Source organism: Malania oleifera, chromosome 13 (genome assembly GCF_029873635.1).
Source record: "Malania oleifera isolate guangnan ecotype guangnan chromosome 13, ASM2987363v1, whole genome shotgun sequence".
Classification (NCBI taxonomy): domain Eukaryota; kingdom Viridiplantae; phylum Streptophyta; class Magnoliopsida; order Santalales; family Ximeniaceae; genus Malania; species Malania oleifera.
In genome coordinates this window covers 6,778,628-6,833,109 of record NC_080429.1, presented here as the reverse complement: position 1 = coordinate 6,833,109, position 54,482 = coordinate 6,778,628, and the positions used below count along the sequence as shown (strand labels likewise).

The window sequence follows — 54,482 nt, the reverse complement described above, 5'->3', positions numbered from 1 at the left end:
AGCTCACTATTTATAGGTATAAGGGATCACTCAATTTAACATTGGTTATATCAATCAACATCTAATTTGATCAATCAAATTTAATTTAAATTGGCTCACATATTTTAATTTGCAATCCCTACATGTCGACTTGTATATCTTTCTTTTGTGCTTGTAGGTTTGAAGTTGAAGATGCTGCTCGTCATTTTTATTTTATTTGCTTTTTTTTTTTCTTTTCAATGTAAAAATTTCATTTTTTCTTTTCATTTTTCCTGTATTTTTTATATATTTTTATTTTATTAAATTAACAATCATATTATACAGATAAAATAGGGTGTTTAGAGTAGTCTAAAGCGATTTTACTAAATCAAAAGACTTGATGAGACCACCTGATAACCTAAGTTGTTCTCAATATGAAAAACCTGCAAGGCATTTTATCCATACGGCATGGGAGCCTACCCGAGCCAGACGAAAAAATAATCAAAAATGAAAAATTTCGCGGCAGAATAATGAAAAATTCCGCGGCAAATTCTGCTCGTTGATTTCCCCTCTCTCTCTCTCTCTCTCTCTCGCTCTCTCTCTCTCCCAGACAAGCACATTCAGCCTCATCCCGGTTTTTTTTTTTTTTGGTGCTATTTTTGGGAAGCTGCTTCATCCTCCAAAGGCTCCAATCCTCCCCATTTCCTCCTCTTCATTCCGCTACAATGGCGACTCTTCTCAGTTTCACCCTATCTTTTAATATATTCGTATCTCCCAAACTCACCAACTCCACCCTTACCCTCCTACGAGCTGCCCTGAACCGTCGCTCTGGTCAGCTCAACTTCACTTTATTATTGTTATTGATATTATTATTTCAATTATTAGATCATTTTACGTTTGAGGATGTCTTTTTCCAAACCCCAATTGAATTTTGATTCTGAATTGTGGGTTTTTTATGATTGCCCCCTATGATTCTCTAGGCGGTCCGGATTGGGCGATGCAAGAATCATTTGCTTCAGTAAATTACAGCCGTTGTCATCAATTTCTGGGTAATCCCTGATGAGATAGTCAAATTTGAATTTATTTTTTTATTTTTTATTTTATCCCTTTTTTTTTTTTTTTTCCCATCTAGTTTTCAAATTGTTCTTTCAGAAGGAGATGTTTAGGTAATGCGTTTAAATATTCGTTCAACAACAGCCGACAGATATCTGCAAATTAAAGCACATTTTATGCTTTCAGCTTAGTGTACTAGTAGAAAAATATAGGGGTACCTTTCAAATTAATGAATTGTTTTGAATTGAAAATGAATGGTAGAAAAAGGACAGCCAAATTGGTTTGTATAGTTCATGACATTGATTCCATGTTCTTATGTTATTAGTTGAATCCTTTAGAACATAAGTTCTGTAGGAGCTTGGGATGAATATTTGCCATTAATTTTATTCTAATTGTAGAAGATGTTTTTACTTTTATCTTACTTGTATTCCTTTCTTATGTGGACTGCCATCTGCTTCTCCGTCATTGTTAAAATCCCAAGTATCTTTGTGAATAATGAATAAATTAGGAAGGTAAATAAACATAGGAGATTTTATTTTATAATATTTTATTCTATAGGGAGATTATTTCCTTATTTAGAATAATTGATTGTATTATAAAAGATTGGAATGTACATATGTGAATTGAAGAATTATTCATATAGAATTCTGCTTACATGGTATCAGAGCTAGGATTTCTAAACCTTAGTTAACTATGGCAGATGACGCCGCCAACAGCAGAGGGTCGAGTTCCTCTGAAACTCTTGATGGCAACTCTGAGAACATCTCAACTGTGAGTTCGCTAGGGCTAGACAACACGGCCTTTCCACTCTCGGTGGAGAAATTGAACGGTAAAAATTTCCTTGAATGGGCTCAGTCCATTAAACTAGTGATTGAAGGAAAATGGAGGTTAGGATACCTTACTGGCGAACGGAAGAAGCCCGCCACAACCGACATTGCAGCTCTGCAAAAATTGAAAGCCGAGAATTCCATGGTGACGGCGTGGCTCATAAATTCGATGAAGCCATCAATCGGCAAGATATACTTGTTCCTTCCAATGGCGAAGGATGTCTGGGACGCAGTTCGCGAGACATACTCTGATGCCGAAAGTTACTCCCAAATCTTTGAGATTAAGACTCGACTGTGGCAGCTGCGGCAAGGAGAAAGGAAGGTCACCAAGTACTTCATGGAGATGACAACCCTCTGGTAGGAGCGTGACCTTAGCGTCGATGAAGAGTGGGAGTGCTCCAGCGACAGCATACGGTACAAGCGACGCCTCGAGAATGAGAGGGTGTTCGAGTTTTTGGCAGGTCTCAATCGCAACCTGGATGATGTATGAGTGAGGATTCTTGGCCGACGTCCCCTACCTTTGACTCGGGAGGTCTTTGCAAAAGTGCAACGTGAGGAGAGTCGCCGCAAGGTGATGTTGAAGACGCACAGCGCGCCTGAAATTTCAACCCTAACCTAAAAAGACATGCGGCTTGAAGTTTCGGCCTTAATGTCAAAATTGGTGTGAACATTGTCGAAAGTCGGGACATTCAAAAGATACCTGCTGGGAGATTCATGGAAAACCTGCAGATTGGAAGTTGAGACAATATCAAAAAAATCGTGGGTATCAGGCTATTGCTGATTGTTCAATTGTAAAACCACAAGGTCAAAAAACCACTAATATTTCAAGCAGTGCGTTCAGCCCTGAACAGTTGGATTAGCTATATAAAATGATTTCCTCAATTCAAACATCGCGTCAGTCTTCCACTAGTTCTCTGGCTCACCGAGGTAATGACTTGTCAGCCTTAAATACTATATCCTGTTACAAATCACCATGGATAATTGACTCAGGTGCATTTAATCATATGACTGGTTCTTATCAATTGTTTTCATCCTATTCACCATATGCTAGAAATCTGAGAGTCAAAATTGCAGATGGTTCTCTCTCACCAATCGCCGGTAAAGGAAGTATTCGCATATCTGACTCTATAACTTTAAAATCTATCCTCCATGTTCCCAAGTTATCTTGCAATTTATTATCTATCAGCCAGTTAACGAAAAACTCCAATTGCTTTGCTAAATTTGTTTCATCTCATTGTGTTTTTCAGGACCTATCATCGGAGAAGATGATTGGCACTGCTAAGGCGTATGAAGGACTCAACTATTTTGAGGAGGCAAGCTTGAGTAAACAATATAATATTGCAATTTGTGATTCTGTATCTGTCTCTAGAGAGAATAAACTTTTGTTATGGCATTCTAGGATGGGTCACCCAAATTTTCAATATTTAAAACATTTGTTTCCATCTATATGTTCAAATAAAAAGTCTTCTGAGTTTCAATGTGAAGTGTGTGAGCTTGCAAAACACCGGCGTGCCTCTTTCCCATCATCCATATACAAACCATCCCGCCCGTTTACTATGATTCACAGTGATTTGTGGGGACCCTCAAGATCCCCCAATCGCACCCATACAAAATGGTTTGTTATTTTTATTGATGACCATACTCGTCTTTGTTGGGTTTACTTGTTGAAAGATAAAACAGAAGTCCACTCCATTTTTCTCAATTTTTATTCCATGGTTCAAACACAATTCCAGACTCAAATTCAAATTTTACGTACTAATAATGGTACAAAATATTTTAATGAAATTCTGGGAACTCATCTTCAAGAAAATGGGATTATTCATCAGAGTTCTTGTGTAGATACCCCTCAACAAAATGGGGTTGCCGAATGAAAAAATAGACATATACTTGAAGTAGCTTGGGCTTTGTTGTTCACTACAAACATGAAAAACTATTTTTGGGGAGATGTCATCTTAACAACTACCCATCTCATTAATAGAATGCCAAGTCAAGTACTTTCCTTTGCCACTCCTCTCCAGAAATTCCAAGAATTTTTTCCTACCTCTTGCCTTCCCTCCAGTCTTCCACTAAAAATCTTTGGTTGCACTGCATTTATTCTTGTTCATGCTCACCATCGGGATAAATTGGATCCTCGTGCTGTTAAATGTGTTTTCATCGGTTACTCCCCTACCCAGAAAGGATACAAATGCTATGATCCTATCTCAAAAAGGACGTTTGTTAGCCTGGATGTCACATTTTTTGAAACCACTCCTTATTTCCCCAAGACCTCGCTTCAGGGGGAGAAATGGAGTGCAGATCGGTTCGTTGACTTTTTTACTACTGAATATGTACCATTTGAACTCGTACCATCTATTGAGCCTCCCATTGCTTCATTCCTTGACCTATCTATTGAGTCTTCCATTGCTTCACTTCCTGACCTGCCAAACACAAAAGAATGCTTAATCTCAGGGGGAGATATAGGAAAACAAAACAACGCAGATATACTTGTTTACTCAAGAAAGCCGAACACAAAGAATAGGGAGAATCTCATACCTGAGGCACCAAGAGCGTTGGAACTGGTGATGGCTCCGAATAACCATGAGTCCACACCCAATCCTGATTCGGTAATAGAGCTCTTGTCTGATAAACCTGTACCTGAAGACATCAATTTACCTATTGTAATCAGAAAACAAACCAGGTCATGTACTCAATATCCCTGGTCTAAATACACGTCTTATAAAAGTTTGTCTTCAAGATATCGTGCTTTTGTCTCTAATCTTGACAGGACGAGAATTCCAAAAAACATTCAGGAAGTCCTAGAAATACCTAAATGGAGGGAGGCAATCATGGAGGAAATGTGGGCTTTAGAAAAAAATGGAACTTGGGAGTTAATGAATTTGTCGAAAGAGAAGAAGCCAGTTGGTTGTAAATGGGTCTTCACAGTGAAACATAAATCTAATGGGACAGTTGAACAATATAAAGTCAGACTTATTGCAAAAGGTTTTGCATAGACTTATGGCATTGATTATACGGAGACATTTGCACAAGTGGCAAACTTGAATACAGTTCGGGTCCTCTTGTCCTTAGCAGCCAACTTAGATTGGCCACTACAACAACTTGACATTAAGAATGCATTTCTAAATGGTGAGTTAGAAGAAGAAGTTTACATGACTATACCACCAGGATTCAGCAGGAAAGGAGAAGAAAATAGAGTGTGTAAACTCAAGAAGTCCTTGTATGGACTTAAACAATCTCCCAGAGCATGGTTCGAAAGATTTGCAAAAGTAATAAAGAACTAAGGATATCGACAAGGGCAATCAGATCACACCCTGTTATTCCAACAGTATGAAAAGGGCAAGAGAACAATTCTAATAGTATATGTTGATGATATAATCCTAACTAGGGATGATATGGTAGAGATGGAAAGATTGAAGAAGGTTCTAGCTATTGAATTTGAAGTTAAAGATTTGTGACAAATGCGGTACTTCTTGGGCATGGAAGTTGCTAGAACGAAAAAGGGAATTAGTGTTTCTCAGCGAAAGTATGTTACTGATCTCCTAATTGAAACCCGCATGCTTGGATGCAAACCCAATGAAACCCCGATTGAAGCAATAAAGAGGGTTGAAGTCTGTGGGATACTAGTTGAAAAGGAAAGGTATCAGAGATTGGTTAGTAAGCTAATATACCTATCACATACTAGATCAAATTTTGCATTTGCAGTCAGTGTAGTAAGCCAACATATGCATTCACCAAAAGAAGCCGACTTAGATGTTGTGTACAAGAGCCTTCGATATCTCAAGGGCTCCCCGGCAAAGGACTCTTCTTCAAGAAATGTGAAAACAAGAAAGTAGAGATCCTTACAGACGCATATTGGGCAGGATTAGTGGAAGATAGAAGGTCCACCAAAGGTTATTGCACATTCGTCCGGGGAAATTTGGTAACTTAGAGAAGCAAAAAACAGAATGTAGTGGCTCGTAGTAGTGCTGAAACTGAGTTCAGGGCAGTTGCTCAAGGAATATGTGAAGGACTATGGTTACAGAAACTCTTGGAGGAACTACAGGTCTCGGTGGAATTTCCTATCAAACTCTATTGCGACAACAAGGTAGCCATCAGTATCTCTCTTAATCCAGTTCAACATGACAGGACTAAACATGTGGAAGTGGACATACACTTTATCAAAGAAAAAATTGAAGAATGAACTATCTGTATGACTTATGTATCTATCAAGGAACAAATTGCAGATATCTTCACTAAAGGGTTGGGACGACAAAACTTTGATGATCTCATTAGCAAGTTGGAGATGATTAATATCTATGATCCAACTTGTGGGGGAGTGTTAAAATCCCAAGTATTTTTGTGAATAATGGATAAATTAGGAAGGTGGATAAACATAGGAGATTTTATTTTATTGTATTTTATTCTGTAGGGAGATTATTCCTTATTTAGATAAGTTGATTGTATTATAAAAGATTGGGATGTACATATGTGAATTGAAGAATTATTCATATATAATTTTGCTTACAGTCATGTGTCATCAAAATTCAAGGTTGCTTTTGAAATTAATGAAATCATCTTGATTGTTTTCATTAAAAATGAATGGTTGAAAGTTGATGGCCACAATAATTTGTAGAGGTTCATAACATTAATTCCATGTTCTTGTGCTATTACTTGAAACCTTTAGAAAAGAAAATAAAAATTGGGGACTGGGATGAATATTTTCCATTAGTTCTACTGTAATTATCGAAGATGATTTTGCTTCTTACTTGTCTCTCTCTCTTACATGGACCATTATCTTTGCTTGTCATGTGTGTCATTTAAATTGTGGACAGGTAGAACAAAATATATCTTTCTTCCGATTACTGGCTGAGTAATATTATGGTACTTTTGAAATTAATGAAATTTTTTTTGCAGTAAAAGTGAATGGTGGAAAAATTGTGTAGGTTCATCTCATAGATTCCTCTTTTTCTATTACCTGAAGCCTTTAGAACAAAAAATTTAGGAGTTTGGAAAGAATATTTTCCATTAATTTTATTCTAATTAGTAATTACAGAAGATGGTTTTGCTTATATCTTACTTTTTTCCTTTCTTATATGGACCATTTTATTTTTGTAGAGGTAAAGACTGTTTCTTATATGGATCATTAGTTGCTTGTTTATCATGCTTGTCATTTAAGTTGTGGACACTAGTACAGAACTGACTTAATATTTCTTTTGATTCCTTTCTTTTTGGTGATGGGAAAGTTTTGATGTCCTTGAGACAGGATTCCATTCTCATTAATAGTAATCTATTTCTAATTTCTAGTCAAACATTATTTGACTTTGTTAGGTCAAACTATAATTTAGTCTTCTGTTGTTGATGACATTCAAATGTATAGTTGCTTTGCCTGCCTACATGTTCTAATTGCGAGAAAAAAGAAATTGGTGCCTTTCCTTGTCTGCTGATCTGGACTTGTCATTCCACATATAGCGACTGTATTTATCAAATACTGAGTGCACTCTATGTAATGGCTGCAAGCCTGCAAATATATAGCCCACGTTTGACTATATATGCCTATGGCTGAAAGACGTGTGTTTTCTATTCCATTTGGTTTGTCCTGATATTTGGTTTTGTTGGGAGACACAACTGATCCAGAGAAGGGAGAGCATTTTGATACTTTAGCTAAAATTGGATCTTTCATCCGCACTTAGTTGTGTAGCATGGTAAATCCAGATTTTTGCTTCTAATTGATTTGTGAGTGTAGTAAGTTTGGATCTTGGAACTTGTGATTTTTGTTCCAGCAGGGTTAGTTCCTCATTTTCTGCATCTTGATGAATGTAATAATGCCTAGCATGCTGAGCATACTTGATATGCTTCTAGATGAATTATATTTTATGTGTTAAATGCTTTGACAATGATCTATGTGCTGCTTCATTTCATGATCATAAATTTTTAGTTTAAGAAAGGAATGGAGATCTAGTATAGCAGCTATCGCTGTGTATCTTGTGCCATCTAGTTCTTGTTTGGTAAGGTACAGCCATATGACAATGGCAACCACACTGATTGGAAAACAATGCTTCTAAAGAAAGAAAACTTCAAATTTCATGTGGAATGGGATTGGAGTATTATATAGGGATTTTTGGACTTAAAAGCAAGATTAAGAACTGGCTTTCACTTTCTGGGATTCGGACCACCACCATTCTTTTAGCATATGTATGATTTTTTTTTCTTCAATATGTTTATATGTTCTTTTTCATTGCAGAAGGTTAGTAGAAATTACCTTTCATGGTTTTTGTTTACATTTTCATGTCTAATAATTCATTAAAGTATCAATGGCGACTGCCTCTGTGAACATCAGATTCTTAAAATGGTGTGTGCATTCTGAAAGTGATTTATGGTTCTTAATCACTACCTGAGATTCCTAAGAGGGGTAACTGGTCGAACATTAAAATCTCCAATATGTGATATAAAAAAGGCCGTTGGCAGGTTATGTGATGGGAAGAGAAGAACTAAAAAGATGCTAGATTTTTTTGGCTTGTGATTGAATCTTCTTTGTGTTATTGTTTTGTGGTTTGTACTAGGGCCAGCAGCCCCTTGATGGCATAATCAGAATTTTCTTGTGAAAAGAGAAAAGAGAGCTAAGAATAGACAAAAACCATGCACACATTAGCACATGGTTGTCTTGAAGTTCTCTGGCACTATCTTATATACTCCTTGACATAAATCTATGCAGAGGACTTGAGATGTTTTTGTTTGTGCCCACAGCCCCATACTAACAAATATGCACTTTGACATAAATCTATTGCAGATGAAGTGAGATGTTTTTTTCTGTGCCCACACACATGTACACGTGACTCGTTCATAGTTTAAGAAAAAATTTCTAGTTTGATTTAGAGCATTATAAATACCACCATTCCTGCATCAATTAATGTTCAAGAATGTTTAATATCTATACAATATATCAGTTTCTTAACTTTTTGTGACAGCCCTTAGTGGAGATGCTCCTATTTTTTATGCCTCTGTTTCTTGCAAGATCCCAGCTATCTGCCTGACATAACTGTTTAAACCTATCAGGTACAGTTGCTTTATCATGGAAAATAGTGAAAATCTGGGTTCAGCAAAGCAGGATGATTCTGATATTCCACGACTCATTGATTCTGTAGCATTACAACAAGCTTCTGCTCTTGATGGTGTCAAAACTAAATGGAAGCTTGAGTAATCAATCTCAGTCAAATGAGTTACGTTCTGTCAGTTCATCAGCATTCCCAAGGCCATCATGGGCTCTTTCCTCTTCTAATGAACTTTCTATTACCGCTAAAAAATTACATCTTGTGGACATGCGAAGATTGCTCATATATTCAATCTAGATGAGTCTTCCTAGTGGTGTCTGACTTGGTAATCTTATTGTATAGGACTGCGTATAAACTAGCTTGGTTTACTCTTGGACATGGCTTGTCATTGAAACAAGATTTAGCTAGGTCAAGTACTTTGTAAGCCAAGCCTGAGCCTGAAGTCAGGGTCATTTTAGTTTGGAGAATTTGTTGGCTTGATTTGGGAACATACACATGTTGCAAAGTGTAGTCGTCTATAACAAAATTTGTCCAGTATAGAACTTTTAACAATTTTAATTTCAAACTCCAAGTAGTATAATTAAAGACACCTTTTTACATAATACTGCAGAAGATGTTGAATGTCCAAAGTTGTTGTGTTTCAGTTCTGGTATGCATTTGTTTACCCAAATATGATTGATTTTGTTTTCAGCCGAGAAAAGATTGTTATTTAACTATTTTTTTTTTTGGGTTCAAAAATGGGTTTTGTTGTGGCTTCAATTCATGGCTTTAAAACCCGGCTTGGTGATTGACCCTGTGAGGGCACTAGGTTGGTTGGATTGGTCGAACCGGTGGTTGAACCGGTAATTTAATATATATATATATATATATTGCATGTATATAAATATATATTTTAGTAGTTTTACAATGGTAATATCAAATTCATTAGAGATAATGTTATAAAAGTGTTGGTCAATACACAAAAACCTACAAGGAAACTTTCTTTTTATTTTTATTTTTATTTTTTATTTTATAGCAAAAGAATAAATTTCATTAAAATGTTAGTCATATATGAAAAGGAGAATAAGACATCTCCCTAGAAAAGATTTGGAGCAGACCAGATAGGAAATACAAATAAAACAGAACAAGAAAGAAAAAGAATCAAATGAAACACACAGCATACAAAATCAAGCCAGCTAAAAAATGCCAATCCCTGTTGAATATCCGAGAGAAGCTCACTCCTTTAAAGTAACCATAGTCAACACACAAAAGTGACACCAAGTAATGAATCTAACACATAATAAACCACTAAATAACTACATTATTATACATATTTGGATTTAGGAATCGACAATTCCTTCACCAAATTCTTTGAAATTAGTCTCCAAATTGGGTGAAATGATCCATCCAAATACCTGCTTCCCGTCCTTCATCAATCGGGTTGTAATAAAAGCCGGCTGTTCTTAGCGATGGTGGAGATGCGCAGCCAGCAGCCTGCAGTGCTGTGACTAGTGCTTGTGAAGCTTTGAAGAGGCTGGTGCTTCGGTCATGGCCTATGGTGGATGATTCGAGATTCAGTGAGGAAGATCTGCTGGCTGGGCTTCTCCCTCGAGTAAAAAGATAGCAGTGACACGGCTGCAGCAGCAGTTCCCCCCCCCCCCCCCTCTTCTCTCTGCTACCTCTGCTCTGTTCTGGCAGCAGCCAACTGTGATATTGGTTTTTGTTTTAATCTGTTTTTTGGCTTCTTTTATCTCCGCCCACAATAATGGTTTCTTTGTATGTTACGGATTGTCCACTGATTGGTGTTTCAATGCAATTGTTTGAAGAAGAGGAATCAGGGTTTGGATGTGTTAATTGTTGAAGCTTGGGAATCAGCTAGGATTCTGGAAGGGGTATTGGTTTATCATTGATGGATGGGAAGGGTTTCATGTTGCTGGTGCTAGGGCAGTGACACTACGAGAGGATATGTACCAATGGCTGAGGAGAATGATGGTAACAGGGTTGGGATGCTGGAATGCAGAGGGCACCAGTGACCATGAATAATGGCTGTGGTCAAGTTGTGATGGGCAATCAAGGTGAGGTTCTGCTACCAAATTGATGCAGGACAGACTTGCCAAGAGAATGATATACGAAAGTAAGAGAAAAGAATGAAAGAGTGGGTAAAAGAATAAACACAAAACTCAGTAGGGTTGAATGTTCGATATCTAATCTGTTTCTCATGGTTAACAGCCTTTATCTAGGTTTTCTTTTAATACTAAATAAGGAAATTTAATTTGGGAAGGCACTCCCTAAATAAGAAACATAATTTGGGAAATAATAGCAAATCCGTGATAAATGAAACATAATTTCATATCCTTAAATGCTGAAATTACATAATTAAATCCATTTATCCCAAATTATGTTTGCACATACGTGACTTCTTGGCATTCCCCATCGACTAAGGTATTGAAGCTTGACCTCTAGCTTGTCACTGATTTTGGTTATCTTCTAAACCAATTTGGTTCATGCCAGGTTCCTTTAATTAATCTCTTGAATTAATAAGGCAAAGGGAAAAACAAATGAAGCAAAATACAATGCATATTGCTTAGGAGGTTTAGTATTTGTTGAAGTTCAGTTAATTTCTTTTCATTGGGAATATGTTATTAAAAGGCTTGGTTTGCCAAAAAGAAATCTTATGGAACCAAACATAACTTTCCCTGCTCATTTGTTTTCGTGACTACTAATTTGTTTGCATGAACAAATAGAAATACACTTGATTAGTATGTTATAAAGATAACTGCGAGCATGCTTTCCAGTAAAAAAATTTTAATTTTGAGGCTGGCAAAGGAATTACATATTAGTTTGGGCATAATATTTTATTTTCTTGCATTACACCAGGAAACTGAATATGCTGCTGTACAGAACAATAAATCTGCTGAGCAAAACTTCAATACATATCACACCATCAAGTCCCAAAAGGAGCAGATTGTGCCATCTGTTTCTTTCAGGGTGGCATTCTTTCCTTTAAACAATAAAAGAGTTGTTTTCAGCGACAAAGGTGGAGCTGTTTTGGAGAATGATGTTTTAGAATCTTCTGCCACGTCTAAAACTGCTGGGGAGCAGCCAAACCAGTCAAGCTTTTATGTGCAGCCAGTGCATAGAAGCTCTGCATATGTAGAGACAGTAGCCAATGGAAACACTGTCAATCATCAGGAGCTTCAGTTAAGAAGTGCAAGGATTAATAAGCCGAAGCATAAAACATTTGACTCCTTCAAAACATTGTCTGGGAAATTTGAGAGGTAGTTATCTCACTTGCGTGGAAAGCTGTGAAAGGTGAACCAGATGCTAGCATTTTGCAGAGCATAGAAGTTGATCCTTTACCGGTGGATCGATACTTTGATGCCTTGAAAGGTCCAGAGTTAGATACACTTAGGGTACATGTTTTTTATAATTATTTTGACTGCTATTCTTCCCAAACTTCCTTACTATTCAGATCATGTTATTTTCTTTCTATATATTGAAATGCCACTTCCTGAAATGGACACACATTATATATTTTTATATACACACACTTATATATCTTTCCAAGAATATTTGTGTACAGTTCTCTCACATTTCTGCACTGTAGACTTGATTCATATCCTTCTTTGAAACAATGAAAAATAAACTTGTGTTATACATGGGCTACTGCTTTTGTTTGCTTATTTCCATTACCAATGCAGCTGTGCAGGCTAACTAGAGCTGGAAGTTCTATTTTTGTAGTGGCTATAAGGAAATCCTATTGCCCATCTGATGTTTATTGTCATTTCAGGATGCTGGTTTTAACTTTCAATCACTGTCTATGCTTTTTTTTTCATCAAGTAATGATCCTTTCATCACTGTCTAGCATAGATAAAATTAATCATATGAAACAGAAGTCTATGATCTTTATTTAGAGTTCCTTTAATTTCTTTGTAACACTTCTTCATTCATTTGTTTTGCATCATGACTTTGTTTTCCAAATCAGACTCAGCTATAACACTATTAGTACTGTGTGAAGAAGTTTATGTATTTATATATTAATTTATTTGACAGGCTTCAGAGGAGTTGGTGCTTCCACAAGATAGGAAGTGGCCGTTTCTACTATGGTACCCTATCTCTTCATTTGATATTTACCTAGGCATTAGCAGCCAAGCCATTAAGTGGAAAACCCTGGCAACCTCTGTTTCCACAAATTTCTTTCATGTAAGCCTGAACATAAACTTGGTTTTGTGGTGCATCTCTGCCGTTCTCATAGCCATTGTCACCTTTATCTACTTTCTCAAGATGTTTTTGTACTTTGAAGCTGTACGTCGTGAGTACTACCACCCAGTATGTGTTAACTTCTTCTTTGCTCCATGGATAGCTATTCTATTCTTAGCCCTTGGGGTTCCACCATCTGTTGCGACTAAACTTCCTGCAGCCTTATGGTATATTCTCATGACTCCAATCTTGTGTCTTGGGCTTAAGATCTATGGACAATGGATGTCAGGAGGCCAAAGGAGGCTCTCAAAGGTGCCCAATCCTTCAAATCATCTCTCTGTTGCTGGGAATTTTGTGGGAGCTTTACTGGGTGCATCCATGGGACTAAAAGATGGGCCAATCTTCTTCTTTGCTGTTGGTTTGGCTCACTACACAGTCCTATTTGTGACTCTCTACCAGAGACTTCCTACAAATGAGACACTACCAAAGGAACTTCATCCAGTTTTCTTTCCGTTCGTAGCAGCACCAAGCATTGCTTCAATGGCATGGGCAAGGATTCAAGGTTCATTTGATTGTGGATCAAGGATTGCTTACTTCATTTCCATATTCCTTTATTTCTCACTGATTAGTCTCTCAGCTACCCTCATTATCATGTGAATTGTTTTAATTTATTAGCGCATAATGAGTGCATAAGGATACAAATATGCATTGTATCCATAATGGATTAATTCTAGTGGCCACGTTTCATTTGTGTTTGGTAAAACTCTAGTTATCATTATTCATTAACTGGCCTAGTATATTTTAGGATGGTGCTAAAAGTCTAGAAAAATATCTACCTTAGACATGCCTAAGTGAAAATCACATGAAATAAACATACTTCTCTCAGCTACTGTTTGTAGGGCTTTGTAGTGTGTGAGAGAGAGGGAGGGAAGAAGGGAGCATGTTTATTTCTCTAGTTTGTTGTAGAACACGGCTAAGGTCCATGCAAAAATGGCTGCTTTCTGTTGGTATTGTTACCTCACAGTACACCTGTTCCAGTAAATTTAATGTGTTTAAACATGCGTACTTTCTGATTCTTATCAAGAACAGTGCAGTGCCCCCATCCCCTCCTCCCCCCACCCCCCAAACAAGGGGAAAAAAGCCCTTTTCCATTCGTCCTTCTTGGTTGATACTAAATTGACCGAAAGAGCATGTAGCACATGCACTGCAGATCATTTAGCTTGTTAGATAGGTTTTTAACTCTGTTTCATTATGCTTTTCCAGGCAGTTGGGGTTAATTTTTTCCACGGCTTCAGGTACAATATTTATATCTTTGCTCTCTGTATCCTACCCCTGCTGTCTTTTAGTGTAATTTTTTTTTTCTTTTGAATTTTTAGGTTTTCATTGGCATGGTGGGCCTACACATTCCCAATGACTGGAGCCTCAATTGCAACCATCAAGTATCCAAATGAAGTCACAAACATAGTGACACAATCTCTGTCTGTCTTACTCTCTTCCATCTTAACCCTCACAGTAACTGCTTTGCTTATGACAACCATTATTCATGTCTTTGTGCTTCAAGACCTCTTTCCTAATGACATTACCATCGCCATTAGTGAGAAAAGACCAAGAATAAGCAAGAGGTGGTTCCAACGGAAACATGGAAACACAGAAAACAAGGATATTGAGCATTACCTAAAATTATAAGTTCAGAGGGCCAAGATATTGAATCTTCCATACGACGTACAAGCTCTGAGGCCAAAGGCATCTAAGCTTTGCCCATACTAGTTACAGGTTATGAGTAATGAGTTGCTTCATAGCTTTTTGTGTGGCTCCTTGCAATTGTTAAAGCATTTCTTCTGTCAGATGAATAATTTTCTCCAATCAGAAAAGAAAGGAACAGGCTGAGGAATTTTCTAAGTTTCTATACATAGAAAAGGTTGAGCCTTGTGCAGGAAATGACTAATGCACAATGCCTTCGTGAGTTGCAAATGCAACTGAGAGGTGTATCTATGTAATAATACAAATATTGTGCAAATATTGTGTTATTATATAGGAGGGGCAAACCTTTACTATCTCTTTATTACTTCTCAAATAAATTAAGTACTTTGAACAACCTTCTCATTTCCGAAGGCTTTGATACTTTGTAATAATGCAGTACAATTTAACTGCAATAACCTGTGTTTTTTTTTGGTGAGTCAGGTGAATGTAAACTTCATACTTGAAAATGTCTGAGCTGAAGATATCGTCAAATTTGTATCAAGTGGTAGCATGTGCCAATCAAATTGATTTGCTCTTAGTACTTCTGAACAGCCAATCTATCAATTTTGCATAGATGATCTTTCTGTCAAAACCATCATAAAAAAAGTGATTGCTGCAGTTGCTGTCATAGCTGGTTTGCACCATATGAAGGCACTTGTGGAACAGGAGTAGCAACTATAGTTATTCTAGAAAGTGTGATATGTTGATGAAACTGGGTTTTTTGGTTATGCAACTCTTTGCTCAAGGATTAAATATTACCATTTGAAATGGCAAAAAGCATCTTAACTCACAAGGGCAATGCAAAATAATATCTTGGTTACTCATCCTGTCCTATGAACTTAAGGATGAACATCCTAAGGGATATCTTTTGAAGACATAATTCACTACTGGGACATCTTAACCCCCAAATCATTCCGTCAGTTTTGCTGATTACTAACCTAGAACATGTACATTCCCAGTCAATCAGTGCAACATTTTCTTTTGGCATATTATTAAGTTCAAGATTGTGTTAATTCTATCTTCATATTGTCATTTATTTGAGCCAACTGTAGCCATACCTTGATAGATATTAGCCCCCTCGACATTTATGCATTCTAGGCTAAAGAACCATCCAAAATCTGATGGCCTTATTGCCCTTATTAATCTTTGAGCCAGCATGTTAATGCATTCATTAAAATGTTCTAAAATCTGCTGGAATAATGCAACATGATCGGACAACACAGAGCAAACATATCAGAACATTGTTCCTCCAATCAGGATGCTGTATGGAAATTGCCTGTCGTTTTTCGAACTGGTAGAAGTTTCTGTCAGTTCATAATCGATACAAAAATGGCACCGAAATTCACTATGCAAGGTCTCTCTAACTTTCTGTTCTTATGTCTACATTTTTTGATTTTACAACTCATTGATATGGACCCTGTCTTAGATAGTACAATGAATGTCACAGCAATGCAAGTTATAGACAGGAAGAAACAGTAATCTGTATGGATTATCCATTGTCCTAAAATTGGGCAATGACTTCAAGCTGAATGCTTCCAAGTTCCAACATACGGTGAACAGGAAGTTTTGGTCCCCTGGCTTGTTTGTGTCGTGTCAACAAGTCGTTCCAAAGAAGCCTATGTGAAGGATAAATCTAGGGAAGGTGTTTGCCTCCTAAAATTGGTCATTATCATTACCATTTATGTAATTGCCTTACCTGCTTTACAAATTTTTTTTTTCTAGGTAAGAGGTAATTTTCTTGGTCATACAGTGGCTGAATTGGTTTAGATGTAAAAAAGAGACTGATAACCATAAGAAGTGTTCATCCCTCTATCCCACACAAGGGTTTTAGAAAATACTTGAACCTTTCATTCCAGGTAGTAGGGACAATAAAGATGATCTCTGTAGATACTTTTACCATGTAAAAGTTGATTTGTCATTATGGAATAGCTTAGTCCTACAATCCTAGAATTATTTTGGAACTTACAAAATCAATACCGGACTCTTCCACTTCATATTTACTTAGGTTATAATCTTTAGTTTTCAATATATAAACTCACTCTAACCATCCTCGAAATCAGGTTTGTTTGCAAACATAATGAACCACGTCAATGGTTTGTCATTGCATATGTTTACTGCCAGCTATTGGTCCTAAGCTTGTGTTTCAAATTATATTTTGTTTCTCCAATTGGCATTACTTTGAGGACATTATTATGATTGGTCAGGTCCTTATCTTGCACCTCTAATTGATACTTCAGCTGAGAGGCACCATTGCTTGTAGTAATGGCGACAGAAGGATCCACAGCTTGCAACGACAAAGCAGTATGTATGAGTTTTTGGTCCCCCCAACTGAAGCTGATATAGCTACAAGGGAAAGGAAAAGGGGAAAAAGAGGAATAGAGGTGGTCTTGGCTGTGCTGCTTTGGCAGAGATAGGAAGATTCAACATGGAAGACAAAAAGAAGTAGAGAAAAACAAAAGAACGACGTTGTCAAACTTTGGAGTATCTCCTAGCACAATTTGTATGTGTCTCCCCATCTTGCGGTTTGACATGTGAACTTCTTCTCACTTTCATCCAGTATTCTCACCATCTCATCAGCTAAAATAGGCCCAACTAAAGCAATGTTCCTTGGGAATGCATAGCGAATATAGCCTTGGAGTGAGAGAAAGTGGTCTCAAGCAATATGTGCTAGTAGCAAGCACATGCTTGGAAGTGCAGGAACCATCGCAACATTGACCCCTCTTGGGGTTGACAATGCTGGATTCCATAGGCTATGGCAAACAGTTTGCTAAACATACACAACTGGCAAACTTGATACAGAAAATGAGGCAAATGTGACAAGGGGAAACAATTTGAAGATGGCACGAAAACTGAAATGGACCATTGGAAATCAGAATGAAGAATCTCAATGGTTAATCAAAGAAAGTGTGGCAAAAAAACAATGGAAATCAGTTACTTGGTTCCAAAAACATTTTTCACCAGTAAATACTCCTAGTGCTTTTTGGTGCAGTGGAATTGTGCTGCCCATAAGTTCAAAGAAGTTCCCTCTAAGTTTCAAGTTTCAACCCATAAGATTTCGCTTTCTAAAAGAAAAAAATTTGAATCAGTAGTGAACTACATTCTTTTGACTGCTTTTACCCTTTTCCCCCCACACATAAAAATGTACAGAGAGAAGGAAAATGCTAGCCTTCATGAAAATTTCCTACATGGGAAATTATAGACAACTCTGGTCATGGAGTTTTGTCAGCATTAATGGGCAAATCTTTGATCATTTGCTTTTGAAATTAAAGAAAAAAAAAAAAGCGATTTTCCAATTCATTCATGATAATTTGGTAAGATCCTACATCAAAGTGCCAAGATGCTTATGAGTTGTTAGTGGGCTGGACAAATTAATCTGCCTTCTTTCCTTCATTGAGAAATTGTGGGATTTTTTTTTTTTTCCATTTTTAACTCAGACAAGGATTGTGATGATGAACCTGTAAATGAACATGGTTGAATTTCTTCTACTACACAACTTGTTCTTGTTCTGCAGTTCTGGTGTGAATGAGTCTCAGCAGCAAAGAAAATCAGTACATTTTCTGGCATAGCTTAGGGACCAAGCTAGAATTTCTAGTTAAGGAGGGAGAAACAATAATGTTGGTATAATTTTTTATTTATAATGATACTATTTTATATTTAAACAATATCATATTATATAAGGTGAAGACCTTTTGATCTCTCATTTTTGTTGCTTACCCAATTTCTTTGTATGAACTCCTTAAGTTGGCCCTTTTGACGTCCATAGTCAATTGGAAACATAAAACTAGTATTGAAAAACAATCTGTTTGGAAAATAAAATAAAATCTCACAACCAAAATTTCTCTCCATTCACCATTTTTCTTGCAGCCTATATGATGAATGACAGACAGCTTGTAAGTACATGCCTGATTATGTGAAGGAAATCACCATACAGTTGGTCACTATAAATGAAAAAGTACCAAACTACATAAAAAACAATTTCGTTGATATGAGTAACCAATTAGGATAAGAACATAGTTTCAACCCTAGGATGGCTTCTGTAAATGGTACTGAGGATGGGTATGAACCCTTTTTTTTACCGTAGCTAAGTAAAATGGTATTAACAGTAGTAATCAATTCTGGAGATTTCAGCAAAATGGGAACAAGACACATAATGATTGCTGAGGACCGGCCAATGGCCTAGTAATAGGGCTATACTGTAAAATTTTAGCACCCTTTTAGAAAACTCACAAGTTATACAACAACAACAAAATCAAACCTTAGTCCCACTAAATGGGGTTGGTTGTATGAATCTTTTTCCGCTAATTTATGCTATCATGGACCATTTTTTTTGAAAAATTCATATCATAATGATCTGACAAATTTTACGCTAGCTGTTAGCTACCTAACGCAATCCTCCTCCTTGACTCGGGCTTGGGACCGACTGTGTATGAAAAAAATTAGGACATTAAGTGCATCACAGACGAAGTTAGAAAACTCACAAGTTATGAAAAATAAAAATAAGCTTAAAATCACAAAATAGGATCACTTCTAAAAATTCTGATGGCATGGGAAACCAAAATCATAAGAAGCAAAATAGAAAATTGTCAAAAGTAACACAAATTTGTCTACGACTATTGAAACAGGTCCTAAATAGCCTCTAGGCTCATAGACGTAACTTGCCACATCTATGATTTGTGTAAGGATTTTTTTAGCATAATCCATAGGCCTCATAAGTCATCTCGGATAAAAAATTATGACAGTTCGAACTTTGGCCTAAAATCTTGCTTATTTCGAAAAGGTTTCGGACCACGATTCAGAAACTCCACCATTCTGTGGCGTATCATTTTCCCTTCTTCCAAACAAGGAAAAACAAAACATGGAGGCTAATAGTCCCCACCCGGTGATAGAGCCGTACAAGGTGGTTATAAAAACAGTAGATTACCCTACAGAATTTGCCATCAACTTGTTTGGGAGATAAACTTGGGACAGAAACATATGCTTCCATCATGAAAGGGTTTCCCCTGAAACAAACAGAGCCAAGAAAATTGCAATCCCAACATGGGGGGTCACCTAACTAAAATTACATGCATCCTTATTTCATCCCTGGATGGCCACTACTATGCCTGCATCCATTCAAAAATCAGAGGATAAGGAATCCCACAATGTATGTTGACACTCACGTGGCTGTGGGCCTCAACCAGAAATCTGGAAATCATACTTTTATTGTAAGGATTGCAAATTTTGAAAGCTGCCCAGATAAGGATGCTTAGATGGATGAGTGGTATAACATTGAAAAATAAATTAATGAATGAACGTGATAAGTTAGGTGTAACTCTTATAGAAGATAACATAAGAGAGGGACGACTTAGATGGTATGGACACTTGCAACGTAGGCCTTATCTGTGAGGAAGAGTGATTTAGTTACTACGGGAGACAGTAGAAGAGGTAGTGGTAAACCTAAAATAACTTGGAAGGAGATAGTGAATAAAGATTTAATATTCTTGAATCTATTAAAAGAAATGGTCAATGATCGCATAAATTAGTGAAAAAGAATTCATATAACCGACCCCACTTAGTGGGACTAAGGCTTGGTTTTGTTGTTGTTGTTGTTGTTGGATGAGTGTATTTGAAAATAATTCCCTCTTCGAACAAAGTAATAACAGCAATGAATAGAGGAAATTTTCTTCCCTGCATTGAAAATCTAGTTGCTGAGAGATGGCTTCTGCAATCATTTATAATCATCTCTGGTTTTCTGTGTACTGCGCACAGCATCTTTAGTTTCAAGGAAGGTACAATGAAATTGGGAAAAATAATGTAGCATGTGGTTTGCATAGGAAGATTCGTACATGGGAAGACATTAGCTTATGACTTGACATGAGGTGTTGCCTGCCCTTTTGGGGAAAGCTTGTCCTCTCCTCCGTGAACCCACATCAGAAAAATTCCAATCAGTCTAATTCCAAACATCAGAGAGATTGATCATTCACATTTCTTATGTTCCTTGGAGCACCATGAGCAGTAAAATTATTGGGAATTGATTGGTACGTGTATAAATGAGGAAACTAAGGACACTGGTGTGTATAACAAATTAGATCAGGTGATTTCAGCTTTAGGGTTTTGGGCTAGTTGGTAGATGTGTATCCCACAAGTTTTTGCCCTTGTAGGCTATTTGGGTTGTTTTGACTTATAACCAGTACAACTTACAAATGCCACAGTACTTCTCTCAGTGATTTGGGTGTATAAACTATGTTAAATTGCACATAAGGGCAAAAAATGATTCATATGACCAATCTCTAGTTGAATTTAAGACTTGATTATTGTTGCTTACCGCAAAAAATAATAGTAATAATAATAAAAATGCAACATGGCCTACAGCCAAATGTCATAAAGCCAGTTTGCACAATGGAAAAGTATATGCTGCATTTTTTACAGTAGAGAGAGAGATGTTTCCAACATTATTCTTTGTTTCACTTCTCTAGGAGGCAGCAGACCCTTTCTTTTGTACTGTCAATATTTGAGATTGAAGACTGCAAGAGTTCCTAAACCTTTAGCTGAAGTTGTTTAATTTTATGCAGTGTTCGAGTGAGTACGAGAACAACTAAAAGTAGATAAAACAACAAAACTCTTAACATATTTTGAGTTAATTCCTTTTGACTTCTTTGGCCTTTGAGGTTGTAAATAAATTGTTCTCATAATAAAGCTAACTTGCTTGTCTGTATGTTTAAATATTGATTTTACCTGTGAACTGCATTTTTTTAGGGCCATGAAATTAGATGAACCCAAAATAACTGCAGATGTCAACGACAAATTATTTGGGAACCACTTCCAATTCAGAGGGGAAAAAAAACTAAACCGTTGTGACATGTTTATGCCACAAATTTTCTTGTAATTATACGAAGTATTGTCTATACTTAACTCGCCGCATAATGGGATGAAGCTTTATACACCAAGTTTCCCAGCACACTCAGCCAATCTAAAATTTTAGGACCAACTTTGTTTCCTACTGCTCTATATCATCCTGAAACCAAACGAGATAAATTCTCTACCACCATTAGACCACTTCTCCATGAGGCTGTGAATTACACACTGGGTTAAATCCAGGTTTGGAACTTCTGGAGTCTATTCATCAAAGCAGTGAAGGATCTTTTTGTTTTTTTAATCCCCATAGCATGAAATATGATAATCACTGTTTAGATATAAATGTATCATACTTGTTTTAAAGCTTAAAAGGCCCTAGAAAGGAACAATTGGAAATTCTTGAGGACAGTGATTGTGATGATGGCAACATTGATGACAAGTTTATGTATTTTTAGTTTATTAACTCGCAAAAAAGAATTTTTTTCCCCCTAGCATGAAATATATACTTGTTTTAAAGTTCAAAGGGTCTCAAAAACAGTTGGAAATTCTTGAGGATTGTGAGGGTGATGATAAGGTATTTTTTTTATTTTAATTTATAAACTCACAACCATCACACGGTCCTGCAGTTTTACGATAATACCCTGGAATAGAAATATAGCATTAACAAAGTAATCCTGATTTCATTGAATATAAATTTTATAGGAATAAAATAAAGGGGAGAGATTCTTTGTAGTTGGACGTTTTCTTGGCACAATGAAAAAAGACAAATTTCTAATTTATCTTTGTTTATTTTATTTCTTTTTTCCTGGAGCCAGAATTTCCATTGCCGACCATCCACACAACTTCCATCACCTCCAAATGACAAATTTACATTATCATTTTCAGAAGAAAAGAAAGCGACAAAGAACAAGTGCCTGATGATCTTCACAAGAGACATCTCTTCTCCTCTTCTGCACATCTGTATCAGAATTTCTCCTTTTCTTTCTTTTCCTATGCTATGCTTCTGTCCACAACAGCTTCAATTCATTTTCCTGAAAATTGACACACAATATCAGCCCCTTAATTTTATGTTTAAATTTTTATTTATTTTTCATGAAAAACAAATCACAATGTGAGAATGAAAATAAAGTGAATATTGGCATACCTATGGATCTTTTGCAATGGAGAACTGCCTCATAAATTGAGCTCTCAGAATCGCAGGACCTGCGTGGGTCATAGACAGAGTAAGCTACGCTTGTTCGTGGAGATGTTGCTGGCGAATGTACCCAGTTCTGCTCCACCTGAATTCTGGTCTCAATGCTGTCAGCTTTAGAGCCTGACCTGCGGCTTCGTACTCTTTGGAACAACGGCATAAAAAAATCCAAGTACTTCTGAAAAATATGCTTCGATAATCTTCGACACCTTCTCAATGAAGAACAACGAAACTTTCTCGGTGGAACTCTTTGGAACATTTTTGGAGCATGTGAAGAGATGGGTGCGGAAGGAATGGTGTTTGAGGCATCATGTGCCTCCATCTTCAATCGGTCAACAAAGAAAGGCATGAGGAGGCCATTAGAGAATATCTCATCGGCATGAACAAGTGTAAGAGGAGTTGGCGAGGTAGGGAAATCGAAGTTGAAATCCTGGGAATTCCTGTAGAATCTCTTTGAGGGTGGCATTTTTGGGTCCATCTCAATGAAGGAAGCTTCGTCAGAGGTATCGAGGGAGGCCCTGAGGGAGTCGTCTAGGCTTTCAAAAGATGGTTTGAGGTTTATCAACCAACTGTATGAAAAGCTTTCAATGGAGAGAGGATTGGAGGAATCCATGGCCGCCAATCTATTGGGGGTATGCATAGAATGATGGGAGAAAAAGATTATATACAGTTTTGAAGGGAGCAGGAGACAAGGTGGGGCAGTAACAAAGGTCATCCTGTTATGGATGGCATCTCTAATATACGTATACCTCAGTACCCTCTATCATCAATTTTATATGTGGCTCTCTGACAAGAGACAATTATATTTAATAACTGAAAAAGAGGAAAGGAGAAAAGAAACAGAATGTGAACCCCACAAGCACCCATAATGTGTTGTTGCATCCTGAGTTTACCTCACCTTTACTTTTAAAATTTCTTATTAGAACCCCAAGTATAGGGCTCCTTTACAAACTTTTTCCTGCTCCTTATGATCCTTAACAGAAAATCAGCATTCACGGGAAACAGGTTCATGCGTACTCCATAATTCATTCCCAGCTGCTTCTGAAACTAAAATAAAAGGAGAATAATCAGCATTGAATCTTATGCTTTCAAACATGTCCTATGCTTTCAAATGTTCCCTAATAACCTATATTCTATGCAATCAAGACAAAAATGTTAACATTTCCTGCCTTGCTTTTGTATCTCATTATCTTTTAATATCTAGAGAAAGAATGGTTTCACCAGACTGCCGGGGCACAGGGATTAATCTCTATAACAAAGCATTTTACCATGCCACAATATTCTATGAAAGTGGAGTTCAAGACATAATATTAGAAGTACTTAATACAAAGAATTTAAACATTAGAAAGTGTAGACAACTCTTAACATGAACAGGACTTTGGGTATCAAGCAAATCATACGAAATTATCATTAAATATCTCATAGACCAGAGCGAGTTTCCACATCCAGGTGACCTTAAGGTGCAGGTTATGTTAAACCAACATTATTAAAAAAAATAAAAAATAAAAAATAAAAAATAAAAGATGAGGAATAGGTAGGACTCTGGAGCAGAATTTAGAAATGCATCAACTAGCAAGTGCAGTCCTTTCTAGTCTAAATGGATGTAAGTCAACTCAACAAAGCCTTCAAATTTCCAAACCAAGTGCTTGGGGTTGGCTACATGAACCCATTCTTGTTCACTTTTACAGGGATGTAACAATTGTATAAATTGAAAGTTAATTTCATAGACAGTTTTTGAAATCTGATCAAACATAGTCCTCTAATGATGACTGAGTGGATAAGAGAAGGATGGTCCTAATGTGCTTTCAACATCAGCTAATCAATTAGGGACCAGAATGTTTTTCCATCCACAAAGTTAAATTATTTTAACAGCATACTGCAAGATTGTAAAAATAAAAAATTCCAGAATACAATTCTCATGATCCTCCTTTTCACGACATTGAAACAAAGTAAAATTGACAAGAATAATACAAAAAGTAAATGGAAATTGAAAATCTATGCTTGATGCAGAAGAGAAATAGGAGTAAGAACCCACAATCATTAATCATAGGTTATATTATTGTCCTTGAAACATTAGAACAGATATATGTGAAATCTGAAGAGGAAATAAATATCGAAAAGTTCTTTGGCAAAGCAAATTCCAAGCTTTAACATCAACTAACAGTCCTACGGTGGTGGGTTCAAATCTTCTCAGGTTTTAATTCTAGAGAGTAATGTCCTTATCATTCGAAACTAAACTAATTATTGAAACAAACAATCTGAAAAAACAAAAATAGCAGACATGGGTCCTCAAAGCTGTCGGAGAAGAAATGAACATTAGCCAAAGTTTCAGGGACAATAACCCTACGTAGAAAGTGACTAGAACCAATTGGTCCCCCTCTATGTTCCCCACCAAGACAAAAAGCAATTACTAAAGAGTCCAACATTCATAAATATAATTAATTTCAAACAGAATGTTTTTCATTATGCAAGATGAAACCTCATCCACAAGAAAAAAGAAACAAGTTAGTGGAGGGTCAATAAGATGAAATGGGATTTACAGAGTGGGGCTTGTAAGTCATAAGTCATTGTACAGGAGCAAGAAGTAAAATAACACTCTCCCCCACTGTGCACATAGCCAACAAAATCCTGTAGTTATTCTCAGGTAGTGAGTATTACCAAGGTGAGACAGTTTTCTTGAAAATTTCATAGCAATGAAGTTTATGAATAGCAGAAAGGAAATTTTAAAAATCGGCACAAGGCTTATAATGGTTAAAGGAATTTTAACGACTGCTTTGTGAAGCATTAACCTGCCAGAAACCTATATCATGAGTGCACCCAACACCCTGGTTTGAGTCCCTTGGCAACAGTGCATCACATATAACATCACAAAAAGGAGTTTCCATTATTTAATGATCAAAATTGGTGAATCACGTGAGAGCAGCATCCTCATATCATGATGCAGGTGCACTGTTATCGATAAAAAGATGCTCAAGAAACACAGGTGTCATGAAGTTTATTAAAAAAATGAAAAGGCAGCCTGGTGCACAGAGCTCCTGCGTATGCAGGGTCTGGGGAAGGGGCGGACCACAATGGGTCTATAGTACGCAGCGTTACCTTACATTTTTTGCAAGAAGCTGCTTCCAAGCCTCGAACCCATGATCTCCACGTCACACAGAAACAATTTTTGCCTAAGCTCCCCTTAGGTGTCATAAAGTTTATCAGCAAACAAAATAAGGTGGATCCTAAAGTAGCATGAACTGCAAAGAAACATATGTCGTAATAGATCTTTATAGAATCCTACAAATCAAAACTATCATCCTATAGAATACATAGCAGGAGAAACAATGATTACTGATATTTGATTAATAAATATAAAGTACAAACAATAAGGCTATTTCATAAGATCTAAAAATACAAAGGCATTCCAAAGGCTATGCAAGAGCATTGATGCCAAAAGGTTCTTCGATCGTGCAAAGACAACACCCATTACTACCCCAAGGAATACAAGTGGAAGCATCCTCTGCACACTTAAATGTGCCAAGGCAAATGCTACTGAACTAACCAGAATTGAGCACCATACGGGCATGTATTTTGTCAAGGAAGGAAGAAGAAAACCACGGAAAACAATCTCCTCCCAGATGGGAGCACAAATTGAAACTACCACTGCATAAAGAGCCATTGCCACAGGGTCTCCAGCAAGAATGGATTGCTCAACACTTAAGATCATGACTGGAGCAGGAGAAGAACAGGCAACAAATTCAGGTTCACCTGGGAGTGTTGGTTGACCAGAGGGAACATAAGGCAGCCCAAGACAACATCAAGCTGCCACTTCCCTTTGAGGCTGAGCCTGAACCAGTCGGATGGAAGGGGACGGAACCTAGCAAGGCAGCAATGGAGAATTGCTGTCCCAGCAAGACCCTCAGCTACATCTGTCAAGAGACTGTACAAGGCTTGCCCTATGTATGTAAGACATTCCTTTCTGAAACCTGCCATGTGAGCCAGAAATGGAATTATCCAAGACCCGACCAACCAGAATGAGGCACTCAAGAGGAGCATAACCTGCAGACCCAGACAATCTCACTTTACTATTCATTTTTGCCATTCACATATTCATACCACGAAATTTTAACAGCAAAATCATAGTTCAACCAATTGCCCATGAAATAAAAATCTTCCAAGTAATAACAAAGAATAAATGATGTGATTTATCTGAAAATATACAATTATAATGGGGGAGAAGGCTGCCATGCTGGTTCAAATTTTTTGTTGCTTTCCTCCTTATCCAAAAAATACTGCAATTTTAAAATATCATTTAATTCTATATTAGCAATTGATATGTATATATGGAATATTGAGTAAAAACTTATTAAACCTTTTTATGGGAGCTTTTTTAATATAATCTTATCAACATCCACTACACCCTATCACAATGTGTTCAGTCCTACATTTTCAATCACCAATTCCACCTTCTCACAGTAGCTACCAGCTCAAGTGCTCAAGCATAGTCAGCATTGCAACATAGTCATCTATTACCACTTAAGCAGTTCCATAGATAAGTAAATTAAAAAAAAAATTATAAAACCATAATATGTAACTACTCCAGTAAACCTTTTGAAAATAACTTTAATATATGTAGCTATTACCTCCTGACCTCAGCCACTTCCTCCATTATGACCGTAGCACCCGCACTGAATATAGATATGTGCTAGACTCCACTATTGCCATCAACATTCCCCTCATCCCCTTGCTACCCCTACCTCTCCTTCCAAAAAAAATAACGCAGGGGGCACAAATAAAAAAGGCAATACAAAACCATAAATATCAATAGCATCATATCCACTACACTACCACCATCATCACTGCCTGATGCAGAGCAAAAAGTTTAAAATATTTAAAAGTTTACTTTTCACAGCACAGTAATAGTTATTAATTGAGCAAGAATGTAGATTAATCATTATAAAGAAGAGATATCCAGAAAATGCCTTGAAGCCCTTACCTGCAAAATGGTCTTTGCTGTCCATGGTACAGACCAAGGTTCTGCGCTGAAAACCACATCTGTAGCCTGAAAAATAAAGAACCTAATGAATCACAGCTCTTGAATAACATGTAAGTATTTAGATATGTCAATAAATATATACGAAATATAAGTCTGAATAATGCAAATCAATTTGTGCACAAAAATATTTAATCCTTTGAAAATAAGACAAAATGTTCTTATTAAAAGGAATCATGTTTAACAATATATATATATATATTTAGACTATTAGTTTAAGATAGAGATTTGAATCTAAAATTTTTTGTGCATGCCTTTGATTTGGTTTCTATTACAATTGAGAAATATTTTGTTCAATTGCAGTGCATTAAATATTTTTCACAATTAAAGTTTCAGTGATTTATTATTAATCTTTGAACTTCAACAAATATCTAATTCTTGTCGCTACCAACCAAAAAGTTAATTACACAACTGGGAATTTTAATTTGGTTGAAAAAATAAAATTAAAGAAACATTTCATAAATGATAAAGAGAAACGATGTATCCTGAATAAATGCAGAATAAGTGAACCTCATTTAAACAAACATAAACTTGACTTCTGAACAATATTGAAATAATATCATCAGCTGAAAAAAAATCTTTAGAGAAAAAAATGTTAAATGATTCACTTATAACCACACAGATGAGAAAAATAAGTAGTCTACCATTATGTATGGAAAAGTAAGTTGTAGAACAAAAGCCTCAATTCGTTTTTCTTCTAAATTGCAAACATGTTTAAGATATTCATGAGCACCTTAATACTATAATCTATAGGCATAGAATTAACTTCAATAATATAAGAAAAGTGGAAGGAGAAAATCATATAATCACTAAAAATTTAATTGGAAGCCAAACACCAACATCACATCATATATGGCCTGAGAAGTTAAAATTTCTATATGAAACCCTTTTTATTTCGACCACCCTGTCAAGATTTATCTGCATCAATGACCATTTCTCCCATTTTCTAAATTCTCCTTACTCTTTAATGGCTTCTTAAATATTACATTCATATCTTTCTTATTCTTATGGGGACTACTTTCCTAAGAAACATGGACACGTCAAAATACACGCTGTGCACAAAAATAAATGGGTACATTTGGAGTAATATTAAGAGAACGTTGACATATGTAGGCCAATTATTAAACTACAACGGCCAATATAAGACTGGACATATTAAATGGCCCAGGAATTCTAGAACTTTTGGAAATTCAAAACTTTTAACCATTCAAGCAAAAGAGGCATTTTAAATAAGAAATTGCAGCAACAGTTTAGGAGTGGATTTATGAACCCATTAGTTGACAAAAATATTTCTCACTGAGCTGCAGATTTTTTTACTTATGCAAGTTCCAGGAGATTCAGAGATTCAGAGTTTTAGAGACAATAAATACTACTATCTGATCTTAATAAAGAGAAATATGCTTGCAGTACTCAAAACAATCAGCAATATTTCTCCATTGTATCAAAAACCAATTCCATGACCATGCACGTCAAAATAGTACCTTTTTAATGGTAGTACCTTTCGATGATCTGAAATCAAACTCCTTTTCACACCATGGGGTTGATGAAGTTCATGCTTTGGTATTTTGTCTTCCATAGACTTGGACTCTGGAATTTTCATATGAGAGCCTTCATGTCTAAAGCACAAGAATCTCCATTTCTGCAAGACAATTAGCATTCAATAGAGAAATATAGCTGGTCAACGCCATATAAACCCTATAAGACAAGATTAGTTACCACACAGCTTGATTGTTAAAGAACTATTATAGCAAAGAAAATAAATCTTCGGATAGGGGTGCTAGCTGTTGTCTCAGTGCAAGAAATAGAAAACCAAAACTCAAATTTCCATTACATTTTTTCCCCACAGATTTGCAGCATGCCAGCGACCAAATGTAGGTATTTCCTTAGTAGCCAAACATAGTTCTTGAGCTCATTTTCACAGCAACAATGAAAAAGGTGCAACTACGTAACCAACACTAAGGCTGTACTTGCCTGCTTGGTGACACCCTACTTTCAAAGTCTTGCTCATTGTATAAAATAATTTTCAAAGAAATACTTACATTAATCAAGTCTCAGTCAACCTTTCAATCCAAATTCCACGGTTCCAACCACAAGAGTTCTAGGAATAATGGTAATTATAGCACGAACATTAGAAAACATGAATTTTCACCGAAAATCTTAGGACAACTCAGAATCTCTCGGCATTTTAAAAGTGCCATTCGTGCTTTCGGGAAAAATGCATCGATTTTTACCTCTTAAAACTAGAAAAGTACTTCTAAAACTCAGAGCCCAAACCAAACAATATCTTCATACTTTCAGGAAAATGGCATGTGTGTATATATATATATATTTCAGGCTTTCCTTTCTTTTCCTACCAAACACATAGAAAATGAAAAATAGAATCGTAACTATTATTCAGAAACGCGAGAGAGAGAGAGCTCACGTTCTTTGAGGAATTAGACAGAAAATCAACGACCCAAGAGCTTTGATTGAGAGGGAATACAATTACAGACAGCTTCAAACCCCTAACCGTAGACACGGGAGAGAAAAAGAGAGAGGGCCGAGGATAGAGAAAGCGGGGACAAGAGGCGGCAGACATGGCGGCGGCACGACCGGATTGGGCAGAATCCGGAGATAGAAGCGCAGGACTCTCTAGCACGTGTCTACAGCATGACACTAGTTGCTTCGCATTCTCGGCATTAGAAAAGAGGGGTCGAAGGGCTGTGCGGAGCCCTAACAATGGAGGAAGAAGGAGGCAGCTCCGACGTCGTCTGCAGAGTTGACCGGTCAGCAATGATCGCAACAGAGCGAGGAGAGAGAGAGAGAGAGAGAGAGAGAGAGAGAGGTCCTTTTGGCTTTGCGTGAATCGACGTCGTCTAGCGTGGTTTCTTTCTATAAAACGATGTCGTCTTGGTAGGATGCAGCCTATAAAATTCAATGTCTAAATAATTATTAAATTCTAGATCATCCACATAAAAAGAATGGTTATTCATGAGATTATAATTAATTTTAACATATATGCAATTCATAACTAAGAACATTATCATCTTATTATTAATTATTAAAATTATATCCCTCAAGTAAGTGTTCAAAGAGTTTTATGCTATTAATCTCATGGATAAATTTTAAAAATTTTATAAATTGACTTGATTATAATTGTAATTCTAATTATTTTGACCTAACTCAATTTTGTGAAATGACTTGATTATAATTGTAATTCTAATTGTATTGGCCTAACTCGTGATTAAATGATTATTGTACAGTAAAAATTGAAAGAAATATATCTAAAAAGTTATTTAGGTAATAGAGTTGCCTTTGATCAAGTTATCATGTGGAAATGATATTTTAAGATAATCCAATAATGTGAATTTTCTTAACTTTTTACATGATATACTAATAAATGAAACAATCAAGTTGCTACAAAATAAAAATATTATTTTCTAGGAAAATTCTACTAGAATTCTTTATTATAAATAATATTTTCATAAAAAAAAAAAAATTGGATGAAAGTGATCATCCACATATACTCATAAAAAAGAGGAAAATAGATCTTATCATGGTAAGAAGTTGAATTTATCATTATGGGAGGATCAAGTTTGACAAAATAATTGTAGAGAATTTTTTAAATTCTATAAAAAAAAATTCAAAAGAAAAACTATAGAGAGGTGTTTAATTTGCAAAAGAAAAGACCCGTTTAATTAACCGTCTAAAGAACAAAAGAAAGATAACTAAATGAAATTTCATTGATCATTGATGAAAAGTTTGAAATATGAAATTAGCTGCTCAATAAATAACAATTAATCTTGATGAAAAGTGTCACAACCACTTGAATGGCCTTTAATCGTCCAATCTCCTTATTATATGCATGTTAGATTTTAACCTATTCATTATTTGTTTGTCCAATAAAGATTTTATTTTGGATGAAAGCAAATCATTTAGTTAGGTATGAGTATGAACTCATACCCGCTATTCTTTAGCTTCACTAGAATTAGCACAACTCCACAAGGGAGGTCGCATTGACGAAACTTCGTCACCATGGGCATATAAACTATTGCAAATAACTAAATAATTCTCATTTGCAGATAGATGCTTTCTCCAAGTTTGATATGACAGATGAATTTTGGCAACGAAAGATTCATCTTCAAACTAGACAAAACGACATTTTTCATTCCAAATTATCACTTTAAATAGACCCTCATGCATTTTGATCTCGAGAATAAAGAAACACATTGTAGCATCCAAGAATATACAGCAGGAAAGAAAACCAGAACAACAATTAGAAATAAAATCATGAATTTAAAATGGTTGCTATACTCACCCTGCTACTATTGATATTTGATGGTGAGCTAGCGGAAATACAAGTGTCACAACGTCTTGAAAAAGAGTCCGGAATAATAAGAGATAATAATATAGGTTCAATGGAGTCATCACTAACTTGTTATTTTCATAGGTACGTTTAGTTCATTTAATTACTACTTGTTGATTGAGAATGCAATTTAAGAATATCTCATAAGACCTTCAATGAGGGGCTCTTATTAGGTAACTTCCTGCAAAGTTAATATAGGTGAAGTCTGAAATATCTCTTTAATTTTTATTTTATTATCAGGACACGCATACACACTCAATAAGATATATATATATATATATATATATATATATATATATATATATATACTAAATACATGAAATCATTAAAAAAAGTATCAAATTCAAGCAAAAATGATCCTTAAAAACATTCCCAAACTTCTAGAATTTTTAAAGAATTTTCTGAATTTTTTTAGTATTTTTTTAAAGTTTTTTGAGATTTTTAAAGAAATTCCCTCTGTTTTATTTATTTTTGGTATTTATTTTTTTTATCCAACTCAAAAATGACTCAAATAATTTTTCCTAATTTTTTTTTTTACTTTTTCCATTTTTGAAAATTAAAAATTAATTTTAAAACTAATTTTTCAATTCAAAAATAAGACGGGTAGTTTAAGGGAGCCAAATGGGTTCAATTGGTCTGAATCGGTCAACGAGTCAACCTAGGTTGACCTGGGTCAACCCTTGTTCGAGAAAGGGGCTACCACGTGTTAGCCAACAATGGCAACACATGACCTAGGAGATTTTTTTATTATTTTTTATATTTTTTTTGAATTTGTTGTGACAAGGTGATGTCACCCGCCACGTAGCAGTACAGGGAGGATGACATTATTGGCAAAGAGCGTCTAGTGAAAACACCACAGGCGCGAAGCATGGTGGGCTTGCACCAAGGGAGCATAGCATAATAGGGAGGAAAGGAAACTCGAACGGTGGAAGAGTCGACCGCGATGGACCCTGGAGGCTTGACACGAATTGCTAACCAACGATTCGATCGTCTGGAGAAAATACACATTGGATGACTAGGATTACGCCGCGTTATCATCAAAAGGCATGATCCTATGTAATAACCCCAAAAAGGGTTCTACAAGATTAGTGGGGGTGATTCCAAAAAAAAAATTAATTAATTAATTAATCGGATTTAAAAAAAAAAAAGAAAAGAAAAAAATAATTAAAATTTATTTTTTTTATTAATAAAATATATTATTATTAATATTAATTAAATATATTATTATTATTATTATTATTATTATTATTATTATTATTATTATTATTATTATTTGTTAGCTTTGGTGTATTCCCAAGAGGGGGGTGAATTGGAATTTTCAAATTTATCACTTAGGTTAAATAAAATACACTTATAAAACAACCTAGTGTCAGTCTATATAATTCCAAATGCGCAGATATATAAGATATGCGGAAATTTAAATCAAGCACAACATTCACATAATAACATATGCGTGCGGTAAATATAAAGTGCGGAAATATAAATAAACACACGATATGTTATCAGGGTTCGGCTAACTGTGCTTACGTCCCCGCCTCTAGCTTCCAAGCTCAAGGATTCCACTAAAGGCTCACTTAAGGGTGGAGCGGCACCTTTTACAACCAGGTCAAATTAACACAAGGCTGACTTCAACCTTAATTAGGTCAATTAGCGGGGCTGACCTCAACCTACACGCCTTAACAGGATGGCACACCTAGCTTTCCTAACCGGATCTAAGCCAATCCGGGACTATTCCAGGGCTAGTCTGTTTCTTCAGGCCCGTACCTAGAAATGCAACTGATTTGTATTACAATCAAATGGTACAATGATTATGCTTTCATGTAAAGCAGATGTGTACCCAAATATGCGCAATTACATACACCACAATATGATTTAATATGTAAGCTCAATGTGGTATTAAGATGTCTACTCTCAAATAGATTTACTATCGGTGTAATCAGTGCGTGAGAGTACAAACCAGTATTATCTTTGTATCACAAAGTATTCAATCAACGTGCTCAAACAAAGATATTAATCAACCAACATATATGTATCTATATATATATATATATATATATATTTCAATAACTAGATTTTCTCAATCGTATGATGTTCAAGTAATGCATATGTTTGGTTTGCAAAATATGTGTAATCTTTGTATTCAGCAAATAATATATGAGTGAATGAATATTGCAACAAAGATCACTATCACATAAACAAATATCTTTTCACAAATATATCAATATAAATCACACAAGATATTTGAGTATGTTTTGAAAATGATTTTGCAACCCAAAGACAAATACAAGCTTGCTAAGATATTACAACACAAATGCAACACTCAGAAGCTTAAGCAAGTCTTCTTAGGATAGGCTTATTAGCAAAAGCCCCCTAAGAATACTTAGGTTTAGCTCTCGTAAAAAATCGAATCAATCAATCAAGAGTGGGAAAGCAAACCTATTTAGACTGATACTCAATCAACTTACAGAAGATTTAATCAGTATGAGAAGGTAAGTATGAGTGTAGGAGACTAAAAAATGTGTATTATAGGTGTTTGGATTTTCAAAGAATTCTCCCAAATCAAATTTGCTAATGTCCTTTTAATCTTAGCAAATGAGGGGCTATATATAGACATTAGAAGAATTATAACCGTTAAGACATGTAGGGTATTATTAATATTGTTTAAAATCATTTTAACCCTAATTAATCCTGTTTAAAAATGTTTAACCACGGAAAAAATTAGGGCAACCTAGGAGATTCGGTCGACTAGAACAGTTTCGATCGACCAGAGTTCATATGGTTCGGTCAACTAGGAGGTTTTTGAACTAAATGCTTGGTCGACCGAAAGTGGGCGATTTCCCATTTCTCCGAGGTTCGATCGATTCGGCCATTTTGAACTGACAGGTTCGATTGACCAGATCGTTGGGATTTTTCTTGAAGACCCTCGGTCGACTAGATAGTTGGAGTACAAAATTGGCTCGGTCGACCAGATGGTCAATTTGTTGACCACAAGGGGTTTCGGTCAATCGGGGGGTTTTGAACTATACTAGTTCGGTCGACCAAGGCCTTAGTCAACTGTTGATCCAGGCCTGTTTCGGTCGATTGGGGCAGAATGAACTGCCAAGGTCAGTCGACCGAAAGTGCACAAAGTATGCATTTCGGTCCCGTTTCGAAACATATAAACCCTATTCAAGTGCCTAACAATCATAGGTGAAATGGTGTGTGTCCTAAGGCCACTTGGGATCCAATTTTGAAGACATCGAAAAAGTCCGGTGTTGGTCGACCGAAGGGTAAATCTTAAGGTCTGTCTACGGTCACTTTTAGTTTGTATTTGGTTTAAGCTTACATAATAAACCATATATGTGATGTGTGTGCTCATTACAAACCAAATATCCTAATTACTATTACAGACCCTTTGCATATAAATGAATCATATTACAACATGAAATACAATATGTATTGGGTCTTTCAACTTTAAGTTTTCATGTGCCATCAATATATCTGCTAATATAGACCTGTATATGAACTAGATATTCATTAAATACATGAGTATTTGTCATTATCAAAACCAGGCGTGACTAATAAGGTCAACATTCTCCTCCTTTTTGATGATGACAAATATGATTGGAAAAAATATAGGGTTAAGCCTAAGAAGGCTCCCCCTCACAATATGCATACAATTTATTTTTAAACACAAGTCCTTTTACCCATTATTTTTGCCTCTTTCCATCTCCCCCTTTTGGTAACAGTAAAAAGAGTCATTTGAATTAAAATCCTAGGCATGGGTAAGTGTAATATTTATACATTATAAGTTTTGGAAAATTTTTAGAAAAATTTCGGCAGAGTGCCGTTTGAAAATCGAACTTTCCAAAACAAATCATGTATAAATAATAACCTGTTTGAGTTCATAAATCCTAACAGTTTATCCACAACTACTCAAACAGTTCAGTATGATCAACGCATAGAGTAGAGGTATAACTTTCAGTCATTCAAAAATATAATAGTCATACTTATGCACAAAGAATAACAAAGATAACCTCAGCAATTAAGCACACAAACAATATAACTGGTTATTAAAAGGTTCAAATGACATATCAAACATGATTAGACCAGAAATATATACAAACCATTTGCAGTTGAAACATATCATAAGACCCGTGGAAGATTTGAGTTAAAGACACACAACATATGATACCAAAAAAGAAGGTTTTAGCATAAATATAGTCTAACTAGTTCACATGCATTTTCACATATTATCAATGAACAAGTTATGTAATGCAACACCCTTAAGAGATTTCATGACATAAAATTTAATACAGAGAAAGTACAAGTCATGAAGGTATTTAAGCACACAAGCAAGACATAAAATATATTCTATATGAGTTCAGTTCTTGCTTTCATAAATGGATATATATAAGTATATATATAGATATACATATGTATATAATAAATATATATTCCCCTTTAATATTTGCAAAAGGTACTAGGGGGTTGCTTGCTGAAAAAGAAAACTTTAATTTTAAAACAAGCAAGCAACATTTTTTTAGGTTGTCAATTATGTACATAGTAAATTATAACCAGAAAAATCACAACCATAATGATCCTAAAAATTTAACATTCACATGCAAGATCATATGGCAAATCAAGTAACTGTGGCAACAAGCATATTTCAAATTTATAATTAAAGCATTTCATTTAAACACATGTCACACTTGATTCAATAGCATATCTAAGCTAAACATATTTGTGAGCAAAACAAGATAAAAATTTATGTTTAGATGCTCCTCCTATCAATTTGAGTCCGTGCTTAGATTCTTCAGCTACTTATACTAACCAAAGATTAGTTTCATTATGCTCAGTAGTATAAGTCATCAATCCACATCTTTAAAATCAACTATACTAAGTATTTGTCAATTGCATTTTTCACTTGATTAGTATAGTTGTCCTTATAGACCATGAATGCATCAGAAGATATATATTAAGGCATGCAATAATGTTCATGACCCAAGAAAATTTCATATCAAATCAAAGAACTTTACGTGCAGGATATAATGTTCATGAATGTCAGAAGAGCCTCAATATTTCAATAAATGATAGTGATGCATGTGAGACCTATAAGTTCTTTCTATAGGGTAGGTGCTCAGCTCTCTAAGTGCTTGATGATTATGCAATGATGAAATTTAATTTTCAATTAGTTTTCACTCATCCTTTCAAAAATATTTTACCGTTAATTTTATCATAATCATCTTTAACACAAGGTTTTGGTTTGAGAAAAATCCTGTCGAAATTTCGGCAGCATGTCGTCTGTAAATTAGACATTTCCCAAATTTTCATGCATCAAAACTTGATAGATTCAAGCAATCAATTCAGTATATTTCAATTTGAGAATGCGAGAACCTATTTTTCCTACCAGCATGCAATACACAACATACTGCATCAGCCATGCAGTTGGTATTCCATGCAATCCAGTATTATCAAACAATATATTCAATAACAGTTCACAATACAAGACAATCGCAAATCACTATCCATCAAGATATGATATGAACAATGAACAATAGTGGATAGTCATGAGATTAGTGTTGTGTTGCTTTTCATAAAGGCATATGGAGATATAATAATGAGAGCATTCAAAAGAGTCATGAGATTTTGAAAAGAAATGCTCCCCCTGAGTTATGCACTTATTCAATTTATGCCTTTTTCACTTTCTAGTTCTTTAGCCGAGTGTTTTAAGATTTTTGATGATATATGCTTGGCTTTGGATGATTAGGCTTAGCTGACCAAAAAGTCACAATAGATATTTCTTTAAGTGAGCTAAGCCAATATTGCCTCTATTGATATGAATTTCAATACGTGTGAGAGGTACGAGTTAGAGTGACTTTCGACTTAAAATTGCACATGCGTAGGTCTACTTGAATTTTATACATTCATCTAGATTGAGACCTAGGCGATCATATTAGTCACTCAACTCATCTCTAAGTACATAAAGCTCTAAAGGATATGACTTGGTGATTTGAGAGCTTGTGAAGGGATGATAAATAAATACTCTTTGTAAATTTAAATCACTAATAGGTACAGAAGAGTATTTAGGATAGACAGGACATTTTTCAAAATATTTCTGTGATGGTAATCATGTCCATGCTTGGGTAAAGAGCATATAGGATATGTGAATGTTGTGAACAATGTTCTTTGGTGATTGGAAAGTATCCTTTAGATATTATAACAATTTAGAATAAGGATACAAACCAAGGAAATGATGAATCTATACTTGATATGATCGTGGTTTGATAAAGATTTCCTATGAAGCGATTAAACCAAAATTAAAGGATTTACAATTTTAAACTTAAAGAGACCCATCCCCTAATGGATGCCTCCAATTTGGTTATAGCTATGAGAAGCACTCTATATATATATATATATATATATTAATCATTTATGATCACTAGTGCTTTAAGCCAAGAGTGATGTCTTGATTTTAATTTATGCTTTTCATATTCAAAAATAAGTTTAGGGTATAGTGACATATGATATAAGATAGATCCCTAATTTCTCTGTTGCCGTCATTTCTACTGGAGCGAATTGGTGGTAGGAGCGGCGTAGGCGTATCTCCTGAAGTAAGCTAATTTCTCCTCTTTTTTTTTTAATTTCTTGCAAATTATAAGCCCGATTGACGAACGGACACCACCACGAAACTCTATGGATGATTCTCTACAAGTTTAGCGAGATGAAATTCTTGTGGGGTCGTCGTGGGCAAAACCCCAAATTTGGTGTATGGAGGTTATTAAGGGGCTTATTTTTAATTAATTAGTATTAATTTAGAAATGCTAAAATATTGAGCATTTCGGGTTAAAGTAGGATTTCTGAAATTTAGGGCCCAAGTGAGCGCCGCGGGTGTAATTTTGGGATCCGCAGACAAAATTCAGAAAATTAAGTGGGGGTGTTAAATAATAATTTAAATGATAATTTGGGGTATATGGAGCTTAGGGAAGGTTAGATGTGTATTATTTTGGAAAAATAGATTAATTAATATGAAAAAAATGCAAATTGCAAAAGTTGAATTTCGGGCGCCAATGGCGTAAGATTTGAGGTTCTAGCGAGACTTTCAATAAGTCAGGTAAGGGGAATAAATTATAGCAGTATTTTTAGAATTACTATTTAAAATTAATATGTGAAAATGTGCTTATGGTATTTTGTTTGGAAATTATTACGATATAAATATCAGATAAATTGTGTGGCATTTGAGTGATTTTAAATTGTGATATTTTGGAGTGTGAAAATAATATGTTATGAATATTAGTTGAAAATTGTGTGGCACCTGACATGTGTTGAAAAATGTGAAATATAATGATGGGTATTTTCTGAGAAAATATTGAAATGAGAATAATGAAATGTGGTATTTATTTGTGAGTGGAAATTATTTGCATGAGAAAAGAGTTTATACAAATTATTGATATGAGTATTTTGGGAAAAAATGAAAAATACATTAGATATGATATATGTACTATTATGAGATGATGGAAAGTGTACAGAAAATGATAAGAATATTTATACTGAACTAAATTGTGATATACTGAAATATGATTGATGAAATGTCAATACCGCATAATGATTGTGGGTATGTGGTAGTAAATCCTGTTGGATGGTTATGATATTGAGCACGGTACCGTTGCTAGTGGTGTTAGTGCAACCACACAAACTCTTGGAGCGTGTGGCGTGACAGTCGATTAAGCCATTTTGCAGGGTTGTGGGCCCCCTGAGTTCGGATCAGGGCTATAGGCTGGCCTGTCGTACTACAGACGCGATATATGATATGATATTTGATCTAACCGGGTTCGCCAACCGCAGTTAAATCCAGCCTTCATGCTGCACAACCTTGACCATGGGGGGAAGCATGGCGTGGATAGAAATATCCTCAGGGTGGCCACAAGTTACAGACGCGATGTTGGTATTTGATACCGAGGATACTCATGAGTCGAAAAGAAAAATGGAAACGAAAAGTGAAAGAATGATAAAATTGATTAAAATGAGAAATGAAAGAAAGAATGAAAATTGAGAAATAAAGAATGATAAAATTGAGAAATGGAACCGTGTGAGTTAATAATATAAATAATTGAGGCGAAGTGAAACTCTTTGCCTGAAGGCTTACTGAGTAAGCTGAGTGCCCTGATAGGTATCAGATGTAATCATACCTGACTACATAACGTGTTAGGGCAGAGGAAAGCTACCTGTATGGGCGGGTAATTTTCCCTATTCTTGGGAACTTCGCAGATATTTATGTGTTGAAATTATTGAATTTAAGAAATAGTTTTAAAGCTTGTGTTGTATATCTATATGAGTATGAAAATGTGTATATCAATTCATTTTCTCAGATGAAACGATGGTTTGAAAAGTAAAACATGTTATAACTGAACTCATATGGCCACACACTGTAAATAATTTATTCCTTCTTACTAAAATGTGTCTCACCCGAATTATTTAAATTTTTCAAGGAACAGGGATAGATCGGGTGATAAAGCTCTGTGATCATAAGGAGCTGGGACCCTGATATGCAGGGTGAGTTTGGACTAGGGAGGTTTGATTCCCTAAGGTTGTATTGTTTTTTGAATATGAGATAGTATTGTGTATTTATGTATGTTGATACTCTGGGTATTATATTTTCTAGATGTTATAAATATACTGTCTTCCGCTGTTAGGTTTTATAAATAAAATGACTTTTTACCCGGTACCCAATGTGGGTCGGGTTGTATAAATGATTGTAGGATTGTTGACGTGACCGATTTTTGGATGTGATTAATGACAAGTGATTATTCATTTATTATTGATTATTGGAAAAAAAATTGTACGGAAATCGGGGCGTCACATCCTAGTTGCGCCACATGTTACCGTATGTGTCACCATCCATACGGTGACACATTATATATATATATATATATATATATATATATATATATATATAGATATGTTGTTTTCCTTTTTTCCTTTCTTTTCCTTTCTCTCTCGCACAGATCAATCTCACTCTTTTCCCCCTGTCTCTCTCTTTCTCTCACCACTCTCTCTTCTTCTACAGCCCACTCTCTCTCTCTCTCTGTTTCATTAACTCACAGATTAATCTTTCTCTCTCTGTTTTTCTATCTCATAGATTCATCTCTCTCTCTCTCTCTCTCTCTCTCTCTCTCATAGATTTCTTTCTCTTCGACTCATATCTCTCTCTTTCTAACTTTCATCTCTATCTTTCCTTCTCTTGGTTTCAATTTTGATTTCTTTATGATTTTTACTCACTTATTTTGCTGGTTGAAGCACAAATCTATGAAAGCAAAGTTTTGAACTCCACCAAAATCCTTCCAACCAAATTTCTGCAGATAAATTTCTTTACGATTTTATTTTATTTTTTGCTTTTCTGTGTTTTCTCTGAAATTATTTTGGGAAAAACTTGGTTGGTTGTTCTCATGAACTTTCTTAACAAAGAGATTGGGGGGCTAGTTGACCTAAATTCTAACCTAGGTTAGGCTTTGTTTGGGTAAGGTTAGGTTTGGTTAAGGTTTGGTCAGGTTAATTGGCTGGGTTTGGTTGGGGTTTGGTCAAGTTATTTGGCTGGGCTTTGGACTCTGGGCCATTCGATTTAGACTTAAGTAAGGCTCAATTGGGCCTTAGGACTTGATTGGTTTAAGCTAGGGTGGAATGGGCTTGGGTTTTGCTTGCGCTAAAAGGTTCAATTGAGCGTGTTGTGCATTGGGCTAATTTAAAAGGGTCAGTTGTGTCTTGGGCTTTAGACTAGTTTGAGCCCAATTAAGATTTGGGTCTTAGGTCTACATGGGTTTTAGGGTCAAATAGGTTTGAGTCAATGGGTCAACGGACCCAGGTCAAAGTTCACCTAGGTCTCTAGGTTTTCGGGTCAATGGTCATAGACTCGGGTCTCTATGTTGGATACTCGGATATGAGTATTGGAATCTAGGTGGATCAAGATATGGGTATTTGGATTTTTAAGTCGAGATTTCAAATCTGGGTCAAATACTCAGATCTAATATTAGGGATTTTTGCAGAAATTTCGTTCAAAATTTCAAGAATTCAATTTGAATTTTTGATCTTATAAATTACTAACTCCTTAAAATTATAAAAGTAATAAATCTATTTGAGCTTACTCTAGAACTATTTATGAACAATTTAAAACCAAAAACCTAAAACAAATCTTAGAACAGAATTTAAGGCAAAAGGGTACTTACCTTTTTAAGCCTTCCGAAGCCTTTTTGCTTCGTTGCCTCTACCCTCTGACGCTTAGCTTTTCTCTTTCAACTTCTCGGGCCACTGAATTCTGAATCCTGCAGACTCCAATGTACCACCCTCCTGCTTCTTTTGCCTTCAATTCCCCAATTCCTAGTTTCCTTCTCAAATTTCAACCTCCCCAATCTCTAATTCTGTCTCCCCTCCCCCCAAAAACTCCTGAAAATCCCTATTTAGAGGCCAACAGGAGAGTAGCCCCTATTAATCAATCAAATTTAAACTGGATTGATTAATGTGTTTTTTTTTTTTAACTTTGATTTGCAATTACCCCATTTCTAATTGAAATTTTCTCCAGCATACAAGTGCAAGCATGAAAAATGTTGGCCCACCAGATTTTATTTTTCTTGCATTTTTTTTTTTTTTTTTTCATTTCCCATGTATTTTCTCATTTTCATTGTATTAATTAATATTTAAAAAAACATATACAAATTTGAAATTTGAATGAGAAATTATACCTAGGAAAAGACCCAAGAGGGCACTAAAATTAAATTTGAAGAACCAAATTTTCTAAAAAAAAAAAAAAAAATCATTCTTTATAAGTTGCAAACTAAAGCTGAAGATTTACATGAAGCACTTTGCTATTCATCCTCACTTGTAGCATCTACACACCATAGCATATTGAAGAACAGAGAAATCATGATTAACATCCACACCGGATTCAAGACTCTCAACATCATATGTGAGATTGAAGAATTGTTTAGCAACTCCATAAGCAAAAACACAGTCGCTGGGGCCATGAATTGAAGCAAAAGCCAAAGACCCCTAAGAAGCTAGAAAGAGACATGTACTTTGCAGCAGTGGGTCGCTGAATTAGCAGTGAGTACATAAAAAAACTCCCTCAAATCACACCAAACACCCCAATCCTCCCCAATCTCCACCCCCCCAGGTTGTCCAAACCACCATTGTCTTCCACTCCCCAAGCTCCCTCACAATTTTGTGACAATAAAACCCACACACACATACAGAACGCATTCGTGTGCATGTGCACACAAACAAGTAACGAACTTACACTCTAGTACATTGACATAAGAAGTACTAATCGGAGAAAGATGATCAAAAGGACAAGGGGAATTCTTACAAATTAAAACAGCAGCTTGTCGTGCACTGCTAAAATCCCACCACAAACAGTCGCAAACTTGGACACTAAAGACTCCCACCCAAGACATGGCTTGTAACATCGCATCACCACCCTTCAATGCCTCCTGCAAATAGCAAAGCAGGGAGTATTATCCTTTCTTCAGCAAGGATCGTCTCTTTTTCTACTCCCTTCTTGGCCAGAGAATGAAAGAAAAGCCCATGTAAATTTCTGTTAAAACTTGAGCTATAACCACAACGTCCATTTGTCTTAGTCCTTGATCCAAGAAGTAGCCACTCTAGGTTCACTCTTGAACAATCAACTTCATCTTTCCAATGCATTTGCTGCTGCAAAATTCCCAAGGATCAGCCTGTTGCCAAAATTTCAATTCCATTCAAATCTTATCCATGTTGGTTGATCGACAAGGACCTTAGCATCAATTTTATGTTACAAGTAACTTGCTTGAATGTGCACCAGCGTGGAATTGAACTAAGTAAATAACCAAATGGCTTTAAAAAAAAAAAATAGATGTTATATTCCTTGCGTAAAACCAATCAAGTCTTGAGAGGTTAAATTCATATGAAAAAAAATATCAGTTTATTGACAAACAGTACAACTTAAAAAATTGATCGACCCCACAAAAAATTCTTTATATTAATGTTGAATAATTATCTGGGTGACATTGTGGAATAGCTACATGTAGCCCGAGATGATGGATGGCTAGTCATGGGGAAAGAGCTAAACTGATTAAACTCTCTCTTCATTGCTCGGTAGACGTGATCTAAGCCTTCTTCAATCAACTCCAAAACCGTCTGTGGCATTGGTGGTCCATTTATATCAACTGATCCTTCCAACATTTTCACCACTTCCCCCATTGAAGGTCTCATGCAAACCTCATCTTGGATGCACCAAAAGGCAACTTTTAGAGCTCTTGTGAGTTCTTCTTCTTCCACTGCTCCCCCTAGCCTTTTATCTGCAGCTTTCAATGGTATTCCACTTGTCATCTCCTAGAGAAACCAATATAACAATCATTAGATGAAATATATTCCACCCATCCAAAAAGGGAAAATAAAAATAGAATGAAAATCAGCAGATTAGCCCATGAATGTACTAGTGCAGGCAGTGCCTAAACAAATTCAAGGAAGTCTTTTAAACAGCAGTAAAGAAAAGATCATAAAGACCAAACCAAAAACCAAAATTTTTCAACCATGATGCAGAATGAAATGAATTAGTGGATTCTTTTGGTTCAGTCGACTGATTCAGTTCTGAACCAAATAGTATGCAGCACTGAGGGTCAATGATACACCTGGATATGACTTCTGAACAAATGTAAAATAATACATTTTCTTTCTTTGCTGAAATTACTCGGGAGAGTTTAAAATTAGGATAAAATTCAATGGCTAAAGGAGATTTATGGAACCATTTCTCCTAAGGTAATGCTCAAGATGTCATTCTGAAGGCGTTCGCTCCATTAAGATTTGTTAGCATGTTAGCTGCTTGGGGCTTAAATGCTGCAAGTTTTCATATTTGCTTCTTCTAAAAATGTAAAACAGCAAATGAGTTGATCATAACTAGACAAGGTTTTGCATGAGGGAAAAACCTTATAAGCCCATCCAGGATAGAAAAAGTCCTCAGCATCATAAGACGTGTCAAGGTTTCTCCGGCCGCCAATGATCTCCAAAAGAAGCATCCCATAGCTGTAAACATCAGCCTTAACAGTAATGGGGCGGTTGCTCACCCACTCCGGTGCCAAATACCCCCTGGTTCCTCTCACCATAGTTACTACGTGTGAGTGCTCTCTACCCATTAGCTTGGCTAGCCCAAAATCCGAAACCTTAGGACAAAAGTTCTCATCCAACAGTATATTTTCTGGTTTAATGTCACAATGTATTATGCGATTCCTACACTGCTCGTGAAAATATGCAATCCCTTGTGCAGTAGAAACAGCAATATTGAAGCGAGTTGACCAATCTAGGAACCTGTCTCTGCAGAAGTTTGAAGGGAAGATCCATTTGTCCAAGGACCCATTCTTCATAAACTCATACACCAAAAGCCTGTCAACAATAATAACATTCTTAAGGCAATTTTTTTTTTTTTAAGATGTGTACCAATTGTGAAGATTGCAAGTCCCAAAATGGCTTTATGAGGAAAATGAGAAACTCTATTCATCACAAGAGAACTGTAACATGATTTTTTTCAAAAAATTTGTGATGATTTTCTTATAATGAAAGGTGAAACTTGGGAAAACACTGCTTACCGGTGAGACCCCTCAGAGCTGTACCCACAAAGACGAACCAAGTTCATATGATGCATGGACCCAATGGTGTTCACCTCGGTTATGAATTCTCTCTCTCCATGTGGCAAAACCCTGTCAAGTTTCTTAACAGCAATCAGAGTCCCATCACCCAGGCTTCCCTTGTACACACTCCCAAACCCCCCTGCAAAAGAAGTAAATATTATATTGTGTTTGGACCTTGGAAACAAGAATTTGGAGCATGATTTTGTTGTTGTTTGAATTTAGATTAAGTTAATTTGTCTAAATTGAACAAGTCCAAATTCATAGCACCAAATTTCTAGTATCAAAACCATATAATTAGATTTCTCAACCATTTAAAGCAATTTCTTAGAGCACCGCAATCTGAGGTTACCTGTTCCAAGCAGCTCCGAGAAATTACTAGTTCGGCACTGCAAATCGCGGAAACTGAAACTTACAGGCGCTCCTGACACGAGCATAGAGTTCTCCATAGCTTTTTTCAGGAACCTCTTGCTATGAACACTGTGACAGAGCAAGAAACAGAGGAGCCCAATAACCACACTCGTACATAACACAATGGGAAGAACCAAAACCTTCTTATCTGCATTCCCAGACCCCTTCGAACCACTTCCAGATCTGGTTCTATTGCTTCCGGCTTCCGTCGACGCATTTGAGCCAACCTTCACAAACAGGGTCGCCCCAGCATCCTCAAATCCCCCAAACTCCAAGCTTCTCAGAATCCAGCAGTATGCCTTCTCTTCACTAAGCCCATAAACAGATGCCACACACTCGCAATCGGACAAACAAGCGTCGCCGCACTTGGCCACCGTCGGGACGTTGCTGTAGTTCGCCATCACCGAAGAGCCCGAAAAATAGTAATTCGTCTGTTGCACAGTCGCAATCTTGAATTGGGATGTTCGATTTTGACGTCCTCTGTCACATACCCAATTCGAAGGAGAATTTTCATAGCACTGGTTATCGTCTCCTACCTTAGAACTCCCCGGCAAGCAGGTACAAGAAACATTCGTCTTGCTTCTGTCCAGATTACAGATCCCGTTGCCGCAAACGCCGGCGATGTCGCAGGGATTCGAAACCGCCGCCCACTCCGGGACCCACTGCCGGGACCCATTAACATCGTTGTCCCATCGGTAAAGCCGTATGTTCCCATTCATCTCGAGAATTAATCGCCGGAGAACCGCCGGCCGGACCGACCGGTTCGCTGCCGAGGACAACCCCCCTTCGTCGCCGTCGTTCTTGTAGACGTAGACAGCTCCGTCCGCCGCCGATCCATACACGATTCCGAAACTCCCGGCCTCGTCCAGCACGGCGATGACATTGCCCGTCACGTTGGAGATGTCGGGGCCGGACCAGTAGGAGTAATTGGTGTAAGATTCGGGCGAGGTGTCTGAAGATTCCGGCAGGTTATAGGTCAGGGCAAGGTTAAGGGAGGTGGGCTGTTGGAGCATTTTGAGGGTATAGTAGCCGCCATGGGAAGGGGATTTTGAGGAGGTGAGTTCCTGCGAGACGCTTAGCTGTTGGCCGGGGAGGAGGGTGTCGGAGGGGTGTGAGAAGCTCTGCCAGACGGGGTAAGGGGTGGAGTTGAAAAGCATGAAGTTGCCGGTTTCCGCCATGACCGCCGTTCGGACGGCGGCGCCGGAGGTGTTGGAGGACCAGACGGTGGAGGGACCGTCGAGGAGGAGGAGGTTGCCGGTGAGGTCGAGCTCGAGGACTGCATCTTTTCCGACGGGAGAATTTCTATGGAGATGATGGAGAGAGAAAAGGAAATAGTTGGGTGGTGAGTGAGGTATGGTACCTGCAAGAGCAGGAGTAATAAAGAATAGAGATGGAGAAATGGTTTGGACATAAAATTATTCTAATCATCAAACAGTTTTGGATTTGAACTTGTATTAGATCGGAGTAAAATATAATCTAAAATATTATTAAAATTTACTTTAAAAAAAATTTAAAGTTTAATATACTCCCAAACACATCATAAATAGTGTTTACATTAAAAAAGAAATATGATTTCATAGCCATTTTAATTTTAAAAAAATAATATAATATCTGATTTATTCACATATTTTTTTTATAAAAATATTGATTTATATATATTATAAGCAAAGTATAAATGGATAAGTACTTAAATCCGAGGTTTGTGTATTAAGTATTGTGTTTTTAGATTTTTTTTATAGTAGAAAAAATTTATTCTCAATTTCTTTTGGATTTTGGTAAAAGTAAACTAAGGAGTTGTTTGGTATTAATGTCAAAAATTAGAAATAAAAATTAAAAATTAAAAACCAACAACATGTTTAGCTTATATTTATAAAACTTAAAAAAATGAAAAACTTAATTAAAAAATATTCATTTTCATCTTTAAATTAAATAATATTATAAAAAATAATTAAAATTATAAATAATAATTTTTAAAAAAAATACTATAATAAAAACAAATTTTATTATAATTATTTTACTTGATTGTTCTCCTTTCAAAATTTATTATACAATAAAATTTTATTGAACATGATAATTAAAAAATAGTAAAAGTATTTTGTAATTAACTTTATTTTATTTATAAAAATTTATGTATATTTTTATCTCATTATATTTAAATTCATATGATCATTAATTTTTTATTTATTTTAAAGTATATAAAATAAATAATTTAATTATTAAAATTTTTGACAATAAAGTTATCAAACCAATTGAAAACTATAAAATCTGATTTTCAATTTTTTGGTCAACAACTAAAAAACTGACAAATGCATTTTTATAACTTGTTTCTTAGGGAGAAACAGAAGCAGAAAATCAAAACAAGCAACAATACCAATCATGCCCTATTCAATAATCAAAAAAAAATTATATTCAAATGCAAAAATTCCTCCTAGTCATAGTTAACCAGAATTTAAGTCAACAACTGAAAAATCAGATATGATACGGTTCCAGAGGCCACACAAATGTTTAACAAGCATACATAATCAAGCTGGCATGACATTAAATATGGGTTTTAATTAATTGTGGGGCATTTTCCATGCATGCAGTATTGTTCAGTGAATTCACCTATTAGCAGACCAAACCAGAGTTTTATCTCCGGGAAGCTGAGCGAACCAAATCCCCAGTTGAAACTGGTCGCCGCTCCGTGCGCCGGCCACCGGAGTGAACCCGAAAGCAAAGGTCCCGTTGTCGGACGTCCACGGTTGCTCCTCGCTCGCCAACAATCTCGACCCCAATCCTATCTCCTTACCAGCCACGCAATGCGCACAGTTATTTTCCATGATCACGATCGCGACATGACCCAAAACCATGCACAGTACTCTCAAAGCCCACGAAGAAGAGAAAGAAGAAGGAGCCATGGGCGCCGGAGGAATTGAGAAGCTAAGAAGCTAAAGCGCCGTAGCGAAGAGACTTCCGCACTTAAAAAAGGAAAGGCTGGGCACGTCACTGTTGAATTGCATACATGATGAGAGAGCGACGTCACAGACGACGCAGAGGAAGTGAAGTTAAAGGTGAAGAAAAAATTAATAAAGGTTGCATGTGCAGCTGTGGAGGGGTAATGGCGAGGATGGGCGGTGGTGACAGATGTCCGGCGGTCGTTGAGCTAAAACGTTGAAAAGCATGAAAAACCGCCCAATGGTAGGCGGAGAAACTGGAGGAGGAGGGGCACGTGGTGAGTTCTGTGTGGTGGATCGCGTGCAGATTAAGTTCGGATGAACTGCGACGGCCTGCGCAAGGTACGGCTGACACGTTTTACCTGCCATATAATTCAGAGGCGTTCACAACTAACTGATCGCCGACGGCTGCTTGACGGTGGAGCTTACGTATGTATACGGATCAGTACTACTTTCTCGCGGGGACTTGCCGCAGATCGCTGTGGATTTTACGAGAAAACATTCAGCATAAAATTCAAGAGCTCAAGCTTATTGTCCTACATGGAAATTAATTAATTACTTTGAATATTTTCTTTAGCTAGTTACTATTTTTTTTTTTTTAAATATTTGTAAAAACAACACCTTACTCTTTTTTTTATTTTCAACACTTGTATATATTTTAAAAAAGAACAAAGTATAAATCATATCTATATATATATATTATTTATGAAAAACTCTATTATACATATTTTTGAGGTGTATTCAAGTTGATACATAGTAAAATATTCAAACTCAACTCAACTTGAAAATGTTAAACTCATAACTTAACTTGAACTCAATCAATTTCATAATTGTTAAACTCAAATTTTGATTTAACTATGATTTCATAAAACTCGAACTCGACTCATCAATTATAAATTAATATTAAGTACATGTATATATAAATATGTAATATACATATATTGTTAAATATATTTATAAAATATATATTATAGGATATAAAATATAATAATAATAAAATTAAAAGTTTGATTAGGGTCAAAAATTGACTTGAGTACTATTACTGAACTCGAACTTGATTTGTTAGAATACTCAAATAGCTCGAACTCGACTCCAACTTAAGTAGAATCAAGTCGAATGGAGTTAGGAGATGAGTCGAGTTCAAGTAGCTCACGAGTAAGTTTGACTCATTTACACTAATATTTCTTTTGAGAGTATGTGTATGACATACATTTAATTAACCATTGAATTTTTAATTTAGTGGTTAAAAAGTACTCAAGTATTAAATTAAAATATTCAAATCACAAAATTGGACTTCTCAAAAGCCACAAAACCTATGCATACATCGTTATCTATAAATCTATATATATATATATATATATATATATATATATATAAAGAATTATCAAAAATAAAATTTCAAATTTCTTATTAGTTGTTGGAAAAATTATAAAATTAAGTGACATTCTTTTATTTTTTAGAAAATAAAAAATGAAATTCTTTCATCTTGAACAAGCTCTTTATTTCCACCAGCAGAGCACAATTTTTATTAAATATTTTTTAAAGAAGTATAAAATGCCAAACTATTTAAATAATTTTAAGAGAACTTGAGAAATGGAAATATTTCTAGATTTATTAAATAAGTTTAATTGTGTTTAAGAAAAAAAAATGATAACAATTTTGCTATTATTTAAAATAAAAATAAAAATTTATTTTTCATAGCTAAAATTACATTTAAATTTCTACGCTCGAATTGGGAATGTTGGAGCTCACCATTAAAAACATTTAATCACAAATCAAATTATGAGTTCTCAAAATTTTCACACTAAAAATTAAAAATAATTAATTAGCTTTTAAGGAGAGAAAAGTACAAATTGTATCATGGTGGATCATGCCGATGGTGACAAGCCTAAATTTAATTTTGTGACATTAGTTAATTAATTTTCCTAGATTGAGTGTATGATTTAGTCATTGACAGTTATAATAAATGCCTATGCAAAATATACACATTCCACATATATAAACTAGGACGCATATATATTTTCTGAGTGTGTTTGATTTCATAATCTAGAAAAAAATTTAGAGATTAAATTTTATTTAGAAAAAGGAAAAAAAATTAAAAAAAATGTTTACCATATCTTCTGTATATTAAATACTAAAAAGAGAACATTTATTTTTATATTATTAAAAAATAAATATTTTTAATGGCATGAAAAATTAGGTTTTAGTTTATTGATTTAGTCTTTTTTTTTTTTCAAAACTTATATCATTGCAAATATATTATTTTATTTTTTGGGGTGTGTGCATATCATGATATGTTACAATTATTGAAACACTATTTTTAGGTAGTGTTTAGGATTACGAATTTTGAATATTTGAATTTGAATATGAAAGAAATTGATTGTAATTTTGTATCATAATCAAATCAAGCATCCAAATTTTTCACTCCCAAATTCAGAGTTAAGTTAGAAAACTCCGTGGGCGGAGAATTAGATGATTTAATACTTTTGTTTTTCTTAGAGTTGTAGTGAAGAGAAAAACACATCTTCCTTTTGGGAGTATAACATTTAAACCTGAAATTTGAATTTTTATTTAAACAAATTATAGTAAAAAAATTGTAATGAGTTTCTTACAAATTTATACAAATTGAAATCTATATCCTAAAATCTATTTTCACAAACACGACCACCTTAAGAATTACATGTTTCCAAAATTAATTAATAAGGATAACGAAGTTAATTAGCTTACTATTCAAATTTTCACAAAATGAGAAAAAGAAGGATATTACGATTAAAAGAAAAAGAAAAAAAAATGAAATAAATCCATAATTTATTAAAAGAGGAAAGATTTTAGGACGACAAATTAAGTTGATCATAAGTTGTTTAGTAAGATACATGTACATGGACAATATTTTCGAAAACCATAAAAGTCTAAATAAAATAATTTTTGTATTCTTACTGTGCAAGGTATTTCAGGGGGGAAAAAATAACGATGTTATATTTAATATTATTTTTTAAAAGTATTCGCTTATGATTTTTTGTGACTTGTATGTAAAGTGTAAAATGATTTTTTAGCCAAAATTTTCACTTTGCAACTATATTTCTTATCCAATTTTGAGTTCATAAATTTATTTAAATTTCAATGAATGTGATATTTGTTATCCAAATAATGTTTGGACATTTTGACTCCAAAAATTATATTTCAACCTTTGCATCATAGATTCTTACAATCATCATTAATTAAGAAAAAGGGCTTTAAAGACCCATGGTACCATCCAAGCTCCAAAGGCCGTTCCAATTAGTATCCAGATAGAATATTAGGGTAATCATAGTTCTCTTAGGCATAATTTAGATTTTAGAAAATATTTAAAAAATAAAATAAAAATATTAATGAATCTATATTTTCATATTTGATTATCATGAAAAGTGAAAAAGAAAATAAAAAATATATCAAATCAATAAACAAAATTTTGATTTTATATATCATTAAAAAATTTTTTAATAAATTTTCATTTTTGTTAGCATGTAATAGAGAAAAAAAAAATATAAGAGAAAATGAATTTCTTCCTTATATTCCTTTCTTTTCCTTTCCCCAAGCAAAATTAATGATCCAAAGAGACTCTTATAGAAACATGTTAGAGTATGCCTCCTTGGCATTTTTTACAAGCTTGCAAATTGATGTGGAGTGACCCTCGACATAATAAAAGGTTACACTTTTATATATGTATGCACACACACGCACAAACACATCAAGTACTTCGATCAAGATAGTATTCGGGTCTTTTCTATATTTTGGATGTTTTGATTAATGTAACTTTTTGAAATGAACATGTAGTCGGTACAACTAATTTAGCTAATAAATTGAATTAACAAAAAAATTGATTAAAGAATTAAACTAAGCGAACTGAACCAAATTTGCCTTTTAACCGAGCTAATAACTAATTGATTATTACTTCAAATGTTAATCGATTTTAACCAATTTGCATGTATTATTGCTATACATAATATATAAATTAATTATTAATATATGTATTATATATTATACATGAATTATTAATGCACATTGTATGTAAATTATTAATATATAAGTATAATATATAATCATTAATGCGTATAGATAATCTGTTACTTTGGTTAACCGAACTAACCGATTTTGTAACACTCCGGACCCGCCACGTGGGGTCTAGAGTGTTATGAGACCAACCATGCGTTTCTGATACCATTCACGCAGCGAAAATAATTCATTAACCTCGAACATAATATACCAAAGTTCTATATTTACATATGCAAATCCATATAATTACAATATCATTCTTCATTATTACAAAATCAAAATTAAATTATAGTAAACATAAAGCTAAATACATATCCATTCTAATATATTCAACTCAAAAAAACTACCTTGCCCTGGAGCTACCTAAGGTCGATCACCTAGATGACTTAAAAAGATTAAATCATCAACGGGGTAAGACACCTCTCAATAAGGAAGAAATAATTTACAATAGTGTGTGGCTAAAGTGTTTAATATATAATTAAAATATCCATACAAACGCATTCATAATCCAATAGCAGCCAAGGTAACGCGCTCATAATCACACCATGATCATCTTCTCTATCATCCAATCACATGCCCACATACATAAATATTTTTACTGATAATTCCCGAGAATAGGGAATGTCGTGGCGTCCCGGGAGCGCGTGTGCCCCGGGCGGCGAAATCAAAAATCAATTTAATATTTTCATGGAAAAACATGGATATCGAAGTCGCCACTAACCTTTAGTGCGGTTAGAACACATGATTACTACCCCGTTAGGGGTAGAATCGGTCTACATTACCAGAGTTGGGGCCGGGAGTTCGGTTACGCGAGGGGAAGGTACGAGCACCCCCTACGCGCCCGTTCTTACGAACGGTACCTAATTAATTTGAAATTATCCCTAAGTTAATCTAATAATTATTTAAATTACTCCTTTTTATGAATTTATAAATAAATAAATATATACATGTATATATTCCCTCAGAACTTAGGGTACGTGATGCTCGAAGGCTCATACCCCCGCAATAAAATCATAGGGAAAAAAAATCAAAAATAATTTACAAAAATACACTCCCAAATTTTGAAAATTTTATAGGGTTTTTTTTTTAAGTATGAAAATACTAGCTTGGGAGGTTTTTGAAATAAAATATATATATATAATTAAAGAAAATAGTGAAAGTCAAGTCAAAAATATTTTTAGAATTTTCTCCTAATTTTCTATTTTTTATGATTTTTCTGTATTTTACCGAAATTTTAAATAATTAATAAAGAATATGATATAATACTAATACTATATATTATAACACGTA

At 35.3% G+C, this 54,482-nt stretch overlaps 3 protein-coding genes and 2 pseudogenes across 9 annotated transcripts; 2 read left to right on the top strand and 3 right to left on the bottom strand.

Annotated features, from left to right (window-relative positions):
• Positions 1–403: 403 nt before the first annotated feature.
• Positions 404–3,321, top strand: LOC131145973 (uncharacterized). 2 transcript variants are annotated; one of them, XR_009134201.1, is made up of 4 exons: positions 404–789; positions 939–1,007; positions 1,712–2,765; positions 2,890–3,321. XR_009134201.1 is itself a non-coding variant. In XM_058095175.1 (3 exons), the coding sequence occupies exons 1-3, from the start codon at positions 684–686 to the stop codon at positions 2,197–2,199; spliced, it is 663 nt and encodes a 220-aa protein (XP_057951158.1). In that variant the 5' UTR covers positions 404–683; the 3' UTR covers positions 2,200–3,321. The 2 variants fall into 2 exon arrangements, 1 of the variants encoding a protein (XP_057951158.1); XM_058095175.1 differs by having other exon boundaries at positions 1,712–3,321.
• LOC131146728 (S-type anion channel SLAH2-like) lies at positions 2,219–15,249 on the top strand (annotated as a pseudogene).
• Positions 15,250–22,384: 7,135 nt separating this feature from the next.
• On the bottom strand, positions 22,385–29,466 carry LOC131145970 (probable membrane-associated kinase regulator 6). Of its 6 annotated transcripts, XM_058095165.1 has the most exons (7): positions 29,325–29,466; positions 27,787–27,852; positions 27,434–27,552; positions 25,905–26,047; positions 23,707–23,855; positions 22,761–23,594; positions 22,385–22,647 (listed from the first exon to the last, which is right to left on the bottom strand). In XM_058095165.1, the coding sequence occupies exons 6-7, from the start codon at positions 23,521–23,523 to the stop codon at positions 22,640–22,642; spliced, it is 771 nt and encodes a 256-aa protein (XP_057951148.1). In that variant the 5' UTR covers positions 23,524–23,594; positions 23,707–23,855; positions 25,905–26,047; positions 27,434–27,552; positions 27,787–27,852; positions 29,325–29,466; the 3' UTR covers positions 22,385–22,639. The 6 variants fall into 6 exon arrangements, with proteins under 6 accessions (XP_057951148.1, XP_057951146.1, XP_057951149.1 ...); XM_058095163.1 differs by having other exon boundaries at positions 22,761–23,855; XM_058095166.1 differs by having other exon boundaries at positions 22,761–23,855; positions 27,434–27,547.
• Positions 26,128–30,670, bottom strand: LOC131145969 (uncharacterized; annotated as a pseudogene).
• A 13,393-nt stretch (positions 30,671–44,063) lies between these two features.
• On the bottom strand, positions 44,064–47,603 carry LOC131145968 (G-type lectin S-receptor-like serine/threonine-protein kinase At5g24080). The gene is made up of 4 exons (XM_058095162.1): positions 46,169–47,603; positions 45,778–45,958; positions 45,121–45,574; positions 44,064–44,527 (listed from the first exon to the last, which is right to left on the bottom strand). Exons 1-4 carry the CDS (start codon positions 47,403–47,405, stop codon positions 44,189–44,191), a joined length of 2,211 nt encoding a protein of 736 aa, XP_057951145.1. The 5' UTR covers positions 47,406–47,603; the 3' UTR covers positions 44,064–44,188.
• Positions 47,604–54,482: the final 6,879 nt, after the last annotated feature.

What these genes read in the sequence shown, in the direction of transcription:
- LOC131145968 (XM_058095162.1), bottom strand. Translation starts at nt 47,405, where the DNA reads ATGGCGGAAACCGGCAACTTCATGCTTTTCAACTCCACCCCTTACCCC. An exon ending in AGCTCTGAGGGGTCTCACCG is followed by an intron (nt 45,575 to 45,777) that starts GTAAGCAGTGTT and finishes TATTGTTGACAG; the next exon opens with GCTTTTGGTGTATGAGTTTA. An exon ending in ATCCTGGATGGGCTTATAAG is followed by an intron (nt 44,528 to 45,120) that starts GTTTTTCCCTCA and finishes TGGTTTCTCTAG; the next exon opens with GAGATGACAAGTGGAATACC.
- LOC131145970 (XM_058095163.1), bottom strand. Translation starts at nt 23,523, where the DNA reads ATGACCTTTGTTACTGCCCCACCTTGTCTCCTGCTCCCTTCAAAACTG.
- LOC131145973 (XM_058095175.1), top strand. Translation starts at nt 684, where the DNA reads ATGGCGACTCTTCTCAGTTTCACCCTATCTTTTAATATATTCGTATCT. An exon ending in TGCCCTGAACCGTCGCTCTG is followed by an intron (nt 790 to 938) that starts GTCAGCTCAACT and finishes ATGATTCTCTAG; the next exon opens with GCGGTCCGGATTGGGCGATG. An exon ending in CCGTTGTCATCAATTTCTGG is followed by an intron (nt 1,008 to 1,711) that starts GTAATCCCTGAT and finishes TAACTATGGCAG; the next exon opens with ATGACGCCGCCAACAGCAGA.